A 59,693-nucleotide genomic window follows, 5' to 3' on the forward strand; every position below is an offset into this window, starting at 1 on the left:
AATTACGAGGGATTTGTCAAGTTACAAGATCACACAATTGATTTATATGGTACGTACAAAATTTTAAAATTTAAAATTATATGAGTCATATAAGTATGTTTAACATTGTTTAAATACAGATGCAATCGGATATATTAAACATATGGACAAAACTGATGTTCGTACTACTACTACACCCACCTTAAGAAAGGTCACTCTAACTTTATTACTAGAAGAGTAAGTTCAATGAAATTATTAATTAATGTAACTATATGTTTTATGAATTTTAATTATGGCCATTAGTTAATATTAATTTTTCTTACGTGATCAAGTGGAAACGAAATACCTGCAACATTATGGGCAGAACAAGCAGAACTCTTGGAAGACAAATATCGTGGAGTGGAAAATAATAATATTGTACTCATCATGACAAGCGTCTTGGTCAAGATATATCAAAGTGAAATATATTTGTCAGCATCCACAGGCACTAAATTTTACTTGAATCATGATTCTGATCCGGTAGATGCTTTCCGAAAGAGGTATTCTCTCAAATCTTAAATTAAATTATATTTACTAAATATATTTAATTCATGTTTTAAACTAACTTCTCAATGTAACTTTAATAGGAAGATATCGTACATATAAAAAAATCCATGTCGTCGGCGAACCGCTGGTTCCCTGAGATTCGAGTTTCCGGCAGCAATCCAGCTTCAGCGAAAGCTGAAGGTGGCTCAAATCGACCCCCTCCCTTCCCTCCCGACCCCCCAGACATTTCCCCACTCATCTCCTTCTCTGACTTCCCCCCTCTCACCCCCACTTCTCCCTCCTCTCTCTCGCCCCTAACCAAAACTGATTATGTCGACCCAGAGCGAGTAATCCTAGCACTTCCTGCTCTTCACAAATCAACTCCTGTGGTAGTAAACCCCCAGGCTCAAGCTATCCTTAACTCATACAACCTCTCCTTGGCCCCAAAACCTAGATCTGCAAACACTGCTACAGTGTCACAAGGAAAAACTGTAGCCCAGACTGATGGTCTCCCTACCAAATCCCCACCAAAGGTTACCCGTCTCTTACTAAACCCTTTCCACCCCAAAACCTTGTCGCAAGAGACTCAAGAGGAACACGCCCAACTGAACCCTTCCCATCCCGAACCTTTGGCGCAAGAGACTCAAAAGGTACAAGCCCAACAATCTTCTCAGCCATCTGTTATTCCCCCTTTGACTTCCTGTAATCAAGAGAAAACCCGTCCAACTATAGCCTCAAGCTCAAGCTCGTTACCTCGTTGTCCTGGTGATCCTTCAGGTGCCATCTCTCCCGAGGGTCCTCTGTTACCCTCTCCACCATCCTCTGCCCCAGTAACTGTTACTCAAACCCAGCAGTTGGAGAAGAGTCATCAGTCAGTTCAACAACAAACCTCAAGCTCAAGACCTGAAACTTTGGCTCAGAAACTTAAGAAAAGTGCAGATAGAACCCTAACCCGCTTGGCCCCTGTAGACTATTCCCCAGAAGGGAAGCCTCGCATTGTCATTCCAGATGCAGTCTTCCAAGAGGGAGCCGAGCTTCACAAAGATTTCATCATCGGCACCTTCAAAGGAAGGCTCCCACCCTACAAACAAATTCATAGTGTGCTTAGCCACATGTGGGGAAGAGGCCAAAGGCTAGAGATTCACCTAAACCATCCAAAAAACTCAATGTTAGTCAGGCTGCCCAATGAATTCATTCGAACTAAAGTTTTAGAGAAAAAACTGTGGTACATTGGAGACTGCATGTTTCTCGTGGCTCAGTGGAATGCTTCTGGAGGTGAGAACATGAATTTGGATGCCATCCCCATTTGGGCGCACCTAAAGGGCATGCCTTTTGACTTAATGCACCACAAAGGAATAAGTCTTGTGGCTGGTCTAGTGGGTGAACCTAAAGAAATGGATGAGTTCACTAGGAACCTCGTCAGTCTTTCAGAAGCCCATGTTAAGGTCGAGAGAAACTTAACTGAACCCCTCCCCTCTTCGGTGGAGATTCAACGAGAAAGTGGAGAAATAATAACAATCTCAGTCGAGTATCCTTGGGTTCCCCCCACTTGTTCTCACTGCAAAGATATAGGTCACGTAATTCGCTATTGTCCCTCAGTTGCACCGTCCTGGGTCCAGAAACAAAAGACTAATGAAAAACCTCTTCCCAAAGGACATAATGCGGAAACACCACCTTTTCATGCTCCCACGAGTAGTTCTATCCCTGACCCTGGAGCTTCCTCTGGTCTCTCTTCAGGTTGCTCCCCCCTTCCTCCTTCCCCTCCCACCTCTCTTGTTTCAGAAACCCTTCCTCCTGCTGTTCAGTTTTCCGTACCTCAGGAGAAAACCACTACTAATCACCCTATCCGACCCCAATCCAAAGCAAAAGCTAGGAAACCACCCACTACACAAAACAAGTCCACTCCCTTGCGAAACAACTCCATCCCAATCTCCACTAACCCTTTTGACATCCTAACTAATCAACCACCGCCTTCCCACATTCCAAACCCATCCTCAGAAACACCTCCATCCCCAAATGTCTTGCCTAACCCGCCTAACCCACCTACTTCCCCCCTCCCGCCTTCAGCCATGCAAATTGACCCACCTACCTCTTCTGACCCTAATAGTCCTACTCTGGCGAATCTCCCACATAAGGGAGAGGATCCAAATCACCTATAATTTTCTCATTTTCCTATGTATATACGGCCCTTTTTTTGGAACGTTCGTGGTCTAAATGACCCGGATAAACACAGGCCTTTTGTTAACTGGCTAACTATGCATAAGCCTACTTTTGGAGCTATCTTAGAAACCCACATAAAGGAACCAAATTTGAACCGAGTGATGAACCTTGCTTGCCCAGGGTGGCATTACACTTCAAACCACTCTTCGGACGAAGATGGTAGAATAGTCCTCATCTGGCGTCAGCCTACCACAGTCTCAGTCCTGCATCAAACAAAGCACTTGATCACAGCGGAAATTTCAACCAATGGTCATCGGTTTTACTTTACTGCCGTCTACGCCCCTAACCTAGGTGAAGAGCGAACTGACCTTTGGTGTGAAATGTTGAGCCTCCATCAAAGATTTCAGCTGGACACGGCTCCTTGGTTGGTAGGAGGGGACTTTAATCAAATAATTCATCCAGCCGAACACTCAAGTCCCTTTGTAAATCACTTAACCTCGCGTATGGTTGAGCTTCGTGACTGCCTCCTGCAACTTGAGCTCCTCGATGTACGCTATCAAGGCCCAAACTTCACCTGGACAAACAAGAACCCGTCAAACCCCATTGCAAAAAAACTAGACAGGTTATTGGTGAACAATCCATGGTTAACGTGTTACCCTGATAGTGTAGCTACTTTCTTAGCCCCAGAAATCTCAGACCACTCTCCTTGCATCCTTAACCTCAATGCAAACCTCCCCACCTCAGGGATCAAACCTTTCAAATTTTTCAATTTTCTCACCAAGCATCCCCTGTTTACCCAAACGGTTGAAGCTGCTTGGATTCTTGCTGGAAACTCCACTTCTCGGGAAATATGTTTGTCGACACTAAGTGCAAAACAAAAAACACTAAAAAGAGCGTTAAAAACACTTTCTCGAGAGAACTTTTCTAATATTCAAATCAGAGTGAGAGAAACTAACCTTTTGCTTCAAGCTATGCAGGTACAATCCATGTCATCCCCTTCAACCACTTTGTTCCAACAGGAGAGAGAACTACAATCCAAATGGGAGTTTCTGCGACAAATCGAAGAGGCTTACTTCAGGCAGCGGTCGCGCATCAACTGGCTCAAAGAAGGGGACTTAAACACGGCTTACTTCCACCGGATCACTCAGCTTCGGAATGCATTCAACGCCATCAGATCCTTCACAACTCTCTCTGGTACACTGGTCGACAATCCCATTGAGATGAGCTATATGGCAGTTAGTCACTTCCAGTCAATCCTTGGTCCTCTGATTTTGCCTCCTCTTACCATTTCCCCAGCCTGGATTCAGTCTCGAATCACTTTTCGTTGCTCTCCTGCACTAAAACAATCAATGGTCACCTTACCATCTATGGAAGAGATTCGAGTAGTGATGTTTAAGCTAAATGCAAATAAAGCGGCAGGGCCTGACGGCTATACCTCTGCTTTCTACAAAGCGAGTTGGGAGATTCTGGGTCAGGAAGTCCAAGGTAGCATCCTCAAGTTCTTTCAAACTTCTTTCCTCCCTTCGGCAATCAATGCAACAACTCTTGCTCTGATTCCAAAAACTCCAGGCGCCACTCTAGTGTCGGATTTCAGGCCCATTTCATGCCTCAATACCCTCTATAAGGTCATCTCCAAACTGTTAGTTTCTCGACTTAAGCCAGTTCTCCCGGACCTGATCCAAAGGAACCAGTCTGCATTTATAAAAGGAAGACTGTTAGTAGAAAATACATTGCTAGCAGCAGAGCTTGTTAATGGCTACCACAAAGAAAAAGGACCAAAGCGCATTACAATAAAGGTCGACATAGCAAAAGCATTCGACACAATACGATGGGAGTTTATCTTCAGCTGTCTGCGAGGCATTGAAATCCCTGAACTCTACATTCGTTGGTTGCAAGCCTGTATCTGCACCCCTTCTTTCTCAGTGGGTTTCAACGGTAATGTGCACGGGTATTTCAAAGGCTCCAGAGGGTTGCGGCAAGGAGATCCGCTCTCTCCTTACCTCTTCGTCATTGCTATGAACTGTCTCTCGTTCATGCTTGACCAAGCTGCACAAGGAGGCAAATTTCACTATCACCATAAATGTCAAAATCAAAAGCTAACTCACTTATGCTTTGCAGATGATTTGCTTATCTTCGTAGATGGCTCGCTAAACTCACTGCAAAGCGTTCTTCAAGTCTTAAAAGAGTTTGAAGAAGTCTCGGGCTTAGCAATTAGCCTCCCAAAGACAAGTTTCTTCACTTCTGGCCTCTCGGACCCTGAAATCAATCAAATCAAGTCAGAAACAGGCTTATCTCACGGTCAACTCCCAATCCGCTACCTAGGAGTTCCCCTCTGCACAAAGAAACTCACCCTTTTAGACTGTGCTCCGCTTATCCAAAAGGTGAAAGGCAGATTTAATGCGTGGTCAACTAAGACCCTTTCCTTCGCAGGCAGACTCCAACTGTTAAATACAGTCATAAACGGGATCACAAACTTCTGGTCCTCTGCGTTTGTACTGCCAAAGAGATGCATTAATATCCTGAACTCTTTGTGTGGTGCGTTCTTGTGGAAAGGAACTACGGAGGGCCATCACTCAGCAAGGGTGGCTTGGGCGACGGTAACAGCTGCAAAAAGTGAAGGATGGTTAGGAATACGGGATCTGAAAAGTTGGAACAAGGCATGTATGATCAAACTTATCTGGCTCCTTTTCTTTTGTTCAGGCTCTGTTTGGGTAGCTTGGTTTAGAGGATTTGTTCTCTCGGGTAATCTTAGTAACTTCTGGACGCGGAAGCCAAACACCAAGTATTCCTGGCTCGCGAATAAACTCCTAAAAATGAGAGAAGAGATTTACCCCTGGATCAAGTTGAAAGTGGGAAATGGAAAAAATTGTAGTTTTTGGAGTGACCATTGGTCGAAACTGGGAAGAATGTCAACCTACCTCCACCGTGAAGGCATTTTAGGAATCCCGAAAGGAGCCACTTTAGCAGACTTATGGCATCGAGGAGCATGGAGGTTGCCTCCTGCACGGTCAGAAACGTAGGTCAACTACCACATAGAGCTCTCAACTATTCATCTTTCAGACGATCCTGACACACATACTTGGTGGATTGACGATCAATTAAAGGATGCCCACTCAACAGGAAAAATATGTCAAGCCCTCAAATGTAACCTCCCTACGGTTTCATGGCATAAGGTAGTTTGGTTCTCTAGAGGGATCCCGAAACATAAATTTCTCACATGGCTATTTGTGTTGAATCGAAACCCTACTCGGGACAGACTAAGAGAATGGGGACTGCAAGTCGACCCAGTTTGCTTACTTTGCAATGGCGAGGATGAAAGCCGAGACCATCTCTTCTTTAACTGCCCTTTCAGCTGGACCATCTGGCACACCACAGCTCGCCGCTGCTCACATAATGCAATTCGATCATGGAATGGAACAATTCAGAGCCTTATCTCCCTCAGAGGAAGTCGAAACGCCAGGTTACTGCTCCTCATCGCTTGGCAAGCCACGATCTATGCCCTATGGACAGAGAGGAACCATCGACTTCACAGAAACTCTTTCAAATCGGCGGATCTTATCATCCGTTAGATTGACACCTTGATCAGAAACAGAGCCTTAAGTTTCCGCGACTCAAATCCTGCCCTCACCTCATCTTTACTTCTCCAATGGTTCGCAGGATCAGCACACTGACCAGGTTTGAAACCCTAATCGCCCCTGGAGGCCATGAGATCTAAAGCTCGAAGATTTTTCTCTCTCAATCATTGATGGCTATTGAAGGTGGTTTGAAGTGTCTATACCGCCCAACCGTCTATCTGGTTCACTCCTAACTATTTGGTTCAATTTTAACTCCTCGGTTCAATATTGGTTCTGTCCTAATTATGGGTTTAAATTTAGCTACTACTTAATTAGAGTTTTCATAATTTGAGCTTCCTTTTGGGCCTCGCCCTGTAAACATTTTGTTTCTCTCTCTTTTTTAATTTGAATGCCCTTTAACAAAAAAAAAATGTAACTTTAATAGTTTGAGGTATGATGGAGAATGTTTGGTTAATTTGGGTGACATAACTAAACAAAATATACATCCAGAAGACCAACAATCAATTAATGATATTTAGGAATATGTCTCATCAGATGACCGTAAGGTAAAAATATTCTTCTTATTTACTTTATAAGGAATATATACTATTGAACAATGAATACAATTATTAATGATATATATTTCCAATATTATTATAATTGCAGGAAAAGAAATTCGTCGTCAAAGCAACTATAACTGAAATAGTATTACGAAAAAGTTGGAACTACATATCATGTTCGAGTTGCTCTAAAAAAGTAACAAAATCAGCAACCTCTCTTATATGCTCAAACAAAAAGTGTGGTAAATCACCAGCCGTTGGAGTACTAAGGTATATAATTATCAAATTTTCTCTAATTTTTATTATTTAAATATTTAAATAATTAATATTCTATTTTCCAGATTTAGAATTGAAGTAATAGTGGATGATGGAGATGCCTCAGCAACTTTTGTTATATTTGATAAAGATGCAGAAAAAATCACCGGAACAACTGCAGAAATCGTAAGAGCTATAAATTATATAAAAATATTAAACTGTATGGATACATATATTAGGATCGAAATAATTAACTTTAATTCTATTGTTTACACAGATAAAAAGTAATTTGGGCGAACAAGAGTTAGAAGAAGTTCCCACATGTGTGAAATCAATTGTTGGAAATAGATATTTATTCGAGATTCAAGTTAAAAAGTATGATTTTGATGCATCGTATCAAACTTTTACAGTCACAGAAATAATAGACGAAACAAAGGTAAATATCATATATATATATATTATAATATATTATGTTTGCTAAATATAATAAATTATTTTACTAAACATATTAATGATTTGTCTTTTTGTGTTTAGACAAGTTCGAAGGATGTCAACTGTGGAACCAAACGCCAGAAATGTGATGAACGTCAAAAACAAACAGATGATCAACAAAAGAAACCAAGAATTGAAGACTGAATTTGTTTTTTTTTTTAAGTTTAGGCATAAAATAGGTTTTTTGACTATTATTTTAATTTGGTTTTAACTCATCTTTAGGACTGTTTTTTTTTTTTAATTATACAAATAAACATAAAAATACAAACAATTGGATTTCATGATTGTTTGGTTAATAATTAATTAAAACAAATATTTATCGTAATTATGACAAAAATAACTGATAATATTTAATTCTAATTTAAAGTAACAGTCATAATATGTAGTTAAATAACAAGCATACATAAACAATGCACATCTCATTAAAAACATAAGAATGGAAGACTTATCATAAACATACATAAATTTCTATTCTACAAATATAATATATACTAATAAAAAACCAAACAAACCCGTGCAATGCACGGGTCCATTTCTAGTTAATTGAATAGCCTGGTCTTTTACGTTACGTATAAATTTCCATTTTATGACAAGAAAAAACATCAAAAATTAGCGATTTCATTGATACATGCACTTTTTATATTTTTTTCTATGAAATTGATTAAAGACGTAATAAAAGTTTTGACATAAATCTAAGAACTAGTAGTAGTTTAGTACGACGTTATAAATCATTGTAAATTAAATTACTTTTCCAAATTATATTGACTATCAAGCATTTTAGTTAACAACCCTCGAATAACTACAAAATTTCGGCCCAAATTTCTGATTACTATAAGGCCTGAAACGGGCCGGATCCGGGTCGGGTTAATCTAGGGGTCCAGATTATGAAAAAGAGGGCGAATTAAAAAGCAGAGAAGGGAACGAGGGTTTCAGTCTCCCTGAAGAAAAGTGAAAGGAGCCTTAAGAAACAAAGAAGCCGTTTCCTTTCGTTCCTCTCACTTACATTCAAACAAGCATTTGAAACCTTAGCTATGCCTAAATCAAAGCGAGACAGACCAGGTTTGAATTCTTTCTTCCTTCCTTCACTCTTTCTTGATTCTATTGTTGGAACCATTGCATCTCTGTTACTGGTCTTGGTAGCCGCCGTCAAGGGTTTTAGGGTTTTGTTAGGTTTTTTTAGATGAACCCTTTTGAAAAAATTCTAAAAATTTTGGACTTTCTAATGGGTTTTCATAGTTTCTTATGGTATGGTTAACTAAAGGATGGTTCTTGATTTTGTGCTGCAGTGACTTTGTCCAAGACGAAGAAGAAAGGAAGAGATCATAAGGAGACTATTGTGAATGCAATTAGGGAGTCTGTTGAAAAATATTCCTCTGTCTATGTTTTCTCTTTTGAAAACATGAGAAATATCAAATTCAATGAGTTTAGACAGCAGTTTAAGCACAATGGAAGGTCAGCAGCTTCTTCTTGTTTATGTTTGAATGTGTTTGATTGTGATTTTGGTGATATGACTGACTTGGTTCTTATTTTTTTTGTCTAGGTTCTTCCTTGGTTCCAACAAAGTTATGCAGGTTGCTCTTGGTCGCTCGGCTTCTGATGAAATCCGTTCTGGTATCTACAAAGCCTCCAAGGTTTGTGTACTCTTCTGCTTCTTACAATGGATGTTTTATGTTAAATGGCCCATTTTTTTAAATTGTCAGTTAGATTTACATATGTTGTGGTATGTTGTTTCAGTTGATTAATGGTAATGCTGGACTTCTTGCTACTGATATGCCAAAGGACGAGGTGGAAAGGTATCTATTGAAACCTCTCTTTTTCCCTCTTGTGCTTTGGTGAAAACTACAGTTAGGGGGCTTGAATTGTATCCATGTCTCTTTGTTTTAACTCTTTGCGATGTTTTTTTTTCTTGTTGTTTTGCAGCTTATTTAATGCTTATGAGGATGCATACTTTTCAAAGACCGGAAGAATTGCAGCAGAAACGGTTTGTAAAGAGAAACTTGTGCCATCTCTATATGTTGTTTTATTCTAGATCAGCAAACAGTCTTGACTATGATCAGCCTCTGCTTCTCTCTGTTATTTCAAAAACACGTTTCTTCAGCTTAATAACTGTATTAATATCACCGAAATGATCAGGTTGAATTGAAGGAAGGTCCTCTAGAACAGTTCACACATGATATGGAACCGTTTCTTCGGAAGCAGAAGATGCCTGTTCGACTAAACAAAGGTTTGTCGTCCCACCATCTTTAATATTCTTGTCTCTCATACACATTATTTTGCAATTTATCTTAAATCCAAAAACTCGTTTCTTTTTGCTGATGTAGGTACTGTGGAGTTGATCTCTGACTTTGTAGTTTGTGAAGAAGGAAAAGCTCTTTCGCCAGAATCAGCCCACATTTTGGTAATAAGACTTCTGTATTCCTACACCCTTTCCTTTAGATTTGTTTGTTTTCTGAAATGTTTTCCTTATACTTGTTTGTGCAGCGTCTGCTGGGAAAGAAACTGTCTACTTTCAAGCTGACCTTGGTCTGCAGATGGAGCCCTATTGACTTTGAGCTTTACCAAGAAGGTTTGGATCTCTCAGACGTTGAGACCTCTTAGAAAGCCCCAAGTTTTTGACTCGAACTCTTTAAAAGTTTTTCTTAATATCGCATTATCAACCTGGATTCTTATATTGTGGCACTGTGTTTGCATTCGAATGTTTTTATGTCAAAGTTTTGTTGCTTTACATGTTTGTAGAATACCAAACTTATCTTCAAGATTTCCCTATTCTAGTATTTGTTACTGAATTACATATTAATCTTAACAGCCTATCATCCCTATTCAGTCACATTATCGAATTTCTTACTCAAAATTCAAAATAATTGCCTACTTTTTCTATTCAAAGTTCTGAAGTACAGTTGAAATTCAAATGCTACGATTCGTTAATTGAGTACCTCACTACTAGCTGTGATAAAAAGCCTAACCTCTTTTCTTTTTAAATGTACTATACCATCTACCACACAAGCCTTACTTTCAGAACTATCCCTCTTTGAATCCACACAAGCCTTACTTTTAAAGATAGAAACAAGTTTCTTCAAAAGGTGTTTAAAGTACCGGGAGGCGAATGCGGTTGAACAATGTAGATCACAACTGGAGATTATGACATAATATGATTATATTTAAACTAATATCAACTTTTTGTTATACCAAAATAAACAACCTACTTCATGTTTGGGCCTTTTATTGGGTTTACGAAGGTTCTACAAAAATGTAGATTTTAAAGAAACAAGTCCCATATGCTTGATAACAGTATCCTCATAATTCCTACTTTTTAGTTTTTTACACATGAAAAAAGATTATAAATCAAGGAGATCACGAAGTGACATGAGATGAGAGACAGAGATAGTAGACTGTGTGGGGGCTTTAAAGGAGTAAGAAAAGTGAACACATAGGAGAGAGAGAGAAGAAGAAGAAGGAAATCATGGAAGTGAGTGAAGGGTCAGGTGTGAGAGAGACTGAAGCCTGACTCCTAACCACCATTTCAACAATCTTTTGGCACTGAAATTCATGTCGTTCCTTTTCCTGTAAAGGAAACGACAACCACTTCTGCTCTGAAATCAGCATTTACTCCTCTCTCTCCTATGTGTTTACATCATTGCATTTGTGTGTACATACATATGTATTCACTAATACACACACACATCTCTCTTTCTCTCTCTATTTTTGACACTGACTTTGGCTTTTTCATGATGGGTGGGCATCTTTGAATTTGTTCCTCCCGTTTTATTGCACATGGTTTCTCATATTTCATAATTTGCTAAGATATATAGAAATCTTACTATTAGTGCTGGTTCCTATAGTTTTTTTTTTTTATGTACTATACTAGTTTTAAACAAAGGAGACGGCGTTTCTTAATGATAATAACTCCAAAAAAAAATTAGTTAATCACTTAAGCTTACAATTTTGAACCTTATATCAAGGGATGATAGAATCCATTTTTCATTCTCATTACAGTACTGCTCGTTTAGATTAGATATATGTTTGTTCATATCATATATATCTTTTCATTTGAAATCGTTATTCTAATTAGAACAGGTTTTACTTTAAAGCAAAAAAGTTTTGAGAGAGAAAATGACGTACTTAATTTCCTTCCATGTTTTCTATTATTGTAGACTAGGAACGCGACATGTGCGTTGCCGCACGGGAAGGTGAAATCTTAAATTGAAATTTAACATTTGTAATCCATCCTAAATTCTTTCTTTTCTCAATCAATTTGATCATTTTCACTTTTTGCTATTGCTTTCTGCTGATTAAAAAGCTAAAGATTCATTTCAATGTTATTATATTTTATGTTGTCACACACAAAAGTGAGCCTTTTTTAGAGCTTGATTTACTATGAACATTACTTTTAACCATATATAAAATTTCACTTATGTTTGTCTCCGACCATATGGTGCTATATATTGGTATCCTTCCTTAATTCGCTATTAGAAATTGTCTTTGTTGTTGATCATTATCAATCGAAATACATACGAGGCTGCTTCTCTCTTGGTTTATTTACTATATCGAGAAAATACTAAATGCCACTTGTCGAAGGAAGGTCAAAGATTGGGATCGGAGTAGATGGCTGGATTGAGTTTCGTTTCCCCTTCACTTTGATACGCGATTTCTCTTTCCATAGATTACTGATTCACAAATCATAATCAATATTCTGATGCTGTAAGCAAGTGGAGTTTGTATACAAATGATTTACTATGAACATTACTTTTAACCATATATAAAATTTCACTTATGCTTGTGGATATTTTTTTCTCTCACTTTTAGATATGTACAAAACCGAGTTTTATATGACCGACCAATCAAACCTAATTGGTTAGTATAGAGTAACTCACATTCTTCAGCTACAATTTTTAGAGATATATATTTGGCTATAATGCTTTCCACAGTTACATGCATGTTGGTCTCACGTTTTCCCTCAAAAGACTCCTTTCTTTCCTCCCTTTTAATGGGTTAATCTTGATTGCCTTATTTCCTACTAACACATTTGATACATGGATTTGTAATATTTGCTTCATATCACATATTCCTCTTTGGAAAAGAAAAAAAAATCAAGACGTAATAGACTAAGAATGCATATAGACAAAACTTGTACACTCATCAGCTATTCAATCAAAGCAATTCAATTAAACTACAAAAGTTCAGAAAATTAATAAAATATAGAACAGAGGATTTTATGTTGGTCTCTCCCAATCCATCCCATTCCACCGTGTCGGCTGCTCTCCATCCAGGCTGCATCCCCCTCTATTTGATTTCCCACTTATGTCTATGAATCGGTACCATCATGTTCTTCAATAAACAACAGCGAAAACGAAGTCGATGTAGTGAAACAGGTGATAATAATATCTCACCTTTTGATGTTCTCTTCTTTAGGTTAAACACTAACTTTATAAATTTCTTGCATTTTCTTTTTTTTTGGCAGATTCTAGATCACTCTAAAAGTGATTGTTATACATTATGTTTTTAAAAAGTTGTATATACAGATTAGAAAGTCATCAAAGACTAAATAAGTTACCTTTAGTAGATCTTTTCTTTCTAACTTGACTTGTCATTTGGTCGTGCTTACACTTTCTAGAATTTAATTTTCTGTTGTCACAAGTATGTCTGGCTTTTTCTTCGGCACTCTCTATTGTAATATTTCTATATATTATCAAAATGGTTGATACCCAGAAAGTATAAGAAATTATAATTCAACTAAAATTTTTAAAAACTTTATTTACAAAAAATGTAAACTAACCTGGATCATGAACATCTAATGGAAAAAAAAAATAAAAAAAAATAAAAAACATTTATATCATGTTTGTTAGAAAAAATAAATAGGTTAAAATAAGAACATATATAAAATTATAATTATACCATGTTTGTTAAAAAATTTTGGCTTATCCGTAGCTCTAGCATCACTACATATCATCATACCTCTCGTATCTTGGTTTTGGTTTTTCCAGAAAGTCAAAAAATAAAATCTGCACATTGAGAATCAAAAACATTAGCCATGCAAAAAATATGGCACTCATACTTAATAACATTAGCCATGCAAAAACATGAAAATCGGAAAGGCTAAAAATTTTGAAGAGACTAAAAGTTAACAAAACTAAGATTAATGTATGAACTTAATAGTGTCGACTAACAGTAATAATAATCTAACCGAGAAACACTACAGGTCATTCGCAGCAAAAATATTAAATTACCTTGAATTAGAGATTGATACTTGAAAGTTAAAAAAATACTTCAATAATACAATTTTTTAGTACTCAAAAAACAATTTTTCGAAACTTGTTTATGTAGTCAAGAAAAGTTTATATATAATAAACAAAGAGGTATAAGACATAGAGGTGTGAAATGTAAATGTGTAAAAATTAATAGATGTGAAACATGGAGGTACAACAAAGAGGTGTAACACATAGAGTGATAGAGGGGTGAAATTAAAAGGTGTAAAAATTAATGGATGTGATTTTTGAAACCAGGAGGTACAACAACGAGATGCAAAGGCTAAGGAGGTGTGATTTAAAAGGTGTAAAAATTAATGGATGTACCAGGAGGTACAACAAAGAGATGCAAAGACTAAGAGGTGTGATTTAAAAGGTGTAAAAATTAATGGATGTGATTTTTGAAACCAGGAGGTACAACAAAGAGATGCAAAGACTAAGATGTGTGATTTAAAAGGTGTAAAAATTAATGGATGTGATTTTTGAAACCAGGAGGTACAACAAAGAGATGCAAAGACTAAGAGATGTGATTTAAAAGGTGTAAAAATTAATGGATGTGATTTTTGAAACCAGGAGGTACAACAAAGAGATGCAAAGACTAAGAGGTATGATTTAAAAGGTGTAAAAATTAATGGATGTGATTTTTGAAACCAGGAGGTACAACAAAGAGATGCAAAGACTAAGAGGTGTGATTTAAAATGTGTAAAAATTAATGGATATGATTTTTGAAACCAGGAGGTACAACAAAGAGATGCAAAGACTAAGAGATATGATTTAAAAGGTGTAAAAATTAATGGATGTGATTTTTGAAACCAGGAGATACAACAAAGAGATGCAAAGACTAAGAGGTGTGACTTTTGAAAGATGGGGGTGCGACGAAAAAATACGATTAATAATTTTAAACCGTTGAATTAAAACTGGAACTAATCTCATCCGTTGGATTAAAAATTGACACAAAAAGTGGGTTTGCTATTATATATAGATTAGATGGAGTGGCCACTTTTAAAGGATAAATTTTGAAAAAAAAAAGAATCAAGTTTCATATTTTAAGGATGCTAATTTTTTTTTCTTTATCTCATGGGTCAACTGACCTATCACCTAATGTGTTATCCAAAACTAGCTAACTATAGCGGCAAACCAAATATCTTGTGTCAATAAAGAAACTATGCAAAGATTCATCTCTTTTACGTAGTTTTATCACAATATGTGTTATGTATATATAGCTTTTCTATATCCTATTCATCTTGACGCCTACCTATTTCTACATAACATAAAACTATATATTAAACTCCACATAGAAATTAAAATCTCTTTTCTTCCAAATCTGTTCTTTGATTTATTCATCTTGATGAACATGCTTGCCGAGCTTCACGTTAATTCTTTGTACATATTTAAGCTAAGAGCCCCTTTTTTTATTGCAAGGAAGTGACTTTTTTTTTTCTTCTAGATCTGGCTTTTCTAATTCATCTGCCTCTTCAACTGTAAAGGCAACTTTTCTGTTGATATAAAAATTCATTTTTTTTTTTCTTTTCCAAATGGGCATACTGTAAGATTCCGTCTTCATGCGAGAGAGATGATTTCTTGTTTGGTCGGATTGAGACTAAGCTACAACTACGAGAATGTAACGATGGGAAAGAGAAAGAAGCGACTCGTGATCATATTATATTAGGTGTACATCAATCATTTCCATCTGAGAATCTTATACAGAAAATTTGACCTCTTATCATTTTTATCTATCGAATTTAATGCAAATTACTACAGCTTCCCCTCCTCAATCAATGCTCATTCATTATTTTTGTTTTGTATAGAATGCTCCACTAGTCCTGAGAGAACAAAACATTTTCTAAAACCTTATCATTATGCTTCTTTCACAAATAAAGTTACAACCAATCAATGAACCCCACACCATTAACTACCATATAACCTTTCCTCTTCTTCTACTTTTTTTTTTTTTGTTTTTGTTTTGTTTTTTCTCTTCTTTTTGTTTGTGGAAATCAAAATCAAATTATAATGTTAAGCTACCAAAAACCAAATTAAATTATGATTCTCAAAATTTACAGTCCTTCTGTAAATTCAGCAATGGCAATAGAAAACAAAGATTTTTTTTTTGTTTGGTAAAAATTGTTCTCTTATATATAGATCCACAAAATGATAACCACTAAAATACCATCATTTGTTACTTTAAAATAATTATTTGTTTTATTTTGCTCATATGGGGATATATATAAAAACGTAGGATCACTCGCATTCCCCTTCAGTTGTCGCCGAGGAAACGTAACTCATAACAAGAGAAGACGTACTCTCATCAGCCATAATAGGCAGCTGAAACAGATACTTGCAAGAGTGGCAAGTTATCTCCATCATTGTTGCATTAATCCTCTTGATTGCTTCTTCTCTAACAATTTGAGCCTTCTCAAGCTCGGCCTTTGCTTCTTTCCTTATTCTCTTAGCCTTCTCAAAATCCGTTTCCGCCATTTCTATCTGCCTCTTCGCTTCTTGTCTCATTTTCTCCGCCATTCTAGCCTCCTCGTTCGGTCTCTCCTTTGTTAAACTCGTCTCTCCCTTTTCGGTGCTCTTCGCTTGTGCTGATGTTCTTGTCATTCCTATTGATAGTTGAAGTTCGAGGCTTTCAAAAGGAGATGCTGATAAAGCATTGAAAGGGTAATTAGCCAAAGCTTGTGAATGTTGATAGGGCGGTGGTGGTGGCCTTAATAGAGGAAGACCATGCAATAATGGACCAAAGCTTGTGGTCGAAGTGGTTCTTGATGGTGCTACAGTGGCGTCCGTGTGCTGCTGCAGAGGACGGTGGTTAGTGGGTGGAGAATGCCGAATGGTGCAAGTATCTTGGTGCTCTATGAAACTCTCAACCCTGAGAAAAAGAAAAAAAAACAAGAGAAGTTACTTATTAGTGTATATTTAGATGACCTAAATATATAATTGAAAATTAGTGCGTTAATATGGTCTAAAATAAAATAGAGTTTAAAACAGGAGGAAGTAGGAATGAATATGTTTGATGGAGTACGTACGTAATCAAAAGAAGAAGGCAATAATATAAAACTGAGGTATGGATTTAGGTATCTTTGGAAAGGGATTATGTGATTATAAGACTTTTTAGCTTGTGTATTATAAATACAACAAAGTGTTGGGTAATGAAAATCCATAATGGGTCAATGTGAGTTCACATATGAAAACTAAATGAATTATATAAAATAAGACACTTATCTGGCTACAGTCAAGCACTGAACTTCTATTGGTAGGCTCTGTCAAGATCTAAATGCTCACTAAAGAAAATATAATTCATTATATATAAGCACACCTGTAATGTGACAACATTATTCGCCATCGGAGAAAGCATTCTTTGGTTTAGTTTAAGGATTCCAAATTCCAATTATAATTGTTCCTAAAGTACACTAGTTAAATTGTATGAATAAAATTTCAAGAAAATGAAATCAAACTATGTGAAAGTCAAGAAATTAATCCATCCGCATAGAGACAATATTTAGGGCTTTTCCACAAAACATAGAAAAATACAAGCTAACCACACTTTTTCTATATAGATATACAAGAAAACGATAATATTATAGGAATAATTAATAAAACAACAGAGAGATGTGATAAGGACGAAGAACCTGGAGAAAACTCGGCCGCAGTCGCATGAGTGACCGCGTGAGCCGCAAGTCTTGAGATGGGCTTTGTAATCAGATTGAACAGCATAGCCTTTGGAGCATCTCTCGCAAACCCATTGCTTGTGGACACTGTGTTTCCGGCGGAAGTGCTTTTTGATTCCGACCAGATCTCCAAGTGCGTGACACGGGTTGTTGTGGAGACACGTTGGCTCAGGACACACGTAGACTCTCTTCCTCACTTCCTCGTCCTTCTTCTCTCTCTTCAGAAGCTTCCATGGCACTTTATGCCTTCTTCTATGCATCTGTAGATTCTGATCCCTCTGAAACCCTTGGTTGCAGATCTCACACACGTACCGATCTGACTCTAACAACGTTCTTGGTGATAAAGATACCACCTCTGCATCTGGATCTGTTATAGCACGGATATGTTTACTTAGATTATTTCTCGAAAATCAAAGCTATTTGGAAATATTTGAAAAGAAAAAAACTAACATATAAAATCTTTAGCTGAAATATTTGAATAAAAAAAGTTCAATCTAAAAAAATATTAGTACTTACCGGAAACCAAATATTCTTTAGCTGAATTATTGAAAACCTAATGGACAATATGTAGAAAAAAAAATAGAAAACATAAGCGGAATGATTAAAAACCTGGTGTCCCTGCGGGTCTCCGTTTTCTCTTGGCAGCTCCATTGATGCCAAGAAGAAGATCGTTGGAAGATGAAGTAGGAAGGTTCCTGTGGTCATTGTTGTGCTCGTAATCTAACATCGGATGATCTTTTTGTTTTTATTTTCTTAACGATATGGTGGTGGTATTGGAGAAAGTGTACAATTATACTGTGTATGTGACTTACTGAAAAAGAAAAACAAGATCGAAGAATCTTTTGTTTTTCATGTGAAGAATAGAGATTTTAGCTCTTTACTACTTTTATTTTGGTGGATAGTGCTGTCTCAGCTTTACTAATAGAGGAAGAAAGAGAGATGAGTTAAGAGGGAGAAACAAAGGGTTTTGCTTTCTGAAATCAACTTTTGTTTTCAGCTCACTTTTTTTTTTTTTTTTGCCTTTACTATCCTCTTTTTATATTTGCTGGAGAAAAGTTTCTTCTTTTTGTTAATTGATTCATTGACCTCGCACCTTACCTGGAGAAGGCATTGTATGGTCTCTGATTGTTTAATCTTCTTCTTTACATACACTCATCATCTTCTTTTCTCTCTCTATGTATGCATACAGATACATCATGTGACCTAAAGGAAACGGGGTTGAAACTTAGAGCCCACATAGATATTTTGGACAAGAAACAAAAGAACATCCCCTTTCACAAGAAAACAAATACAAGTCATTATTATTTCATATCACTCGCTATTTTTCTCCACAATTGTAAAATACTTATCAAACTACTACAAATTATTCCCGTTGTTTTTTTTTAGCAAGGAAAAACAAATTAATTAAGAGATCTTATAAAATTTAATATTTTGTTTATTGTTTACTACTCAAAAGGAAGCACAAGTAAATAAAGGGGTTAGAATTTATGTTTTGGAAGTCGGACAAATCATTACTTATTATTACGTATGTCGTGTGCACATAATCAACTCATGTCTCTGTGTGTGTGTGTGAGGAACGTAGAAGGGAATCCATACAATGTGGTGTCATCATATCTATAGTACAATTTTTTAAACGGGATGAAGACCCTTGGACAGATTTTTAGTGTCACGAAAGAACCACTTTGTAAAAAGTGTACAATGACCAGATCCATAAACGCGGAACGAAGGTGGAACACGGATCCAAATCGAAACTGACTCTTCCTCTCTTCGCTTTAACTCTTGTTTGGCCCCAACGATTTTATTTATATACCCCAATTAAGATTGTCTTTAATTCCGTCTTTCGTAAGTAGTAGTATTTATTTCTCGTAAGAGGCACGAAATTTCTCTAACATTGACTTGTAGTTTGATTAGTTGGTACCCTTACAATCTTGCTATTGGCTATGAATTGGTGTGCAAAAGTAAAATACAAGGCCTAAGAATTGAACGGGATCTTAAGTAATATATGGCTTAATCTTACCAACTGTTGGCTAGAAGTAGTTGCCACATAATCTTTTACTCATACTAATTATATATTTTTTTAATGTTGAAGGTTTTTAATTTCTAATATATTTGTGCTACCAATTAAGGTGGATTTTGTACGTAGTTTATTTGGTTTTGAGGTTGACTTGAGAGCCTGACCTTGCCGGAGGTAATTTCCACGTCAGCCAGAGTTTGAGTTGCGGCTGAGAACAAGGCCATTCTGTTCTATATAGCATTTTAAATTTGCGAGTTACCAATTATCTAACCAGAAAAATGCTCCTCCCATCTTTTAATTACCTTCATAAGAATCTATGGACTAAGTCTCTAATTTTAAGAGTTTATATTGGCTCATACCAAGAGTATTTATATTTTGTAGAGAGTAGCCAAAAGTTATTAGTAATCTAAATAACAATTTTTGTTTCAACCTGCAGCCCAAACAGATCAGCATGATCTGAAAATTAATATCCATATGATGAGCTTTAGTGAGCATGGTCCATTCCAAAAAGTTCAGAATACGTAAAGTTTTATTTCCTCCTGCAATTTAAATAGAATACGCTTTGCTTAATAACTAAAAAAAAAATTCTAAGTTTTCCACCAAAAGTTTTATAAAAGAATATATATGACAAAATATCTTTACAATCAAATGGTTATATTAAAAAATGAACGGACTATAATTTATAAAAAAAATAATTTTTCCTTGAAAAATATAATGAGATTATTATGTTACTAGTCATAAGTAGAAACAAATTTCGAAATTTAATTAAAAATCAAGAAGTTTTTTTTTTCAAATTCCATTATTCTAAAAAAAAATTACACCAATGTGCTAAAGTCTAAATCTTTTAACTTAAGTCTCTACAAAGTTTGAGACAGCCATGCATATACCTATATTGCTAAGAACAATAAAATTAGATTGATAAAGTAAACTGTTACAATCATGATTCGTTCAAATTAAATGAGAAGTACCAATTGTTTCAATCCATAAAAATGAGAGACGAAGTACAAAAGATATAAGAAGTATCATTGCATTGTTATATCTAATTTAGTTGATACTTAACGAAGATGGGTCATGATAACATGGGACTTGGTCCCATCGGCTTTTTGCTTTTCAAGGTGTAACGATGGAGGAGGTGAAAAGTTTTATCGACAACCCATAAAGTAACAAAAATAAAAGAAAGTTCAAAGCATTTAAATGATATATAATTTAGAAATTTGACATTGTCTCTACGTCGTAATCTACATAGAAAGCATTATATACTACTCCCTCCGTTTCAAAATATAGGATGTTTTGAGTAAAACATGCATATTAAGAAATAACTATTTTAAAAAAGTTCAACCAATTATAAACAAGACTGCATAATAGAAAGTATTAAACTAATCTAAAAGTTGCATAGAAAAGTGAAAACATCCTATATTATGAAACAAAAATATTTTCTAAAACATCTTATATTATGAAACGGAGGGAGTATATCTCATGCCCACATGACCACATGGGCGGGAAAGCCATTAACCCTACTCTCTATACTCGATGCTATTATCTTCAAATCCGAATCCACTCCCTCTCCATGTTTCTATTTTTGGATGTTAATGGTAGCCGTGGATGAAGCCAATTAGTCTCTCTGCCGTATAATCCCGTTTTTTTTACCAAATATTTATGTTTCAGTTATCTTAGTTGGGGTTATAATTATTAGTGATGAGAAAGAACTAATAAAATTAATATGATCCATTCTTAAAGTCGTTGCTTTGGCCATACCATTTCTTCTGTTCGATAGCGATTTGTCATCTGCGTTATTGCTTTCATTACAAATTTTACAAACATTTCATATCAAAGAAGTCAAATCAAAATGATTAACTTTCTATTACCAAACAAAAGACAATAAAATACTCACCATGCAAAGTGGTAAGGAGGCGCTGCAAATATATATATTTATTTTTACATAACATATAGTATATATGTAATACTATATTACCTTATTAAGTATATGAGAAATAGAATAATTATTTTCAATACAGAAACTTTTTGAGTAAAATTAAAACCTAACAAAGCACGAGTTAAAAGCGATAACCAAATGGTCCAAAATACTTAGAAGGAGAAAAGGATGGGTTGGTAAACTTGTGGGAGGGAAAGATGGAATCAATGCAAAGTCCAAAGAAATCATGGAAAAATAAAATTTAGGACTTCCGATCCGCTAACTTATGTGGTGGCTGAGAAAGCGGCACTAAAGAAGAAGAAGCAGCAGACTTAGGTCCTTTATAGAGCTCATACCATATATCATTTGCTAATATAGTTAAAAAGTTTGATTAATAGTCATGTATTGCTACGGTAAAGAGTATACTGCTCCAATAATTATCAATTATAAAAATGTTATTAGAAACGATGTTAAAAGTGATATTTTCAGTTTCTGGTACCGTTTCTCATATAGTTATTTTGTACCCTTTTAACTATTTTTATATAATTTATCATTTTTATACCCATTAAAAACCTTGTCTCATATATATTATCAATCGGATCCAAAATCAATCAAGAATTAATTTAGTTTTTGTAAATTAGAACTGTAAGTAAATATACCTAAAGGTATATCCCATCCATTTGGGACTGAGACAAACCCGCCAAATAGATCTTATCCATATATTAACATCTCAAAGACTGATTCTCAAACGCCTATACGAATATATATATAAAAAGTGTATACTAAAAATTATCTTAGAGAACTTAAGGTTTGTCTAACGTTTATTATATCATCCGCATATTCAACAAAAGTGAAGTAAAGGCACAAAAAGATAAAACCCAAAAAAAAAATAATGAATCTGATCAAATTGCAAATTAGAAGGTAATCAGATCTGGTAACGTGTGAGTAAAGTAAACTGGCTCGTCAATAACTATAAGAGGCAGCGGACTTGGATCCACGTTATACTTTCTATGCTGATCAGTTTCTGTATTTTCCTTACATGTGAAACACAAGTCGTCTTCGAAAACTTCCCATTTATCGGTTATGATTGTCTGCAACAACTCCGGTCTCTCCACTAATATGATACCTTTTTCTTCCTCTACTTCCATCTCCTCCTTCTTTGTCTCCTCTTCCACTTCTTCGACTCCATTGATAGCTTTCTCGATTGCTTTAATGTCTTCTTCTGGTATGCTAACAAATTTAGGGATTTCGTTCGCATTTGAGACCCCGAATTCTTTGCAGAACTCAAAGTAGAGTGCGAGGTCTTCTCCTTGAGATGTAGCCTTCTTTACAATTTTAAGAGCCATAACAGCTTCTGATTTTCCAGTAGCTGGATGAATCTTGATGAGAAGCTTGGCGATAGCGCTGCAGATTTTTCCATAAATGTCAAAGATCTCAATCACCACGCAGTCCATGGCTTCAAGGATCAGCGTCCTCTTCATGTTATCAGCCATTGGACGGATTTGGAGTAGCATATGGAGAAGAGACTGGAGTTTCTGGATCCTTTCGAGCTCTTGGCTAACGGATTCAACCTGAGGTTTCCTGTGGCGGCGACGGAGTTGATCGGACATAAAGAAAGAGTATTGGTCAAGAAACGAAAAGTAGGCACGAATAAAAGCATTGAAACCCCAAGTCTTGCTGGGACGGGAATGGCCATCCGAGAAATCAGAGAGGTCGAAAGGGAGGCGACGAATCTCCTGAACGGACGAAACTTTGCAACAAAGCACACCGTGGACAAGCATAAGGGCTTTCAAGGCAACGATCCAGCTTCTTGTGCGGTTAACACGAGAGGAAAGGGAATGAACAAGAGGCTTGAGATTTGTGGGAGAGGAGCGTATCCATTTGTAGACACGGTGAGCGTTGCGGTAATCGACGGATGTGTCATCGTGAGAGGTTGCGTGGATGATAGCGGAGTCAAGGTCAGGGTTGCGGAAGGAGGTTTTCCGGGAGAAGCCGATGGAAAACAAGCTTTTCCGGTCTTTGAGAGCACCAGAAGCCCGTTTCCATAGCTTCATCATCAGCCGCCTCCTTCTTTCGCCCTTTTCCTCTCTAAATTCTCTTTTCTCTCAAACCAAAAAAGCTTTACCTTGTTGTCTCTATTTTAAGTTTTAATTCTTTTGCCACCCTTGCTTTTGACCGTTGTAAACGGTTTTTCGTTTATTTTTTAATTTTAAAACAAGTATAGACATTAAAAGCTGGCACGTGTGATCAATACACGTTTTAGGTTAGTTTTGTGCACGTCGGCTGGCCTGATGAAGACACGGTTTCATCACCTTATTATATATACTTTTATCTTATGATATAACTGATCAAGTTAAGAACCGAAGCTAGATCGAACTGTACAAAACTGTTTTGAACTAGAGAACCTTTAAATACAAAACAAACTGAGGTCAAACTGGAACTGTAATAAAAGAAGACTGATGATAGAGAAAGGGAGTTGTGGAAAAGCTGTCGGCCGAGCTTTTAGTAATCTCGGGACCATGTTGAAAGGATAAAGTCAAAACGTTAGGAAAAAATGATACATGTCTGAGCCCGGGTTCGAACCGGGGACCTCTAGTGTGTGAGACTAGCGTGATAACCGACTACACCACCCAGACCTTTTTGTTGAGTTAAAGCTTGTTCTTTACTAAATATACAAAACTAATGCCATATCGAATTTGCTTATCCACGTTGATTAAGTATTATGTTTCAAATAGAGATTCAAAGAATATGAGGTTGCATGGCAGAAAGGGGGGAAAAAAAAGCATACAAGTTGTATATATATTCACAATCACAAAATTCAAATGATAAACCTCTTAAGACAAATTTTATACTACTATTTAACAATAATTAAGAAAGTATTATCACACACAACTTCTATAAAATATATTTTTCCTATGTAATTATATTCATATGACGATATTTACATACAAGTTATGTAACTCACCTTACGGCAAGATCCATCCAAAGATTCGTTAGAAAATTTCTCAAAACCAAATTTCATATAAAAAATATGAGATCCCCGGTTACTTCGATTCAAACATTGTTCATTGTTCGTTACAAAGCTGTAAACTCAAAGACATTTTCCAAACAGATTAGTAACAAGAATAGACAAACACCTCATCAGATTCAAATTTTTTTTTTTTTTTTTTGGGGTTTGGATCATCAATAAATGAAAAACCTTATCTAGATGAAGAGCGGCGAATGCAAGTGGCTTCAATGGTGATGAAGCAAACTAAGCAGAAGAAGAGAATGATAAGCCCGACAATGATTCCGAAAGTCACTGGATCCATTTCTACGATTCACCATTTCACCTTAATCTTTTTTTTTTTTTTTTTTGACAATGATTCACCTTAATTTTTTTGGCACACGAAACAATAAAAGAGAGATCCTTTTGGCCGGAGGTCTAGTCATTCGTGTCAGCGTGTCATTTAATTGATTCCATAATTTGTAAGCACTAGGTAGGTTTTTTTATAACTAGCTAGCTAGTAGCCCGTTTTAGATCTAATTTAGACTTATACTAGTAATTTTCACAGAGACCTTTGATAAAATGCAGCCGTCAGTTCGGATCTGTAGCACAATGTCTCGGATGTTTAGACCACACAACATAGTTATTTATAGGACCCTTATTTATAACATTATTTGATCTATGATAAATATGAAAATGGTTTTCGTGATATTTAGTTTACGGCGGACGTTGCTGATTTTCATTAGATATTTTTTGAATTTGATTTGTTTGACATTCAGAAAATCCTAATATACATAATTTCATTGTGTTTTCGTTTAATCCATTTCCCTATCTTTTGTGTGCATCAATCTTATTTTCGTAGATTCGACCTCAAAATAGTACGTTGTATTATCATTCATTGTGGTAGTTTAAGCTTTTAAAATTCGTGATATCAAAATTAATAGTATTGCATATTACATTTATTCTTATACTCTTTTTTTTCAGTGTTTACAAGCTAGTCAGAAGAATAAGATAGTGAAAACAAATATTGTTTTTGTACGTGCATTTATAAACGAAAAAGTTTTGGATGTTAAATTTTATATGCCTTGTGTAACGATTTATCCCTTTATTTTTCCTTTGGTCATATTATTATATTTGAAAAAATTAATTGAACAATATGATTGGATATAACAGATCAGGCAATAAAGATATATAAATAATATCGTGATGCAATTATTTTGTTGTTTTGCTTTTGGTAGAGAGTTTGATTCGGCTAGACCACATTTGCTTAGTTGGCATATCGGCGAAGCTGTTTTAAGAGACATGACAGGTAAACAATCCATGATTGCGTATGGGCATAATTTATCCTCTTCTATTTCTCAATTTCCTTTCCGACACATATATCTACAACATACTCATCACTCACATATTAAACGCATTCTTAGCATTTAAGAATCAATCACACTTCATAAGCTTCCTTATAATACAAAGTTTTTTTTTTGTCTTGTATATATATATATATACTGATTCACGTGGATTGATATAACAAGCAGTGTAATCAAATGTTGAAAAAGCAAAACAATAAAGTATTTTCTTTTACGGTGAATTCAAATAAATTTATAAATAAACAAGATTATTATATGGTCAAATTGGTCAGAATTTTTTTATATGACAAGGCTTTTGGGTTCAAAGTTTTGAGCCTGTGCATGTGTGTATTATTGCGTGACCACTGACCATAAACGAATTATAAAATGTTCAAGATTTTCCGAATATTTTTGGTTTAAAGTTGTAGGAAAGCAATATAGATAAGTTAACCCCTTTAACAAAAAAAAGGAAAGATGAATAAATAATATATGAAGAGAAACAGTCATATACGTTATAATAATCTTGTTCGGTCCACCATGTGGACGCTATATTATCCAAATGTGACTTACAAGCGAGAAACCCACTAGCACTCACATGCACAGTCGACTTATATAAATATGTTGCTTTTTCACATAAAGCTCGTTGTGCAAAAGAACAGAATGGGATCTACGTTTAATATCGGCGGCACAGTAATGACTCTGCTTCTCTGTTTCTTATTATTATCTATGGTTCCAAAACTTGAGGCCGAGCTCACAACGGTCGAACACGCACCAAACCCCGATGGCTCAATCAGTTTTCTGGTTATTGGAGATTGGGGTAGGCGTGGACTCTACAACCAATCACAAGTTGCCCTCCAGGTACGTATGTACTACTAAATTACATACTATATATAGTATATACATATATATACCCATATATGTTATATTTAGTAAATTTAATGGAAACATATATAGATGGGTAGAATCGGAGAGAATATGGATATCGATTTTGTGGTATCGACGGGTGATAACATCTACGATAGTGGGATGAAAAGCATCGACGATCCCGCCTTTCAACTTTCCTTCACCAATATATATACTTCTCCTAGCTTGCAAAAGCCATGGTACTCAGTGTTGGGGAATCACGACTATAGAGGAGATGTTGAAGCACAGTTGAGTCCTGTCCTCAAATCAATAGATAGCCGTTGGACTTGCATGAGATCTTTCATAGTAGACGCTGGTACTAGCCATTACATATATAAATACGTAGAATATATCTTACAAGTTTATTGTTACATAATCATATATACGAGTTTAATTTCTCACTTCTTGTCTCTAAATTCGGACAGAGATCGTAGAGCTTTTCTTTGTCGACACAACACCTTTTGTAGACGCTTATTTCCTCAATCCAGATGGTCAAACTTACGACTGGAGCGGAGTATCACCGCGAGAATCCTATCTCCAGACCATTTTAACGGTACTTGAGAATACATCATATATGTCTTAACCATTAGTTTTGTAGGAATTATCGTGTGATATCGATGGCGCTCACATGCATGTATTACTAATTATAATGTGTAGGAGTTAGAAATGGGTCTAAGAGAATCAAGAGCAAACTGGAAAATCGTGGTGGGTCATCATGCCATCAAGAGTGCTTCTATTCATGGGAATACAAAAGAGCTTGAATCTCTTCTCTTACCCATCCTTGAGGTTCATTTTCTTCTCACTCTTATAAATAGAGTTATGTCTTCAGTACTGTTTCAAACCCAATTAATAGAAAAGAAAAAAAGTGAACTTATAGTTTTAGTTTCTAATTAAAAAATATTTCTAAAACTTTGACATTTTTATTCAATCCACTAAATATTTTTGCAATTAACAAATAATTTATGTTTAAATACTAAAAGTTGTAACTCCTTACGGAAAAGAAACAAATGTAACATGTATAGATTCTTGGATTTGTTTCAGGCGAATAAAGTTGATCTCTATATGAACGGGCATGATCATTGCTTGCAACATATTAGCACATCTCAGAGGTAACACCAATGATTCGTTATATATTAGAAACTAAAGTTGCGTGTTTGGTTGGATAAAAGCCGATAATTGTGAATAATATTTGTATTACTATCTTGCAGTCCAATTCAGTTTCTAACTAGTGGTGGTGGGTCAAAGGCATGGAGAGGTTATTACAATTGGACAACACCAGAAGATATGAAATTCTTCTATGATGGACAAGGTTTCATGTCAGTTAAAATCACTAGAACCGAAATGGGTATCGCTTTTTATGATGTCTCCGGCAAAATATTGCACAAGTGGGACACATCAAAAATGTTAGACACTGACTTTTATTTCCCATTGTAAGCTCATTTGTTAATCACATGAAAAATCAATTCAAGAACATAAATTTTACATATAAATACGATTGTTATGAGTGACTCCACAAATTCAAGTAAAATATGAAAGACCACGTTGAAGTCCATGCAGAATGTGGAGAATTTATGCACGAGGCCATCCTCATCATGGGATCTATATCACAACTGATTTAGCTATACCAAACCATGGTGCAAATTAAATGCAATTCTTTTTTTATCCATTAAACATTGAACCGAACAAACAAATACCAAAATATTTGGAGCTTCGTACGGTATTTTTTCAATTTATAAAATATGTTTTCTTTTTTTGCCATGGAACCATTAGCGTAGATTAATTATCGATTGTAAACTTAAATTATTTTGAGTTTTAATAAAATGTTTATATTGTTAGCAACACAAAAATAATCTGTAAATAGATATATTTATCTATGTGAAATGATTTTAGTCTAATGTCACATGATAAGTTTACTAATAACATGTTCCATCACATCAGGAATCGAGTTTTGTTACTTACGAATGGAGAGATTTGCTTAATAAGCCGATATGCTGTGCTCTAATGTTGAAATATATATATATATATATATATATATATATATATATATATATTCAAGATAAAACTTCAAGATTGATGTATTTATTTCAATTCAAACCAACATAAATTACAAAACCAAGCCATCAACAAACAAGATAGGTAAACCCAAATTAAAGAATAATATACCAAGAATGTAAATGGAATCTACATTTAAGAAATAAATTCCTATATATTAGGAGTTAGAAACATGTTAATACTTGAATCATATTTATATTTTGAATAATGTTTACAATTTTTCTATAAAATGTTCACAAATAACTGTTTTCTTCAGTGAACTTGCAATATATACAAAGAAAAACTCATGTAAGATTCAAAAAATTGAACAAAAACAAATCAGAAGAGGACATGAACAAAAATTGAACTTTCTAATGCCGAACTAAAGCATATACCAAACCATGGTGTCAATTAAATGCAATTTTTTTTTTATCCATTAAACATGGGACCAAACAAACACATACCAAAATATTTTGAGGTTCATTCAGTACTTACCAATCTAATAACTACAGTAAAACTCTATAAATTAATAATGTTGGAACCATGACATTTTAGTATAATTAATAATATTAATTTATAGTGATATTAATTTATTTTATATTATAGATGTATTTTTTATTGTTAAAATTTTTGAAAAATATGAATTGAGACAATTTCACAAAATAAGATTATATTTTTAGATGATATAAAATCGATAATTTTGGAATTATAATTTGATATTTAGAAAAAATTATTGACAATAAATTAAAAATACTATAAATAATTCACTTGTACATTTGACATATAATATAAATTTATGAATAATGAACTCAATTGTCGTATTTTAATAGCTTATAAAACTATTAAATTGAAAATGATGCGTATATAGAAATTGAAAACTTAAATAAAGTTTTTAGCTAGAGAAAATTCAATTTTTTAAAACATACATTGATATATTGTCAATAACGTGGAGGTAGGATGGTCAGTTGGTCAGATCTAGTATGGATTGTATCAATATATATATATATATATATATATATATATATATTTTTGTATGATTATAATGAATGGTTCACCGGACCGGACCGGCGGTCGAACCACGTTAACCCGCGAACCGGCAACATGTCCGGGTTGGGTTAATATCAAAACCCAAAAGAAATTGAACCGGTAAAAAACCATATCAACCCGCCAAAAAACCAAAAACCGGTGAACCATTAAACCGGATAAAACCGGGTTCTACTTTTTTTTTGAAAAAATGAGTGCAATTAATTTAATTAATTACCTTTTCTAGTTTTCTTCTAAGCAAATTAGCAATAGTAGGGTTTCTTAGAGAATGTAGATTAAATGTTCTACACTCTTATTCTCTTATTGTTTGAATTTCTAAAATATTTTATTAGTACTGGTTACACTTTGAGTTTGTTACACTTTGAGTTTATTACTTTTTAAGGTTTTTTAAAAACATTATGATTATTGAAGTATTTTATTTGGCATATCCAATTATATCATAGTTATAATCATTGAAAAAAAATAGAAAACCTATTCATACCTATTATTTATAAAAGTATCATCAAAATCAATTGAACCCGGTCGACCCCGGTCGAACCATGTTGACTCATGACCCAGAAGCTTTTCCGGTTCAGTTACCGGTCCGGTTTTAAAAACATTGTCTTCAAGTGTTCTTTTGCTGACGTGTCACCTTGTAAACGAAAGAAACGTTTTATTTTTTTCATTTCATTCGAATATTAATAACCATTATATTATTAAATAGTATTAAACATTCTTAAATTATTTATTAAACATTAATTTATGTATTTATTAAACATTTTTAAATTTCTATAAGAATATTATATTATTAAATCTTAAGATCTTATACATGTTTTCCCAATAACTACCTTCTTAACAAAAGTTCTTAAGAACTGATCTTACATTATTTTTACAATATTTCTCCTCTAACAACACCCTTACTTGATCTCCTATAAACATGCCCTTACAATTTGTTCTAATCTATATTTAGGTTAGGTTAGCCATCGTAGTTAGTGACTATAGAGTATAGACGATAGCAACCTTTTTGGAAGTAGACTGATTCCAAACGCCAATTTGGATAAATATATATATTGACTTTGACCAAACCAAAACAGATTCTCTATAAGAAATCAAAACTAATTAACTCACCTACTGATTAGGCACGTGGTTCATGTTCCAACAAAAACGCACCGTTTCACCTGTCAAACTCCCCCAATCTCTCTCTGAGCATTTTATAAACTTAAAGACTCTTTCTCTCTTTTGGAATCCAAAATCTTTTGTTTTTCCGACAATGGCGGCTACTACATTGTACAAGTCTTGTCTGCTTCAACCCAAGTCCGGTTCCACCACTCGCCGATTAAACCCTTCCCTCTTCAACCCTCTTCCGAATCCGACGAGTAAGTCTCTCTCTCTCTCTCGCTCGGGATAGATGCGTTCCTTATTCGAATCAAAAAAGGCTTCGAATTTTTTTATTAAATCTGTTTTGTTTCCTCTGTTTTAGGAGTTTCGGTTTTGGGGAAGAGTCGTAGAGATGTCTTTGCGAAAGCTTCGATTGAAATGGCGGCATCGAACTCCACCACACCTTCCGCTGTTGTCAATACCTCTAAGCAGAATGGTCCTATCATTGTCATTGATAATTACGACAGCTTCACTTACAATCTCTGCCAGGTTTCATTTCCAGACTCAATTTTATAGTGTTTTGGTTTTTTGGTCAACCAATCAATTCTATAGGAATGTATTCAAGTATGCATGTTGATTTGATTGTTAGAACTTAGAATCTCATTATTTCACAATACAATCTAATTTGGACATGCTAGTAGAATAGACAATGATGTAATGTAAACTCTCTTTTGTTATGTGATCAATTGTTCGCTGCCTAGAGTCTTGGTCTTTTTAAGTAGAATCTTTTAATCCTGTTCAAAGTTTGAATTGGTGATTGTGTGAGTTGCTTTTGTTGACCTTTTGATTTGGTTATTCGTTGTTTAAAATATCACATAACACACGTAGATCCCAAATATACAGTTTGGTTTTCATGTCTTAGTTCTAGTTCTCTTGATGTGGTGTCTTCTGCTTTAGCACAAACAAAATTTTGAATTGTATCGTTTTATTGTAGTATATGGGAGAGCTAGGATGCCATTTTGAAGTTTACCGCAATGATGAACTTACAGTAGAGGAGCTTAAAAGGTAAGAAGAGGGAAACTATATATGTGTTCTGTTGTTTAAAACGTAATCTGGCTAGTCCAATTGGTGTTGATTCCTATATTATGTCTCTCCCTCTTTGCAGTAAAAATCCCAGAGGGATATTGATTTCTCCTGGGCCTGGTAAGTTTTTTGGCCTCTGAAATTCTTTTATGACTATCTTTCTGAAATGCTGGAGAAAGAAGTTAACACTTTTCTTAAATTTGATAGGTGCCCCTCAAGACTCTGGGATTTCCTTGCAAACTGTTTTGGAACTCGGACCTCATGTTCCTTTATTTGGAGTATGTATGGGTTTGCAGTGTATAGGAGAAGCATTTGGAGGTTAGTTGCATATAAAGAAGACATCTTAAACATGGTTTTATTCTTTGTATGTTATGTATCCACAACATTTTTGTTTGAACTTTTATCAGGAAAGATTGTGCGGTCACCGTTTGGTGTTATGCATGGGAAAAGCTCAATGGTTCACTATGATGAGAAAGGAGAAGAAGGCTTGTTCTCTGGATTATCCAAGTAATGAATCAGATTATTTTCTGTGTTGTATCATGAAACAGTTATCATAAGTCTGTTTAAATGTGTAGTAAAACAAATCTTGTTGGTCTGTTGTTTCCAGCCCTTTCCTTGTAGGTAGATATCACAGCCTCGTGATCGAAAAAGATACATTTCCCAGTGATGAACTTGAGGTGACTGCATGGACAGAAGATGGTCTGGTTATGGCTGCCCGTCACAGGAAGTACAAGCATATACAGGTAAAACCCACTCAAATGTTGTCATGTATCTCTTCTTGCCTCCTCCATTTCAAAGCAGAACTCTTGAAGTCTTTTAAAAATTGTCCACAGGGAGTTCAATTTCATCCGGAGAGTATTATAACAACCGAAGGCAAGACAATTGTCCGCAATTTCATCAAACTCGTAGAGAAAAAGGAATCTGAGAAGCTGACATAGACTTAGCCTGAATGAGGAAATCAGCAGCTGTTCGAATTAGTGCCTCCCCTGTAATAAATGTTTGCCAATGGAAAATGTTCCTACAAGCTTGGTCATGCATCCTCCCATTGTTTCTATCATAAATATTAGATTTGTTCCTCCACTTTTTACTTAATTTGTGAAATTTAAAAGAGAAAACTATGGTGATTCACGCATGCATGCATAGTGAAAACAAAATGGCCACGGGCCTTTCAGTTTTAGTAGTACCTAATTTCACTTCAGGACGGACCTGAAAAGGCTCGATAGTATTGATATGATACACTGGTGTTGGAAGCATAACACACATGAGATAAAGATCAGAGATCACTTTCGTATTATCATACTAACTGGATTCCCTTTCAAGTAAACGCAGAAACATACATTTTAAGTTTGTTTAACCCCAAAATTGGTCTGACAATATATACTTCAAAAACCATGTCATGCTTTGCTTGGGGATGGTGCAATACTGCAATATAATTCAAAGTTGTGGTATATATAAAGTAATATCGCAAGTGAGAAAGTGGGTAGAACGATAAATTGACTACCAGACGACAATGCAAGAAAGCAAAAAAAAGGTTACTTCACCAAGAAACTTCAACCATGGTCTATGACAAGAACAAGGACGAATGAAATAGGGTAGATTAATAGAAAGCTGAAATCGTTTAACTTACTTAGCTGATAAAATAGAAACGAAACTGAGAAGTAGCAGTCTTGAGATATGAAAGAAACAGGAAACTAAACACATCTCTCTTTCCTTTTGAGCAGTTAATTAGTTGAGTTGCACCAAACTGGGAAGGTAAGAAGAAGAGCACACAACCGGGGGACAATATAGACTCGCAAAACAAGGCCCTGATGAGGACTGACAAGGTTCCCCGCGATTGGGAGCGACTCCAAGAGTCACAGGTTTGAAGTATCCGTCTTGTCCACTGATAAAAGCTGTGTGGTAACGAACTCTCTCGGGTAGGGTGGGTAGGGTGGTTAGGTATCCGTCTATGTCAAACACCACAGCGACTTTCTGTTCCTCGTCAATGAAGAAGGTGCCCCCACCCATCTCATGGTTAAACAGTTCACCAGTGAGGTCGACCGGTCTCATATTCACTTGCAAAAACTTGCTCCAGGACACAGAGTTGGGCTCGATCTTGGTAGTAACCCAAAACTCAACTGTGCTAATCTTATCACAATAATAAACACCCTCATTATGATAGAGCACCACGAGCTGCTCGTCTCTAACGCTAGAGAAAGTGACAGTCTCGTCGATACCAGAGTGAAACGGAAGAGGCAGAGGCGGACCAAATGTCTCTGTTGTGATATCAAAACAGATCAAGAAATCTTCAAGATCCGTTATCTCTCCATCTTCATTAGGTTCAATATACTGCCGATTCTCTTGAGCAAAAAAGTAGGCATTTCCCTTCACAGACGCGCTATGGTTAAACACTATATCCAAGTCGGGTCGATGGACCTTGAGATCCCTCCATGAATTAGAGCTCAACTGGTAGATTTCGTACCTGGAAACTTTTTTTGGATGTTGGTAATAATCCTGAAACCTCACGATTTTGTGGTTACGGTTCATGTCGTATCCAAAAGCATAACTGTCTTGCCAGTGGAAATCGTTGAGTCTGATCCACTTTGTTTGCCCCAAATAAGGGTTCCAAACCAGCAGCCTCGACTTGTCCTCAGCGACGCATAACAGTAAGCCGTCGCAGTGATGCACTTTTGATATCTTGACTTGATTAAGCAAATCTACCTGCTTTATAGCCAAGTCTTGTCCTTCTTCTTCTTCTTCTTTTTCCTTTCTGCTATGGAATTTAACTGAACAAACCTTTGAATTTATCGTCATAAACCCTAAAAACTGTTGCCTTGACGCTGACGCTTCACCCAAAACCCAATCTTTGGTTAAAGTGTTCCATAATTTGCAAGTGGATCTCACAGCTCCCAGAGATGTTATCGGAACCCTCGTGAGTATTTTCCCCCCTACCAAATCCAGTGGAAGATCGCAGATCCTCGTCCTCGTCATTCTTCTTCCAGCTTTTTTCTTGCCGGCTCTCGTCATTCTTCCAGCCTTTCGTCTGACGACGCCGCCGCACAATAGAAAATGATTAGGGTTTTCGTCTTTTTGTACAATCATTTCTTTTGCTCTCTCTCTCTCTCTCTCTCTCTCTCTTGCTTTGATATATGTGGACCCCGGAACTATCTCTCTTTTTCTCTTTCTCAGTAAACCACAAAACGACGCCGTTTCCGGCTCGCCGACTTGATTCACTTGCTGAGATATTTTGGAACACAGCGAAGAATCTGAGAAAGACAAAAGTAATAAGGGCAAGAACATAACATCATCGTGATGTTTTTTTTTTTTTTTTTTTTTTCATTTTCTTTCTTCGCACCGAGATGTGTGATTTTTGTGTATGTAATCGCACTGGAAAACCCTAATCTTCTCGGGGGGGTTGTCATCTCCAAAATTTAGTAGGGTTCAATCTCTATCCTTGTCTCCGGCTTCGAAGGGGAGCGGAGAAATGGGAGAAGACCAGCTAGATTTCGAGCTCCCCGTAAGAGGTTCTCGCTAGAAAGATCACGTCAATGGCGATAGCTTCAAGGGTCTCTAATCTAGACTCTGAGGTTGTGGAATTGAGGCAGAAGCTTGTGGATAAGGAGAATGCTGGGCTGTGCGTGAGCTTGAGGAGAAAGGCTTCTCGCCTTGAGAGAGATTGCCCCGAGGCTGATTCGAGATTGAAGATTGTCCTCGAGGACAATGTGATGTGAGTTTCGTTTCAGTATCCAATTCTGCCGAGATAGTTTCTTGTTGATGGAGACATAGTCTTAGGGGAATGACTAATTAGATTCAGGATTTTTTTTTTTTTTGGTGTTACAGGACAATTTTCAATTTTGTGTGTTATGATTTAATATTTGGTGTATTGGTTTGATGTTTAGACTTGACAAGTGTTGTTGTATAAATTATACTGTGAAGTTGGTATATATAGGTAGTTATTTATGCAGCTGTGGTCTGTATATTGAGTTTTGTTTGCTCATTATCCAAATCAGTGTATGAGAACATATCTGCGCTTAAGTGTAAAAATCTCTTATAGATTGTAACTGTCTTCCTTTTCTTTTTTTCTGCTAAAGATGAACCTGACTAAGGAGAAGGATTCACTGGCAATGACTGTAACAAAACTCACTCGTGATTTGGCTAAGGTGATACTTTTTTTGTTTGGTTATCTGATGCATGTTTGATTTTGTATTTCACATCATTATACTTTTTGCGAGCTAATGTTTCTACTTTTTTTTTTTTAGTTGGAGACATTCAAGCGGCAGTTAATCAAATCCCTGAGCGATGAGAGTGGTCCTCCGGTAAGAGATTCAAGCTTTTGTTACCATTACACATTCCTTTTCTTGTTTTGTGTTTTTAGTGCACTCCAGTGAGGGGACTAAAGCATTTCCTGCTATTTCTCTCTATCTTGCATGCTTCTGGCCTCTGATTTAAGAGATTGATAGTCTTCTCCTTCTCCATTTGTTATTACAGCAAACAGAACCTGTTGATATCCAGGACATGCGACCAGTCAATTCCTGGACCAGACAAAACTATAGTGGATCTACAGACATGACCAATCCAGGTGTCGAAGGTAACATTGAATCAAATATCCGCTGTTATGCTTTTATCTCTGAGCTGCAACTGAAGAACAACGTATGAGTTTTTATTCTGCAGCTTCAAAATACACTGGAAACAAATTTGAGGATCAGAACCTGGATTTTGGAACAGAGGGAGAGAGGAGCTGAATCGATCGTACCGTTGAGATTGTTTTGAGAAAGATTGATGTTGATGAGTGTACGGATACGACAGAATCCGTAAGGAAACCCGCCGAAGATATTATAGTCGGAGAGATCGATGGCAGTGACGGTGCTACCGTACCGTTTCTGATGTTGTCGTCGCATGTGATTCCCGTCCAGTTACACGGATTACGGTTATCTCCGGTTATGATCCAATCTTGTAAATTTCCATCCGGGTCAAGAAGTCGGGTCTTTTTAACCCGGTTTAGAATCTCAGCATCTCCGTTGGAAGAAACTTGGAGGAAACAAGAAAGAAGAAGAAGAAGTAGAGAGAGGAACAAGGAGAGAGTAGTAGGATTGGTCATCGTGTTGAGAAGATGATGATGAAACACGATGAAGGTGAATAAGGAATGTTGTTATTGATCATGAACGGATTTGCAGGTTTTTTCCAATGAGACTTTCGCTCGTTTTTGGTTGCTTTTGATTCACATGGGAAGTACCAAAGTAGGCTTAGTGTGAGTGACAGTTTTTTCTTGAAGTGTTTGTGGAGTCTTAAAGATAAGTTGGAAAGGAATCTAGAAAACTTTTGTTAGTGACTTAATGTTCACTCTTTGAAAACCCCAACATTATCTACTTTCTTTTTTCTAGTTGGGTAGAATTGGATGAACCTAATAATTTAATTAATGTATGGTGTAAAATCGGCTAAATCTTAGAAAGAACATCTCATCATACGTCTAATACAAAAATGGGTTTTTATTGTATATTGGGAATTGAAAATTTTGTCTTTGTTTAAGAGATTTTTAGAACGGTGCGAGTGTGAAGAAAGTGAAATGCGAGCAAAGGCGTGGGTTAAAATGTCCAAATCTTTTTTGGTTTACAATTACAGACAATCCAAGAATTTTGAATGGGAAGGAGTTTGATTAGTGAAATGCGGAGTAAAACCCGAAAACATGAAAATGGAGTAGTATCACGTAAGTTATCATAATAAGAAAACGTAATGTAACGTTTCACCCTTTTAATTCCCACTAATTATAACCGTCTGCTGCTTTTGTGTGTGTGTGTGTGTGTGAGTTTTCATAATCATAGTTGCATTGTACTAGTCTACTAGATTATATACATTTGTAAGCTTCTATTGGTTGTTTAAGCTTAGATATGCCTTTACATAACAAAATAATTATTCTTGACTTCAGTGTCTTTTGATGTGTTTGATAAATCCAGCGTCAGAGTCTTTGATGTTTCACTCTTTTGTATTTTGGAGAGCAAAAGCATTTTTTTAAAGGTATATTCTTTGAAAATGCAAATTTGCTTGTAGATACAAACGTAAAATATACTACTCTTTCGAATTCGATAGATATACTACAAGATTGTACAAAGATACTAAATAAAAGGGTTATAACTAGCATTTCAGTAAAGAAATCATACCAGAAAAGGTTCTTATATGACTTACACATATTGTATTATCGAGAAAAATATTTTATTAAGCCTGAAGTTATTATGTTGTTGATGGTTAATCGGACAACAGTTAGTCAGTTACAGTAGCTTCGACTAGGAAGGAGGATGGTAAGTGTCTCTTAATAAGTGGATGCATTTACAAACAGAGAATGTTAGGTACTGATGTGTAGAATTTATTACAACAACTCTTTCTTTAGTCTTTAGTTAGGCGCAGTTAATGTCTAATCTTACAGTGCAATGAGACTGATCGGCCTTGTTTGCCCCAAATAAGGGTTCCAAATCACCAGCCTCGACTTGTCCTCAGCGACGCATAACAGTAAGCCGTCGCAGTGATGCACTTTTGATATCTTGACTTGATTAAGCAAATCTACCTGCTTTATAGCCAAGTCTTCTCCTTCTTCTTCTTCTTCTTTTTCCTTTCTGCTGCGGAATTTTACTGAACAAACCTTTGAATCCATCGTCATAAACCCCAAAAACTGCTGCCTTGGCGCTGACACTTTACCCAAAACCCAATCTTTCGTTAAAGCGTTCCATAATTTGCAAGTGGATCTCACAGCTCCCAGAGATGTTATCGGAACCCTCGTCAGTATCTTCTCCCCTACCAATTTCGGTGGAATATCGCAGATCCTCGTCCTCTTCATTCTTCTTCCAACTGTTTAAAAGAAGCTACGCAATAGAAATTAGGGTTTTGTCTCTTTTTTTTTTTTTTTTTTTTTTTTACAATTACAGAATGAATGAATGATACATTTTATTCTTATGTGGATAAGTATAGTCAATTTAGCAAAATCAGTTTCTTTCCATTTTTCCTTTTAGCATCTAGATTTCAATAATTAACTCTTTTTTTTTGCTACATCCCCAAAAGAAAAAAACACAGCAATTTTTTATGAATTAATTGGGGGTTCATATAAGGGGAGTTCTTAAATTTTTTTATGAATTAATTGTGTACTGTTTGGAATATAAGAACTCATGATCTCTTAGATAAAATTTTCTCTTTTATTGGTAAGTTCTTATTTTGGATCTCTTATTTTTGAAAATATTGTTTTTTAAAATTTTAAATAGAATAGAAGTGGTATAAATGTGTAAACATTTAAGATTTTATAAAAATAAAAAAAGATATTCCATTTTTATTAATTTTTAAACATACAAAACACAATAAAATATTAATACATATTAGTGCAATTCATAAATGGGAAAAATGATTAATTGCAATTTAGAAGTACAATTCATGGCCAAATAAAATCAAATTTGTCAAGCATACCAAAGGATATTACTACAAGCTAAATAGAACAAGAACAATGTACTCTTAAATTATACAATCATGTTGCCATCGATTATTTTTTAGCTAGTTTAAGCCAAGCATGCAGCAAAATTAAGCAGTGACCAATCAGACCCGAGATTAAAATGTGACCAAGCCAAGCCTGCAGCAAAAACAAACGGTGACCAAGACAAGCGTGCAACAAAATTAAAAAATGACCAATCCAAGCCAGCAGCAAATAAACCAATAACATCATACTTGAAGAGGAACATATATGCAAAAGAAGAAAACAAGAGTACCTGAAAGTGTATGGCTCCTTCTTTGTTGTTATCAGAAAAAGAACCAAACAATATGGATTCCGAGAAAAAGAAACAGAGGAAATATAAAACAGAACAAACAATGACTTGGTCTTACCTCATGTCTGGTTTCGCAGGGATCGAGGCAAAGCTTGCACCCTAGCTTATTTTTACAAGAAGCAAAACAAACATTCGCACACAAAGATCAAGAGTTCTGAGATCAGGACAGCCATAAGCTAAACTCATCGAATCCATCTCAACAGATGAAGCAAGACCAACCCTACAACGATATAACTCTTAAGCTGATTCCTGCACTTTCTTCAAATGGTCAACTGTGAGTAATAATATGGGATTACAGAAGACGCTTTAGCAAAATTTTAAATTTGTTAGCACGTACGTGAGCTTTTGTATCACCACATCATTCACATCATGTATTCCACTACTATAGTTTTATCGATAAAATTCACGATGACTAAAAAAGAGAGACAAAGACAACCATGTAATCCCTAATTAGTAAAATCATTTTAGCACTAAGTAAATAAAGGCTAAAGTCAACAAAGAAGAAAAGGCTTGACCATGTAGAGAAACAGAGCAAATGGATTTCAGAGATGCAATAAAACTGGTATAGAGCTAATACTGTTTTTTCGAACTGCTTCTGAACCAACTGGTTTCAGACTTTTAGCCAAAGACGAGCTGACACGTCGTCCCAATGTAACGCTCCTTCTCCAAAACAACAGCCATGTCTCTGATGAGGATATACATATCATTAGACCAAAAGCCACAATCAACTAGTACATTTTTCACAACACCAAAAGCCACAATCATCAATTCAAAGCTATATATGCAAATTATATACCTCAAGATCAGCACTTCTCTTCTAAGATATTTCTTAACTTTAGTCTCGAACTCAACATTGCTTTCCTGCATACAAATTTGAATCAAAGTCTCCAACTTTGCTAAAACCCAGAACTAATGAACTGTTAGAAATTGAAACACAACAAAGGTAGTACCTACTCAACAGGAGGCAAAACAAGATTGTTATCCTCTGAACTGAGCTCCATTTTGATCCTTATCACCTAAACAAATCATACAACTCAATTACAATTAAGAAAACCCATTAAATCCTGACTAATTCTGGTTAGCCCCCTGCCTCATTTATGGTTCACGATAGAACGAAAACAGCGGAAGATAGAGATAACTCTTAAAACATTTTTTAGGAACGAAACAAAGTTCAAATCGAAGAAGCCTTCACCTGAGATTATAGAGAACACGGCGCGGAGAAAGAATAACAAACGGCGGTGAAGCTATTTAGGTTTTTAGCAGATTCGATTCTAAACCCTTCCTCTGATTCCAGATCCTTGATTCCAAATTCCTTCCTTTATTGTTTCGAGAATTCGATCGCGAGAGAAAGAGAGAGAGGAAAACAAATAAAATCTAGGTTCCCAAATTTTCTTTTTCCTTTTGTATTATTCTATCGGCCAACAGAAAACAAACACGTATCGTCTCTTACAATAAACTAGATTCTGACCCTTGTATAGTCTAGTACAAAATGACGACCGGTTACATTGGTTGGTGATATGATGTAGATTATGTTACCTGGACACAGAAGTGTGGGAAAACTATGAATGTTTATATATTTATATATAGAGAGTATTGATTTCACTAGTTCATGAGTGTCTGCTTGATTTAGATTGATCCTCTTATACAAGACAAGAGTCTCCGGCTTTAGACAGAACAATACATATTATGTTCTCTAGTTCATCAGTGCCCGCTGAGGAACGATTCCTATGAATTTGATTTTTTGTTTTTAGTTTTAGTAATTTTTAAAATTTTAAAGGTAATTTTGTTTTTTTGGTAACATTTAATCAATCAAAAATAAACATACCCAACAGGCTTAATAAAGCCCAAACCAAAGCCCCCAAAACTTTCCTTAATATATGCCTATCCATCCCATCATTATTTCACAATTGCATATTTTTTATTTACTTTTGGTATATACTTTCATAACTTTTGTTTTCAAAAGGTTGTAACGTAATTTATGGGTTCCAATACCACTGTGATAAATTTATTTTCTCTCCATATGCATATGTAAGAATTCCCATGTGTACATAAAAATATACTAGGATTTATTAATCTAGACGATTTTCATTGTATTGCGCGCGAATGTAGTACAATTTGAGATTGAAAACAGAATAAACTAAAAAAAACTTTGAATTATCATCAAAGAAGCATCTCAAGCAACGATAACACAATATCAAAGAGGTCTATAGTAAAACCTCTAGTGTAAAAAATATAAAATTCGAGAAGGTAATAAGTTAATAATTTTTAAAAAGATTCCATGTCAAAAATTATCCCAATAATATCATAAATTAATAATCATATAAATTTACACACATATATATGTATATATGCTTTTATAATAATGGATCGTCTAATATTTTGAATTTTCTCCTAAAGTTCATATCTTTATAGATCTTTGGTGATTTTCGTAATCTTATAGATTCAGATTAGGTATAGCGATCTTTGTTGATAGATTAGGCATAGAGATCTTTATTGATAGAATCTTTTTTGATTTCCGTAATCCAGATTCTTAATCCAAATGTTTTCTAAATGTTTTTTTTCAGGATGATCCTGATGATAAATTTACTTTCTGGGATATCGAAGGTGTTCAAGTTCCCAGACGTCTTAACTGTCAACACGTTAAGCCAATGCTCATGCGTTTTTTGCACCTAAGAGGTATGCTCAATGACCTTTACATCTTGGGAGCTGTAGGCTTCTTAGAACCTTATCGCATCACCTCTAGGATCCATAATGCGTTATGGGATGAAGACATCCGTAAGAATTTTTTTTTTGTTTTGTATGTCTACATTTTTCTAGTAAATATATATTCATTCTTCCTCTTGATTTTCTTCCCAGAGGGTCGTGGAAATCAAGCAGCTGATAATTTTCTATGCGGATATGATATGAGCTCATATTGGGCAGCTATAAAGTAATTGATCACCATCACAGATCATGACCTGGAGTTTGGGATTGTATGGCGAGATAAGGAGGTATGATATTGTAATTCATATTTCTGAGATAAGTGCGGCTATAAAGTAATTCATATTTTTGAGGATGCGACATGGTGCAATTCTCAATTTGTTTGGTATATCTTGCAAGTGAACAAAGTGACTAGAACAATGTTTACAAGAAACAAATAAGGTACTTGACCATTTGAAGGAGGACAAGGAAGAAACAAGGCACTTAACCATCTCATGTACGAAAAGAAAGAATCTTCAACCATGATAAGAACAAGTGGCAAGATCGAGCAATTAAAAGGGGTAGAAAGATACATGAAAAAACTGAAATGTTTTAGATAATTAAGTAGAAACGAAAATGAGATGAACTCATCTGCAGATGAGTAGTCTTAAGATATGCAAGAAACAAAGATTAAGCATCTCTTTCTTTCCTTTTGTGCTGTTGGTTGAGTTGCACTAAACTTGGAAGATAAGAAGAAGAGCACACAAGTGGGGGACGATAAAGCTCTGGGACATACCCGGAACAAGGAGGTTCGTAAGGGTTTTTGGGAGCTACTCCAAGACTCACAGATTTGAAGTATCCATCTTCTCCAATGATAAAAGCAGTGTGGTAACGAACTGTCTTGGGACCCCTGGGTAGGTATCCGTCTATGTCGAACACCACATCGACTTTCTGTTCCTCGTCAATGAAGAAGGTCCCACCCGTATAATGGTCAAAGCGAACACCAGTGCGGGCAAATGGTCTCATTTCCACAGTCAAAAACTTGCTCCAGGAAACAGAGTTGGGCTCAATGCTAGTTGTAACCCAAATATGAACTATGTTACATGGAATACCAGAATCCTCGTCCTCCTGATATAGCAAAGCGAGCTGCTCTTCTCTAACACATGAGAGGGTCACAGTGTCCTCTAAACTCCAAGAGTGAAACGGAAGAGGCAGACGCGGTCCAAATATCTCTCTTGTAAAGTCAAAACAAAGCAAGAAATCTTCAACCTCATAGTCATCTACCACAAAATCTCCATTTTCCATGTATCCACCAGAACAGCCTGGTGCTAGTGTTGACTCATGAGCATAAAAGTAGGTATTTTCCCTTCACAGACACGCCGCCTTGATGAGACTCTATCTCCCAGTCGTGAGTGACCTCGAGAACCCTCCATGAACTGAAGTCGTAAATTTCGTACATGCAAACGCCTTTCTCGAAACAATCCAAAAACCTCAAGATTTTGTAGATACGGTTCATGTCGTATCCGAGAGCATAGCTGTCTAGCCTGTGGAAATCTGTTCTGGGGCTGATCCACCATTGTTGCAACAAATAAGGGTTCCAAACCACGAGCCTCGAGTGGTCCTTGGTGACGCATAACAATAACCCGTTGCAGTGATACACTTTAGACATCTCCACATGTTTAATCCTATCTATCTGCTTTATAGATATATCAACCAAGTCTTCCTCTTCCTTTTCATTGCTGCGGCAGAGATGGGATCTAATTGAACAAACCTTTGAATCCATCGTCATGAACCCTAAATAATTCTGCCTTGCCGCTGACGCTTTACCCAAAATCCAATTGTTGGTTAATGCGTTCCATAATTTTCAAGTGGACCGGACTGCTCCTAGAGATGTTATCGGAACCCTCGTGAGTATCTTCTCCCCTACCAAATGCGGTGGAAGATCGCGCATACTCTTCCCCTTCATTCTTCTTCTAACTCTTTTTTTTTCGGCTCTCATCATTGTTCAAACTGTTCGAAACAACACAGAAGCTACGCAATATCAATTAGGGTTTTGTCTTTTTTTTGGTGACAATAATATGTTAACTTAGGTTTCTTATTCTTTCCATTAATATACCCAACTTAATAAATAAATAAAAAAACAAATTCTTTCCATTTTTCTTTACTCCTTACATCTAGATTTCAGTAATTAACTTTGGTACAATGATATTTTTCATGTAAAAGTTGATCTAAGAGTTCTTGCGAAAGCTTCGATTGAAATGGCGGCATCGAACTCCACCACACCTTCTTCCGCTGTTATCAGTTCCTCTAAGCAGATTGACGTCCTATCATCGTCATCGATAATTACGACAGCTTCACTTATAATATCTGCCACGTTTCACTCTAACAATCTCAAATCTTCTGAACTGATGATTAGTTTGAGAATGTTATAATTTTGGTTTTGATCAACCATGTCTTAATCCGAACCATAAGGGTCCTGGCTAATTGCAAGTCCTTGATTTTATAGGCAATGCATTGTGATTGAATGTTATAATCTCATTGTCTCTCAATGCAATCTAGTTCCGAAACCATAAATTTAAGGACAAGACTATATGTAATGTAGAGTCTCTCTTGTTAATGTGATCAGAGTCGTTATGTCTGGCCATCAAACTTTCCAACGTAACACATAAGTAAGCCTTATTGTTAACAGGAAACTATATGCATTCTGTTTAAAACGTAACCTGGTTACTTTGGCCTCTGAAAATTATTTTCTGATTATGTGGTGTGTCAGAAATATGTAATAAACGATCAAGCGTAACACATAAGTAAGTCTTAACCATGCTTTTAACACATAAAATGTAGATGTAGTTTGTATTTGAATAATCCAGTGTTTTTATTTCTTTACATTAGTCTTAGAGCTCTTCATAACGGGATTGACAGGGGCGGATCTAGGATGATATTGTACTTAAATTATTTTCTGACTGAGCATTGCCAAATATAGTCTCCTAGCTCATTTGGTAGTTGTGTGATGTGCCACATCTTGTATAAGAGCATCTCCATAAGTTATTTTAGGGTGATGTCTAAGGATTTTCTTATAATTAATTTTAATAATATTTAAATAGTAAGTGTCAAGTATCAAAATAATGTTTTAAATGTTTATTTGGAGACATTTTTACTCATTTTAAGATAGTCTGAAAATACTATTCATTAAATAAAATTAACTTTAATTATAAAAAGAAACTTGGACACTCAACAAAAAATGACCAATGGAGATGGAGTGCCATGTTCGTTGCTGCCATAACACCTTTTTGTTATTCTTTCTTTGGTACATTTTTTTGTTTGGTTTGCCACGTTCATGTCCTTTTTTGTGCATTTTCAAATTTTCAAATTCTATTTTAGCTCAAATTTTAAGTCATCATTTTTAATAGTAAAGATTACATTTGAATTTTTAAAATATTGGTAAAATTAGTAATTTAGTAAACATTTATACTCTAATTTGTAATTCATTTCATATTTTAGAGTTTTAAACTTGTGTGATATATTTAGATATGTGAATTCAAATGATAAATTTTACATATAAATTACTTGTTTATTGTGATTTATAATGGAGAAATTTTGGAATTAGATTTTTCTATATATATCTATATATGTAGACCCATGATATGTTTTTCTTTTTTACACAAAAGACCCATGGTATGTAGATTAGTATATTTTAAACCAAAATAAATGATATTTTTAAAATTTTGATGACTTTTTGAATTTAGATATTTTAGATATATTAAATGATTCATGATGCATCAATTTTGATGACTTCATAATGTTTATTCTGTTTTAATTTCTGAAATTGCTTTCTCATCACATTGAAATCGCGCCAATGTAGTGCAATTTCAGATTGAAAGACAGAATTTAATCAATCAAAAATAAACATACATCATACTTAATAAAGCCAAAACCAATCCCCAAAATATTTAGAGATGAACCAGAAGAAATAGGTTGGAGTCAAACACAATTTGCCACACAAATAATCAAAAACCGGATAAAGTCATAAAACTGCCAACTTTGCATTTCTAATTTTGACAGCAACTACGCTCTGATTGGTAACTCATGCTCTGATTGGTAACATGAGTTATCATTGAGTTAAGTTGATTTATGAACTTAAATCAAAGATTATTCAACAATGTTGCCGATCAAAAACAAAATAAATTTTTTTGAAATTGAGATCAAGTTACAATGTGTTATATTTGATGAACAATTTTGAGTTATGTCATTTATAAAATTGTTAATTCAAAACATTATTCAACATTATGAAAATTTTCATATTAGCTATTAATTAAATATTACATACATTAATATCTACCACAAAAATGTCATCAGTCAAGAAATTTTGGTAAGATTAATATAAATCATATTCTTACAGCGATTTATTACATCATGCTTTTTTTACCATTTACATCAAATTACAATATTCTCTGCAACTCAACTTAACATAAACTAAAAAACAAACGAAGGTTGCATAAAGGATTAAACAAACAATTAAACAGAAAATATCAAAACTTATGCAGAATATGGTTCACAAGGAGCAAATACTCTTTAGTCAAGGGTGAGATGACGTGCTAAGTCAGTGTGCAGTGTATGACCCGCCTGCATTTGAAAGAGAAAAAAGCCTTTCTATTAGAAAACTGATCTCTTTAGATGTCAAGAAAACTAGAAAATGTTCAAAAACTATTTGCCTTATATGCGACTATGTGAGCCACGGGGAGTCCTCCATTTCCACCTCGTGCTAAAAGGGAGAGGTCACCAATTAGGTCAAGGATCTTATGTCGACATGCTTCATTATCAAACCGCAGAGGAGGGTTCATCCATCCATGCTTGGCACTGCATTAGTGATGGCTTCAGTTGAATATTATGTCCCTTTGGCCATTCAAAATGCAAGCTTATTTACCTACAAACGATGGCGGTATCCAGAGAACCTCCTTTAATGAGCCCTGCTTCACGCATGCGCTCCACCTACATACAAAACCCTCAGACACAGATGGTTGAAGAAGGAAAAGCAGTTTACTGATTCTAAAGCTCCTAAGCAACAACAATGGAACTAACCTACCTCTTCATAAACACAGAAGGTTCTTGATGGTGCGATATCCTTTGCAAAGGAAGACTCATGGATAGGTCTCCAAGAAAACCATTGGCAGCCTATAGCAGGCACCTATAAAGTTCATCATCATACACAACAGACCGAGTCAATAACAGTCTAAGCACAAGCAGAAAAAAGAAGTTTTTGTTCTCCTGTGTTCCTTAAAAATGCCATTAGACCGAACCTGTGGGAAGTCGATACCACAAGTGATCCGAGTCTCAAGAGCAGGAAATGCAGTAACAAAAGAATCGTTCTTGTAAACGTACACAGGCTTGTTCACATGTGCTACCATCTTCTCCACAGTTTCACCAACATGGTTTTGAGCCACGTTTATGCCAACTCCTTCTATCGCATCGACCCACTCTTTAGCTGATCCATCAAAAATAGGGACCTGTTCACTTGGTTAGTGTTCCCTACTACACTCATCTCATCCTATGGACCAAGTCTCTAAACCAATCTATAGCATACAAATCCAATCAAAGCAGTAACAGGAGACATTGATTCAACCTATGATTTACTCAAAATGTATTCAGGTAACAAACCTCGACTTCTTGATCATCTGAACTTTGGCTTTCGATTTGAATCCTGCAATTATCAACTCCCTTGGCCTCAAGAGCTGATAACAAATGCTCAACTGTTCGGATTTTGAGCTCATCTTTCAACAGCGTAGTGCAAAGAGGCGACTCCTGAGCAAATTCAATCGACGCAGGGATGATGACTCTGGATCGAAACTCGAAGTATCTACCAGCTCCGGCGATCTCCGGGATTAGCTTAACCGTCGAAATCTTACCGGAATGCAGAGTTTTCCCTTTCACCTCCACAGATCCCGCGAGAGTTTGCTGTAATCGTCCACTCTACGGTAACGAACCACAAGTGTTGAGAAAAACACTTATAATGATTCCAATAGATATATAAAAGTCGTATATACATGAAGGGTTAGCGAGAGAGGTGTACCGGATTCAAAGAGACTGCCGGCGACAACGACGACGCGGTGGAGGAGGACAATCGGATACAAGTGTTGAGAAACGACGGCTTAGTGGCTCGGACGGTGACGGAGAGTCTCATTGATTCGACGGCGGATTAGTTTTTAACTTTTATTAACCTAACCCAATAATTGATTTAACATTTAAGTACAGTGAGCTGCTAAACCGGGATTAAGAGTAAAGATTCACGTAACCGGATTATTGATTTCACTATTTAAGTAAAGCATGAGTTCTAAATCGGGATTAGTAAGTATGAGTAAGCATCTAAACCGGGATGGTGCAATGCTCAATTGAATAAAAAGAAGAACATGTGACAGGAGCAATTTTTAGATATCAGTTGACTAATAGAAACGAACTGAGAAATTGACTTGTAGTCTGATCTAATCATTTCTTTCTTTTGTTTACGTGACTCGTTTTTGTGATGACAAAATTAACATACGCTTAGGACAGATTATATTTGTAGATAAAAATCTACAAAAGAAAACAGTTGTATAATACAATTTATGAAATTCATATAAAACAATCTTATTATATAAACATTTGAAAGTTTTCAAAGTTAGTAATTCATATAATCGCGACACGTGTCAATTATATCGATAATATTTTGATATGTGTAAAAAGAAAATTTATTTAATAATTATAAGAAAATCAAAAAATCCTAAAAATAAAAAGATTACAATTAATATTTTTGAAAGTATATAAAACCAAAAGTAATATATTATATCACTAATTCTAATAGGAAAGTTATCTATTAAATTACTAATTTCAATAGAAAAATATGTGCGATTAATAAGGAAAATATGTGCAATTAATAAGGAAAATATTTGAAATTTAATTACAATTATTATTTATTATAACCATATAGTAAAAATAAAAATTTATACAGAAAAGTGATTAAAGTATAAAAAGGTTTAATGTGTTAAAATTAGTGATTGACATAATATAAGAAAAATAATTTTTTTAAGTTTTTCAATCGGTGAATGATTTGATAGTTAAATAAACATTGGTTTTCAAGGTTAGTAATTAATGTGATCGCAACACGTGTCATTAGTAATTAATGTGATCGCAACACGTGTCAATTTTAGCAATTAAAGATTTCGTAATGTGTTATACAAAAGCTTTGTTTTAACTTATTTGTAAATTATAAAAAATTAAAAATTTAAAAAATTTAATAAATATAAAAAGATAGTTCACATATGTATATAAAAATAATATTAATTCTAATTTTAAATTACTAATTCTATAAGAAAAAGAATTAAGAAAATTTTACAATTAATTACTATAATACCATAATTAAAGAAATTATACTGTCAATTATTAATCCTAAAATAAAAAGGATTGTACATATTCACCTTTACATAAACAAATAATTTTCTCATGATAACGTTTTTGAATTTTTGATTAATTTATGTTTATGTTAGTATAGATTTATTTAAAATTAGTTGGACAAGTAGTAAAACTATTACATATGAGATTACAAAATATGAAATAAATATATTTAAGATATTATTACTTTTTAAAATATGAGATAAAATCAGTTTTCAGTTTTTTTTTGAGAATTATGTTTTATTAATTTTTAGTTTTTTAAAAAAATTATTAAGTAAGATATAAATTTGTTATAATGCACATTTTTCTTGATATGAAAATTATAAATGTTACTCATTGGGATTGAGTGCATAGAATTAAAATCTAGTTTTATTATCATGTAAAATACAAAAAATTGTATTGCAAGATGGAGTGTGTGAACTCTAAATCGAGTTAAAAAAATCAAATGAAAAAAAATTAATATTTTGAATAAAATTTTAAATATTTTTTTTATATCTGCGTTAATACGCGGGCCTAATCTAGTATTCATATAAACTGTATTATGTAGATTATGATTTATGACCATGAATGGTTATTAGTTTTTAAATAGTTTTTAGATTACAGTTTTTGGTTTTTGAATTTTGGATTTTAGTTATTGGTTTTTAGATTTTAACAAAATAAAAGAAATAATATATAAATAAAAAAATTTATATAGGAAAGGTGAAAAACTCACCTAAGATGGTTTTTAGGTTATTAATGAAAATTGTTAAAATCTTGTGAAAAAAAAAATTGTTAAAATCTTCTTAAAATCAGATTTCCTAGATTTTAGGAAAACCATTTTTACAAAATCTTAAATGGATGAAAAAGGAGATTCTCAAAAACAAAAACCAAAAACTATAAACATTCAAGGCCTATATTTACAACTACTGATTTCAAAATAATCAAATTTACACATCTGTAATAACAATTAATTTACAAATACAAGAAACAAATAACCAAAACCTGTAATTTTTTTAAAAACATATATCTTACAATAAATAAATATAAAAAAAAAACTTGATGATAAAAAATATCACTAAATACAAAAACAAATTGTCCAGATTAATAAATCCTAGTATATTTTTATAAAAATGGGAATTCTTTTTTTTTTTTTTTGAAAAAGAAAAATGGGAATTCTTACATATGCATATGCAGAGAAAATAAATTTTAATCACAGTGGTATTAGAATGGAACCTATAAATTACGTTACAAACCTATTGAAAACAAAAGTTAAGAAGTATATACCAAAAGTAAATATATAATATGCGTTGTGAAATAATGATAGGATGGATGGGCATATATTGAGGAGTGGTATTAGGATCAAAGTCTCACAAGACTGCCTCCACTCATTGTTTGATTCTTCAAGGCATAGCAAAGAAGTGGCACATGGGTGCACGCAGCTTTCTTCCCTTTGCTTCCCCCTTTTTCCCCTTTTTCATCTTTATTTTATTCTTTCCTTTCAAATCATTTGGTGACGAGTGACGACGTTGCGGTAAAATATGGACCGCTTTTATCTGTTAACTACTATCTAACAAATAGTTAGCGTACCTAAAAAATAATGGTTACAAGAAACAGTAACGAATCTGCGGTATACAAAAACTAAGTACGTGGCCGGCGGTACAAAAGATTATCTTATGCACGGGGTCATAATTACATTCGAATCCACCACTATATTATGCATGCCATCCATTTAACAATCGTACCCATCACACTATAACGACTACGGACTATTATGAAACAATAACAAGGTGAGATAAAAAGACATGCACATAAAATATACTGAGTTCAGTGTGTTCTAATATTTTCTGTCTCTAAAACGTAAGAGAATAGTTCTCATTTTGAGTAATCGATCGTTCATCTCATTCTCTCCCTATCTAATTAAATGATGCCCAAAATGTTGTATTCATGAGAAAGTACCTCTCTCGAGTTTAGCGTTCCAAAACATATGGTACTAAAGTAGTCTACATGTCAGTATTTTGCATGAGTCATAATGTGTTCGGTGCAGTGCGGCTAGTTATTTTAGCTACTACACGCCATAAAAAACCACACGTTTGGTTATGTATATGTAACGATGCTTTAAGTATTCCTTTTTTTTAATTTTAAATATGTGTATATGGTGTCGCAATTACATTTTGATGTGTACACAAAATTGCGATGATACTTGAAAACAAAACAAGCCTTCTCGCGTATAACTCTATATAGCTAGCAATAGTTTAGGAAAATATCAATTGAGTTTAGTCTGATCGTTATGTCCGTTACTTTGAATTGTAAAACCCATATATCATATTAATAGATCTACAGTTTATCGACAGGTCTCTCGTTGTAATGCCAAGCATGTGAGAGAGAGAGAGAGTACGGAACAACTAATTTTAATAAAATGATCGGTTAAGTAAGATTTCAGATTTTCCGACTGAGGAATATCAAATTGTATAAGCTGCTTAATGTGTACTTCTTCTATCTGGGAAAAAGGACAAAAGTATATTTTTCTTTTTTAATTTTTTTTCTGCAAAATCGAAGAAAAAGTTTCAGACATTATCCTGTTTTTATATATTTAACTAGAAAACCATCTTGATTTAATAAAATAACTACTCCATCTTGCTTGTATTTAATCTGCAATTTGAACTATTCACATATATAACTTGCATTTCACAACTATACTAATATCACTTAAGCAATTTCTTTTGTTAATGAACTTAAAACAATGTTTAAAACACTAAATTCTACTTAATGATTTAATGTTTCAATGTCACAAATGTAAACATGTTTTCTAATTCTAATATATTTATGAAAATAATCATATACAGTATATAGCTCTTGATTCCAAACTTAAGGCTAATGGAGTATTAATCTGAAGTGATCTTTTACGAATAGGATTCTAAAATAAGAGTAGGTTTAGGTGTTAAAATTCATATACTTTTCTTATCGATGTCCATTAATTTTTTTAGAAAAAGGGTTTAGAAGTTAGAACCAAACCAACCTTACTTGAGAAAAAAGAGAAGAAGCATTATCCCTCGAAAAGAGAAAAAGGCACACAACAGATATTTGGGACATCGAACATTTTCCCTCTTTTCATGCGCAAAGCATCTAAATCCTAATCTTCTTCACTAATTACTAATTATACCTTTTTCTCTTACTAATAATCAGACAATTGAACATTTTGGACCAAGTCAACATATTTTATCCATAATAATCAATTATGAATTATCAAAAGTTAAACACATACTAGTATCTAACCATATTAGGAATACAAAATTTGCCTATATGGCTATATATGAATTATTTTCTCCAAAGAGAATGTACAAAGACAAAGTGATTGACATCAAATACTTAATAAATAGTAAACAAAATTCACATATTTTATCCATAATAACCAATTATGGCTATATATGAATTATTTTCTCCAAAGAGAATGTACAAATACAAAGTGATTGACAGCAAATACTTCATAAATAGTCAAAAAATAAAATCAACTAATTTTCTGCTACACAAAAACTCAGATTTATTTTTAATATTACTTTGTATGAATTTTTTTTATAATACAGTTTACACAATAAGAATTAACTTATTTATTTATATAGTTAATAATGCTAACAATAGATCAGGCAACACAATATACTGTAAGATACTAAAAGAAAAATAGTAGAAAACATAGGACTAAACTAATACTAATAAATTCTCTAATCTGATTAGTGACTACTACTAAATTAGTTAATTGACTAATCAGAAAAGGTAACATGTTTAAGTGTTTAAAGAAGGAGATCATGGTTTAATTAATTACAAATCTTGCGTCATCCCTCTCTCTCGCTGTCTTGTCAAATCTATTAGACCGAGAGAGAGAGAGAGAGAGAAAACAACTGTAACAGCATTTATATAATCTCTCTCTCTCTCTCTCACTTGAGAGTTCTTTCTCAAACAATCTCAAATCGCATTTGGGATTTGCAAAGTGTTCGTGTGGTTATCTAAAAAGCATCAGATCTGAGAGATGTCGGATGTTTCCGGTGACGGAGATGTATCGGCGACGGTTAATGAGCATCATTCTACACAACCTCCGGTTTCGAATGCGACGTATCCGTCACTGACGGTGTCGGCGTCTTACAAAGAGAGCAGCGGAGGCGGCGGAGGTAAAAGCAGCTCGTCGAAGCGGAGACCAATTAGGCCGAGCTTCGACGCTGCGGCTGATAATGAGTTTATTACTTTGCTTCATGGCTCGGATCCAGTTAAAGTGGAGCTTAATCGACTAGAGAATGATGTTAGAGGTTCGATAATGCTGCTCGATCTACTTTGATTTTTTTAGTTGTATTTTGTGTCGATTCGATTTCTTAAAAACAATCTATTTGGGATGAAACAGATAAGGATCGGGAGTTAGGAGAAGCACACGCTGAGATCAAAGCTCTTAGGTTGTCTGAGAGACAAAGAGAGAAAGCTGTTGAAGAGGTTTTGTGTCTGAAATATTTTTCTTTTTCTTGTCTGAAGATTATTTTTCACATTTTAGCAAATTGTTAAGGGAAGTTTAATCAATCATGTATCGATGATTTGGTAAATTCACTCCATTTTGGTTCAACCAATTAATAATGGGTTGATAAATTTTCACTCATTTTAGCAAATTCTTCAGGGAAGATTATTTAATCTCTCTTTTTTTGGTTCAATCCACATCTGTGAGTTTTGTGGTCAGATTTATTTGACCACAAGTTTATATAAGTTTCCTTGTTAGTTGAAGAAATTATTTGTATATGGGTTCAGGTGCATTTATCGCAATGTGGTATTAGGGTAATGTGGTTAGTTTTGATCGATTATTACACCATGTGCTTGATCTTGACTTTTTAAGTTTTAATTTGTACACATGACTTTTTTAGGTCTAATGTAGTTGCAAGTGAGTTTACATGCTTCTTGTGGATTGACTTTCCCCTATTATGTTTTTGTTTGTTTGTTTGTAATATTAGCTTACTGAGGAGCTTACTAAATTGGATGAGAAGCTCAAGTTGACTGAATCCATTCTCCAAAGCAAAGTATTGCTCAATGATCCTTTCTTGGTTCGATTTTTTATGTTCACCTTTCAGTTCTTATGCTAATAATAAAGACATTTGATGTCAATTGTGTTGCAGAATCTAGAAATCAAGAAAATCAATGAGGAAAAGAAAGCATCAATGGCTGCTCAGTTTGCTGCTGAAGCTACCTTAAGAAGGGTCCATGCTGCTCAAAAAGATGATGACATGCCTCCAATTGAAGCCATCCTTGCTCCGTTAGAAGCTGAGCTTAAGCTTGCACGATCAGAGGTATTTGCATTGCCGTTTTTAAGTCTAGTTGCTTGCTGTCTAGTGTCTACATTCATATGGAATATTGAATACTTCTGAGGTCATTGTATATCTGTATAGATTGGAAAGCTTCAAGAAGATAACAGGGCTTTGGACCGTCTGACTAAGTCAAAGGAAGCTGCCTTACTTGAAGCTGAGAGGACCGTTGAAGCTGCCATGGCAAAAGCCGCTATGGTTGATGATCTTCAAAATAAAAACCAGGAGTTAATGAAACAAATAGAAATCTGTCAGGTTCTGTAGTTACCATCTTAATCTATGTATATGCCATAACATGCCGTTGCCAACAATCTGATTAAATTTGTTTTATGGTTTAGGAAGAAAACAAAATTCTAGACAGAATGCACAGGCAGAAGGTAGCTGAAGTGGAAAAGCTTACTCAGACAGTACGAGAACTGGAAGAGGCTGTTCTTGCAGGTGGTGCTGCTGCAAATGCCGTGAGGGATTACCAGAGGAAGTTTCAAGAGATGAATGTAACTAAACACACTTCACACAAGAGTCATAGAGTCTCTAGTTTCTTGTCACAACGTTTGCCCAATGAATACTGATGAAGGAATTATTCTTGCTGTGTCTTTCAGGAAGAACGGAAAACTCTTGACCGGGAGCTTGCACGTGCGAAGGTCACAGCAAACAGAGTTGCCACGGTAGTAGCAAATGAGTGGAAAGATGGTAATGATAAAGTGATGCCTGTGAAGCAATGGCTTGAAGAACGAAGGTTTCTACAGGTTTACTTTTTATATGATGGCCCCTCTCTTAGAATCTTAGGATGCAAAATTATTTACAGTGAGCAATGCCCATCCATATCTACATTCTCATTTCTAGATTCTTAACTTTTTGCAGGGAGAAATGCAGCAACTTCGTGATAAGCTTGCCATAACAGATCGAGCTGCTAAGTCTGAAGCACAGTTAAAAGTAATCGATCTTATACATTAGCTAGCTTCTCTCAGGGTTTTTCACAGAACAAGGAAGTAAAAGTGTTGTTTTTGCAATTACCAGGAAAAGTTTCAACTGAGGCTTAGAGTGCTTGAGGAGACACTTCGAGGAACTTCAAGCATCAGCACCAGGAACACACCGGAGGCAAGAAGCATGAGTAATGGACCTTCTCGTAGGCAGTCGCTTGGTGGAGCTGAAAACTTACAAAAGTTTCCATCAAACGGTGCTTTATTAAAGAAAACTCCATCTTCTCAGATGAGGCATTCCTTGTCTATTAATTCAACTTCGGTGTTAAAGAATGCTAAAGGAACATCTAAGTCGTTTGATGGAGGCACAAGATCCTTGGATAGGGGCAAAGCACTTGTAAACGGACCTGGGAATTATTCCTTCAACAAGGCTACTGATGACTCTAACTCTAAGGAAGCAGAGTCAGGTAATGGGTGGAAAGAAAATTCAGAGGAGAAGCCACAAAGTGAAGAGCCTGCAGCAGCAGCAACTGAGGACAGTGTCCCAGGTGTTTTGTATGATTTACTACAGAAAGAAGTTGTCTCTTTGAGGAAAGCTTCTCATGAAAAGGATCAAAGCCTCAAAGACAAAGATGATGCTATCGAGGTAACAATTCTATGTCTTTATGCCATAACAATCTGTTTAAAGAAAAACTTGCTTGTTGTAAACGGATGAAGTAATGATGATTTGAGGTTTTTTGTAGATGCTAGCAAAGAAGGTGGAAACATTAACAAAGGCAATGGAGGTTGAAGCGAAGAAAATGAGAAGGGAAGTATCTGCGATGGAGAAAGAAGTAGCTGCAATGCGTGTGGAGAAAGATCAGGACATCAGAGCCAAAAGGTTTTCCAATATTAAGACCCCATCCAACACTGCGCAGATTCTTGCTGGAAGGTAATAAATTATATCTATCTCTAGCTATATAATTCCCAGAGTTTTAGTTCATAATATGGTATTCAAACAAAGTTTGATGTTTTGGATTTGCACAGAGCTGCTGGACGAAGTGGAGGGTTAACGAAAAGTACTCAGTGAGGGGAGAATCCAGATAATAACAAGTAAAAGAATGTCCTACTAGGCTCTTGTTATTAAGCTGTTTTAACCTTATATATTATGCTTTTACTTTGTTTTTTTTTCTTTTTACCTCATGTGATTGGTTGTATTATCATATATAACTTAGCATGCTGATATTCCCATCCTCAACCCTATAACCTAGTAAAAAAGATAAGAAAAGAGAGAGTGAGAGTTTGTGACATAGATTTGGTGTTAAAGTGGGGGTTAGAGGAAGGAGAAGAAAAGCCGAGGAAGAGAGAGAGAGAGAGAGATGTGACATTTTGGCTAACATTTTCGTCTCTCCTTTTTTCGGAAATCGGAAGTTAGTGTGTTTGGGTGTATAGGGTTAGAGAGAGCTGTGGTGGTATTGGCTTCTCTGAGTTTGTGTACCTCTGATTCCTTATTTGTTTGTTACTCTATTGCACTCTTTGTGTGATTTATTCGTTTGTATTTTGGGTTTGCTGATATATGATATATGATTTTTATATTCAGATCTTGAAGCCTAACTAACTAGTATCTCTTTCTTTGGTATACAAAGATAAAATGGATTCCCTATACGTTGCATGACATCATTGGCTGGAAACAAAAATGGAAATATATATAGTAGGTGAACATGCTCAGGATGTTGCAGAATTATATGGTTTTACAAAATTATAGATCATTTTCTGATCATTTAAAAATTGATTTGGAGGTTCTTCAATCTTCATCGTCGACAATTAAACGAATTAGCCTAGGCTACAACAAAATAACAAATATTTGGATTTTTTTCCCTCGTTGGAAAGAAGTCAAGAACTGATACTGATGTAACAAAATATTTTTTTTTTTTTTATTTTATATTAATCTATATAATAATAACAATCTGAAAAATGCCAACAGTTGCGATTTTTCGTCGTACCTTTTCATAAAAAATATATATATTTTTTTTAAAGAAAAATTCAACGGTTGCATCTCTTAAAAAGTTGCGTCTGTTAAATGTAGAATTGTGTCTCTTACAAACAGTTGTGTCTATTCAAATGTTCACATCTTTATAAATTTATATATAAGTGACTTCTCATCATTGTATTCAAATTTTCTTTATTTTATATTTTCGACAGTAACTTTTTACAGTTGCATCTCTCTAAAAAATTGTGTCTGTTGAATATAGAGTTGTGTCTTTTACAAACAGTTTGTGTCTGTTCACATCATTAGAAATCTATATATTTGTCGTATCTTTTTGTAAAAAATATATTTTTTTGACAGAAAAATTTAATGGTTGTATCTCTTTAAAAAGTTACGTCTTAAATGAAGAGTTGTGTCTCTTACAAACAGTTGTATCTATTCAAATGTTCACTTTTTTATAAATTTATATATAAGTGACTTCTCATCATTGTATTCAAATTTTCTTTATTTTATATTTTGGACAGTAAATTTTTACAGTTGCGTCTCTCTAAAAAGTTGTGTCTATTGAATATAGAGTTGTGTCTTTTACAAACAGTAGTGTCTGTTCACATCTTTAGAAATCTATATATAAATAACTTCTCATCATTGTATTCAAATTTTCTTTATATTTGCATTAGTTAAAAGAGAATTTGTTGGAAATGATGTCTCATCACTGTGAAAAAATTATTTCAGTTTGATATATTTTGTTGATCGTTGTAATATTTAATTATATTCAGTCCCTAAGTATACAACCATCTATTTATCAAAGGTTATCATTCTATTGGTATGAATCCAAAACAAAAATTTTGTTTTTAGCTGTTAAAAATTGTGGTTCAAGTTGGTTTTTCAGAAAATAAGAGCATCTTGGCTCGTATATGTTTGCTTATTTTTTTGTCACAAGTATATATTTGTCTACTCCATGCTTTTTGATTAGAAAACTAATTGTATTATAGAAAACAAAATGGATTTCTATATTTCTATTTAAAAAAAAATATCTGATTATGAAATATCAAGGTAAAAATAAAAATAAAAGATCACAGTTTGTTCTATTATATTTTCTACTGTTGGGAATATTCAGTTTATTGGGAGATGGAAAACTGGTGATCAACAGAAAGATTGATGGTTGAGATGATTGTCCAATAAACTATCTTGACGACAAAGACTTATCTACAACTTTGAGAATTTGTATATTTAGTTCTAGTCATAATACACTCAAATTGAAATCTTAACAACAAAAGATACTGAATATGAAATATTATAAAAGTTTGAAAAGGTTTGGATTTTGACTACCAAAAAGAAATAGGAGCATGTGGAAGCAATGAACCTGGCCGTCCTTGGCCGACCATCTTCCTTAGACGCGCACATTGTGATGCTACATCATACACCTAAATATTATTGTTAAAGATTATAACTATTATTGTTCCCCTCTAATATTTATTATATTATTTATTTATGTGTGACTCGGAATAATTAACCAACATCTTACGCGGAAAAAAATAAGTAGTAAGTACATTCAATATTAGATTAACCATATATTTATATATATATATATATAATCTATTATAATTGCCAAAATATTTAATGACTATAAGTTGTTTTACATAAAAATATGTTTCATCTATGAAACGATAGTTGTTTGTATACAATACTGCCTTTATGAAAATAGATGTATTCTTTTTTTATATGAATATATAACTGAGTTTTGATTCAAATAAATAAAATATGTTATAATTTTCTGTTTTGTTATATTCAAATTTGAGA

The 59,693-nt window shown here is 34.7% G+C and overlaps 8 protein-coding genes, 1 long non-coding RNA gene, 1 other non-coding gene and 3 pseudogenes across 14 annotated transcripts; 5 read left to right on the forward strand and 8 right to left on the reverse strand.

Annotated features, from left to right (window-relative positions):
• The first annotated feature begins 8,419 nt into the window (after positions 1-8,419).
• On the forward strand, positions 8,420-10,314 carry LOC104756984 (uncharacterized). Its single transcript, XM_010479672.3, has 8 exons — positions 8,420-8,584; positions 8,812-8,977; positions 9,066-9,156; positions 9,260-9,318; positions 9,446-9,506; positions 9,659-9,749; positions 9,847-9,923; positions 10,007-10,314. The coding sequence occupies exons 1-8, from the start codon at positions 8,557-8,559 to the stop codon at positions 10,121-10,123; spliced, it is 690 nt and encodes a 229-aa protein (XP_010477974.2). The 5' UTR covers positions 8,420-8,556; the 3' UTR covers positions 10,124-10,314.
• Positions 10,315-15,916: 5,602 nt separating this feature from the next.
• LOC104778887 (protein indeterminate-domain 16-like) lies at positions 15,917-18,616 on the reverse strand. The gene is made up of 3 exons (XM_087493586.1): positions 18,045-18,616; positions 17,397-17,802; positions 15,917-16,636 (listed from the first exon to the last, which is right to left on the reverse strand). Exons 1-3 carry the CDS (start codon positions 18,160-18,162, stop codon positions 16,006-16,008), a joined length of 1,155 nt encoding a protein of 384 aa, XP_087349712.1. The 5' UTR covers positions 18,163-18,616; the 3' UTR covers positions 15,917-16,005.
• Positions 18,617-22,155: 3,539 nt separating this feature from the next.
• On the reverse strand, positions 22,156-23,537 carry LOC104756986 (putative clathrin assembly protein At1g25240 pseudogene; annotated as a pseudogene). Its single transcript, XR_015585721.1, has one exon. The product of XR_015585721.1 is annotated as a putative clathrin assembly protein At1g25240 pseudogene (transcript).
• A 386-nt stretch (positions 23,538-23,923) lies between these two features.
• Positions 23,924-23,997, reverse strand: TRNAV-CAC (transfer RNA valine (anticodon CAC)). The gene has a single exon. It is a non-coding gene; the product is annotated as a tRNA-Val (tRNA).
• Positions 23,998-26,201: 2,204 nt separating this feature from the next.
• LOC104741293 (purple acid phosphatase 4) lies at positions 26,202-28,083 on the forward strand. The gene is made up of 6 exons (XM_087497135.1): positions 26,202-26,548; positions 26,645-26,909; positions 27,019-27,146; positions 27,251-27,379; positions 27,635-27,702; positions 27,802-28,083. The coding sequence occupies exons 1-6, from the start codon at positions 26,309-26,311 to the stop codon at positions 28,025-28,027; spliced, it is 1,056 nt and encodes a 351-aa protein (XP_087353261.1). The 5' UTR covers positions 26,202-26,308; the 3' UTR covers positions 28,028-28,083.
• A 2,699-nt stretch (positions 28,084-30,782) lies between these two features.
• LOC104756988 (anthranilate synthase beta subunit 1, chloroplastic) lies at positions 30,783-32,943 on the forward strand. Its single transcript, XM_010479677.3, has 8 exons — positions 30,783-31,023; positions 31,128-31,294; positions 31,740-31,810; positions 31,911-31,948; positions 32,036-32,146; positions 32,236-32,335; positions 32,436-32,571; positions 32,662-32,943. The coding sequence occupies exons 1-8, from the start codon at positions 30,798-30,800 to the stop codon at positions 32,764-32,766; spliced, it is 954 nt and encodes a 317-aa protein (XP_010477979.2). The 5' UTR covers positions 30,783-30,797; the 3' UTR covers positions 32,767-32,943.
• A 396-nt stretch (positions 32,944-33,339) lies between these two features.
• On the reverse strand, positions 33,340-35,107 carry LOC104756990 (F-box/kelch-repeat protein At1g24800 pseudogene; annotated as a pseudogene). Its single transcript, XR_015587003.1, has one exon. The product of XR_015587003.1 is annotated as an F-box/kelch-repeat protein At1g24800 pseudogene (transcript).
• LOC104756989 (uncharacterized protein At4g15545) lies at positions 35,076-37,301 on the forward strand. 2 transcript variants are annotated; one of them, XM_087495731.1, is made up of 5 exons: positions 35,076-35,534; positions 35,899-35,967; positions 36,067-36,123; positions 36,296-36,395; positions 36,479-37,301. In XM_087495731.1, exons 2-5 carry the CDS (start codon positions 35,899-35,901, stop codon positions 36,547-36,549), a joined length of 297 nt encoding a protein of 98 aa, XP_087351857.1. In that variant the 5' UTR covers positions 35,076-35,534; the 3' UTR covers positions 36,550-37,301. The 2 variants fall into 2 exon arrangements, with proteins under 2 accessions (XP_087351857.1, XP_010477980.1); XM_010479678.3 differs by having other exon boundaries at positions 35,218-35,529.
• Positions 35,839-36,653, reverse strand: LOC147923927 (uncharacterized). The gene is made up of 2 exons (XR_015587005.1): positions 36,517-36,653; positions 35,839-36,445 (listed from the first exon to the last, which is right to left on the reverse strand). It is a non-coding gene; the product is annotated as an uncharacterized LOC147923927 (long non-coding RNA).
• A 918-nt stretch (positions 37,302-38,219) lies between the features above and the next one.
• Positions 38,220-38,633, reverse strand: LOC147923928 (F-box/kelch-repeat protein At1g24800-like). The gene has a single exon (XM_087496576.1). It carries the CDS (start codon positions 38,631-38,633, stop codon positions 38,220-38,222), a length of 414 nt encoding a protein of 137 aa, XP_087352702.1.
• A 4,339-nt stretch (positions 38,634-42,972) lies between these two features.
• Positions 42,973-44,233, reverse strand: LOC104759440 (F-box/kelch-repeat protein At1g24800 pseudogene; annotated as a pseudogene).
• Positions 44,234-46,633: 2,400 nt separating this feature from the next.
• Positions 46,634-48,690, reverse strand: LOC104756991 (putative UDP-3-O-acyl-N-acetylglucosamine deacetylase 1, mitochondrial). 2 transcript variants are annotated; one of them, XM_010479680.3, is made up of 7 exons: positions 48,347-48,690; positions 47,935-48,246; positions 47,577-47,783; positions 47,363-47,464; positions 47,204-47,268; positions 46,992-47,136; positions 46,634-46,902 (listed from the first exon to the last, which is right to left on the reverse strand). In XM_010479680.3, the coding sequence occupies exons 1-7, from the start codon at positions 48,455-48,457 to the stop codon at positions 46,852-46,854; spliced, it is 993 nt and encodes a 330-aa protein (XP_010477982.1). In that variant the 5' UTR covers positions 48,458-48,690; the 3' UTR covers positions 46,634-46,851. The 2 variants fall into 2 exon arrangements, with proteins under 2 accessions (XP_010477982.1, XP_087350157.1); XM_087494031.1 differs by having other exon boundaries at positions 47,577-47,761; positions 48,347-48,663.
• Positions 48,691-53,375: 4,685 nt separating this feature from the next.
• Positions 53,376-57,505, forward strand: LOC104756992 (microtubule-associated protein 70-2). The gene is made up of 11 exons (XM_010479681.3): positions 53,376-53,975; positions 54,068-54,153; positions 54,660-54,725; positions 54,822-54,992; positions 55,092-55,262; positions 55,346-55,501; positions 55,607-55,753; positions 55,869-55,940; positions 56,025-56,573; positions 56,671-56,858; positions 56,954-57,505. Exons 1-11 carry the CDS (start codon positions 53,702-53,704, stop codon positions 56,994-56,996), a joined length of 1,923 nt encoding a protein of 640 aa, XP_010477983.1. The 5' UTR covers positions 53,376-53,701; the 3' UTR covers positions 56,997-57,505.
• Positions 57,506-59,693: the final 2,188 nt, after the last annotated feature.

Source organism: Camelina sativa, chromosome 17 (assembly GCF_030686135.1).
Source record: "Camelina sativa cultivar CO46 ecotype springtype chromosome 17, ASM3068613v1".
Lineage (NCBI taxonomy): Eukaryota > Viridiplantae > Streptophyta > Magnoliopsida > Brassicales > Brassicaceae > Camelina > Camelina sativa.

What these genes read in the sequence shown, in the direction of transcription:
- LOC104756984 (XM_010479672.3), top strand. Translation starts at nt 8,557, where the DNA reads ATGCCTAAATCAAAGCGAGACAGACCAG. An exon ending in CCAAAGGACGAGGTGGAAAG is followed by an intron (nt 9,319 to 9,445) that starts GTATCTATTGAA and finishes GTTGTTTTGCAG; the next exon opens with CTTATTTAATGCTTATGAGG. An exon ending in GAAGAATTGCAGCAGAAACG is followed by an intron (nt 9,507 to 9,658) that starts GTTTGTAAAGAG and finishes CGAAATGATCAG; the next exon opens with GTTGAATTGAAGGAAGGTCC.
- LOC104778887 (XM_087493586.1), bottom strand. Translation starts at nt 18,162, where the DNA reads ATGTTAGATTACGAGCACAACAATGACCACAGGAACCTTCCTACTTCA. An exon ending in GAGACCCGCAGGGACACCAG is followed by an intron (nt 17,803 to 18,044) that starts GTTTTTAATCAT and finishes GTGCTATAACAG; the next exon opens with ATCCAGATGCAGAGGTGGTA. An exon ending in TGCGGCCGAGTTTTCTCCAG is followed by an intron (nt 16,637 to 17,396) that starts GTTCTTCGTCCT and finishes TCTTTTTCTCAG; the next exon opens with GGTTGAGAGTTTCATAGAGC.
- LOC104741293 (XM_087497135.1), top strand. Translation starts at nt 26,309, where the DNA reads ATGTTGCTTTTTCACATAAAGCTCGTTGTGCAAAAGAACAGAATGGGA. An exon ending in ATCTCCAGACCATTTTAACG is followed by an intron (nt 27,147 to 27,250) that starts GTACTTGAGAAT and finishes TATAATGTGTAG; the next exon opens with GAGTTAGAAATGGGTCTAAG. An exon ending in CATATTAGCACATCTCAGAG is followed by an intron (nt 27,703 to 27,801) that starts GTAACACCAATG and finishes ACTATCTTGCAG; the next exon opens with TCCAATTCAGTTTCTAACTA.
- LOC104756988 (XM_010479677.3), top strand. Translation starts at nt 30,798, where the DNA reads ATGTTCCAACAAAAACGCACCGTTTCACCTGTCAAACTCCCCCAATCT. An exon ending in TCACTTACAATCTCTGCCAG is followed by an intron (nt 31,295 to 31,739) that starts GTTTCATTTCCA and finishes GTTTTATTGTAG; the next exon opens with TATATGGGAGAGCTAGGATG. An exon ending in GGAAGTACAAGCATATACAG is followed by an intron (nt 32,572 to 32,661) that starts GTAAAACCCACT and finishes AATTGTCCACAG; the next exon opens with GGAGTTCAATTTCATCCGGA.
- LOC104756989 (XM_010479678.3), top strand. Translation starts at nt 35,356, where the DNA reads ATGGCGATAGCTTCAAGGGTCTCTAATCTAGACTCTGAGGTTGTGGAA. An exon ending in AGATTGTCCTCGAGGACAAT is followed by an intron (nt 35,530 to 35,898) that starts GTGATGTGAGTT and finishes TTTCTGCTAAAG; the next exon opens with ATGAACCTGACTAAGGAGAA. An exon ending in GACCAATCCAGGTGTCGAAG is followed by an intron (nt 36,396 to 36,478) that starts GTAACATTGAAT and finishes TTTATTCTGCAG; the next exon opens with CTTCAAAATACACTGGAAAC.
- LOC147923928 (XM_087496576.1), bottom strand. Translation starts at nt 38,633, where the DNA reads ATGAAGAGGACGAGGATCTGCGATATTCCACCGAAATTGGTAGGGGAG.
- LOC104756991 (XM_010479680.3), bottom strand. Translation starts at nt 48,457, where the DNA reads ATGAGACTCTCCGTCACCGTCCGAGCCACTAAGCCGTCGTTTCTCAAC. An exon ending in GATACCGCCATCGTTTGTAG is followed by an intron (nt 47,137 to 47,203) that starts GTAAATAAGCTT and finishes TCACTAATGCAG; the next exon opens with TGCCAAGCATGGATGGATGA. An exon ending in CTCACATAGTCGCATATAAG is followed by an intron (nt 46,903 to 46,991) that starts GCAAATAGTTTT and finishes TTTCAAATGCAG; the next exon opens with GCGGGTCATACACTGCACAC.
- LOC104756992 (XM_010479681.3), top strand. Translation starts at nt 53,702, where the DNA reads ATGTCGGATGTTTCCGGTGACGGAGATGTATCGGCGACGGTTAATGAG. An exon ending in AAGAACGAAGGTTTCTACAG is followed by an intron (nt 55,754 to 55,868) that starts GTTTACTTTTTA and finishes AACTTTTTGCAG; the next exon opens with GGAGAAATGCAGCAACTTCG. An exon ending in GCGCAGATTCTTGCTGGAAG is followed by an intron (nt 56,859 to 56,953) that starts GTAATAAATTAT and finishes GGATTTGCACAG; the next exon opens with AGCTGCTGGACGAAGTGGAG.